The sequence below is a fragment of the Pleurodeles waltl genome, chromosome 11, assembly GCF_031143425.1.
Source record: "Pleurodeles waltl isolate 20211129_DDA chromosome 11, aPleWal1.hap1.20221129, whole genome shotgun sequence".
NCBI lineage: Eukaryota > Metazoa > Chordata > Amphibia > Caudata > Salamandridae > Pleurodeles > Pleurodeles waltl.
In genome coordinates this window covers 800,778,579-800,850,667 of record NC_090450.1, presented here as the reverse complement: position 1 = coordinate 800,850,667, position 72,089 = coordinate 800,778,579, and positions in this window count along the sequence as shown.

Sequence of the window (72,089 nt, the reverse complement as noted above, 5' to 3'; positions counted from 1 at the left end):
CGGGGACCTCTGGACAGTCGGTTCCCCTCACACAGGCACAGGCCACTACAGACCCTAACCCCTCTGGGAACACCAGCACAGCTCCCACCCAGCGGGCCCATGCCTCTGTCTCCAGGGCGCGTCAATCTGCGGTGTGTCTACCACTACAGGGCACCCAGGATAACCCACCACCCCAACAACAACAGGGACCTGGGGGCAGTGGTAGTGGGCACACCGGCCAGGGGGCAGAGGCCCAGGGAAACAGGGCAACTCGGCGGGCAGCTGTGCGACAGGGGGGGGAGGAGAGGCCCAGGGAACCCACTCTCCACGAGGTCCTCACCACCATCATGGGAGCATACAACCGCTCCCAGGAGACGATGGCGACGGTACTGGCCCGGTTCCAGGAGATCCAGGTGCTGCAGGAGGAACACTATCGGGGGTACAGGGAGGACATCAGAGCCATCAACACCACCCTGGTTACCATGGTAGGGCTGCTGCAGGACCTCGTAAACAGCAGGGTGGACACTGAACAACACCCAAGGGCCCCTGCCACTAGCCTGGACCAAGAACAGCCATCCACCTCCGCCGGCGCTAGTGGACAGGAGGCCCCCGCACAGCAGCAGCCCACCAGACCCCCACCTCCTGCAGGAGAAGAACTACCCCGCAAGAGGGCCCTGAGATCTCGCAAGAAGACAGAGTAGGATGTCAAGACCCCCGCCAGCAAAGGATACCACCTGATGTCATCCCACTGTCCCACATTGTCACCCTGTCCATCCTTGAACTGCCCATGCTCCATCTCTCCACAGGCCTCTGGACAATGCACCTGTGTGACTGTTACTCTGGACTCTGCCATGGACATTCCTTCACCATAGCCCCCACCCACTTGAAACCACCCATCCCATTTTGAGCACTTCAATAAACACCTATTTTGCACCAAAATATCAGGAGTCTGGCTGTGATTTCAATAGATTGTAATTGACATGACAGTGCAAATATGTCCTTGTACATGGTGAAGTCAACAAACAGCTGCCACAAAGCTGTAGTCCATGGGGAAACGAAGCACAGGACTCGTAGTGGGGACCCCAGATCTGAAATAGGGAGGGAAAAGCCAAAACTCAGTCATCATACACTGGGGCAAATAGACAGGCAGCAGAGATGCTGCAGAGTAGTTAACATTTACTAAATTATCTTTGAAATGTTACCTGTGTCCTATTGGAAGTACTGTTCAATGATTCTGTCCCTGTTGTCTGTTTCAGCCCCGTCGTCTTCCTCCTCGTCACTCTCCTCAGGTTCCACCGCTGCCACAACACCACCGTCTCGACCATCCTCCTGCAGGAAAGGCACCTGGCGGCGCAAAGCCAGGTTGTGAAGCATGCAGCAGGCCACGATGATGTGACACACCTTCTTAGGTGAGTACATTAGGGATCCACCGGTCATATGCAGGCACCTAAACCTGGCCTTTAGGAGGCCAAAGGTGCGTTCGATCACCCTCCTAGTACGCCCATGGGCCTCATTGTACCGTTCCTCTGCCCTGGTCCGGGGATTCCTTACTGGGGTCAGTAGCCACGACAGGTTGGGGTACCCAGAGTCCCCCACTAGCCATACACGGTGTCTCTGTAGCTGTTCCATCACGTAAGGGATGCTGCTATTCCTGAGGATGTAGGCGTCATGCACTGACCCTGGGAATTTGGCATTTACATGCGAGATGTACTGGTCAGCCAAACACACCACCTGGATGTTCATTGAATGGTAATTTTTTCTGTTCCTGTACACCTGCTCCCTGTCTCTTGGGGGAACCAAAGCCACATGGGTCCCATCAATGGCACCAATTACGTTGGGAATATGTCCAAGGGCGTAGAAATCACCCTTCACTGTAGCCAATTCGCCCACCTCAGGGAAAATGATGTAGTTCCTCACGGATTTCATCAGGGCAGACAACACTCTGGATAACACCTTCGAAAACATGGGCTGAGACATCCCGGAAGCAATTCCCACGGTTGTCTGAAATGACCCACTTGCCAAGAAATGTAGTACTGACATGACCTGCACCAGAGGGGGAATCCCTGTGGGTTGGCGGATGGGGGACATCAGGTCGGGCTCCAGCTGGGCACACAGTTCATGGATAGTGGCACGGTTAAGACGGTAGGTCAGGATAATGTGGCGTTCTTCCATTGTCGACAGGTCCACCAGCGGTCGGTACACGGGAGGATTCATCCGTCTCCTCGCCCAACCCAGCGGACGGTGCCTAGGAAGGACAACATGGAGCACACAGTCAGGCAACCCACAGGTACGTACTCACAGCTAGCACAGTATACGATTCTCTATGCAGTGAATGGCGTGTCTGAGTGGCTATGCAAGGCCTAGGCCTGTGTGACGCAGTTGAAATTGAGCCATGTGGGCCCTGGAAATGGCGGCTGCCTGACCTGTGAAGTGTGACAATGGGATGTGAGGTCAATGCGCTGGCGTGGCACACCGCGGCGGGCGGCGGGCGAAGACCGCGGCGCGAAGCCGCATTGGTTAACATTGAAGCCTATGGGTTTCAGGAGCCAATGGCGAAGGGCGCCGGCGGTGGCGGGACGCACCGCTGCGGTACGCACCGCCGCGGACGTGACCGCCATTTTCTATCTACTTATCCACTTGCGACTTGAACTTTCACAGGAGAGGACCTATACTGCAAGTGTTGCTGTGACCTCGGTCTGGAAGGGACAATGGCTGCTGCGACTGGGGAAAGGGCCCCTGCCTTCACTGGAGAGGAGTTGGAGAAACTTGTGGATGGGGTCCTCCCCCAGTATGCGCTACTCTACGGTCCTCCAGACCAACAAGTGAGTTTAATTCAATATGGATTTGGGGCCACTGGCTGGCTTGGGGGCCTGGCGGGGATGGGGGGCATGTTGGGGCTGGCGGGGGGCCTGGCGGGGGGCCTGGCGGGGATGGGGGGCATGTTGGGCATTGCGGGGGGCATGGCGGGGGGCCTGGCGGGGATGGGGGGCATGTTGGGCATGGCGGGGGGCATGGCGGGGATGGGGGGCATGTTGGGCATGGCGGGGGGCATGGCGGGGGGCCTGGCTGGGATGGGGGCATGTTGGGCATGGCGGGGGCCTGGCGGGGATGGGGGGCATGTTGGGCATGGCGGGGGCCTGGCGGGGATGGGGGGCATGTTGGGCATGGCGGGGGGCCTGGCGGGGATGGGGGGCATGTTGGGCATGGCGGGGGGCATGGCGGGGATGGGGGGCATGTTGGGCATGGCGGGGGGCCTGGCGGGGATGGGGGGCATGTTGGGCATGGCGGGGGGCCTGGCGGGGATGGGGGGCATGTTGGGCATGGCGGGGGGCCTGGCGGGGATGGGGGGCATGTTGGGCATGGCGGGGGGCCTGGCGGGGATGGGGGGCATGTTGGGCATGGCGGGGGGCATGGCGGGGATGGGGGGCGTTGGGCCACTGGAAAGGAAAATGCAGAGAAACTTGAACGTGGTATTTCTCCCTCCCTGTACGTGTCACATAGGTCCGCGCCCATGAGAAGATCGGGATTTGGCGTGCCATCGCCAAGGAAGTCCGGGCCCTGGGGGTCCACCATCGACAGGGCACCCACTGCCGCAAGAGGTGGGAGGACATCCGCCGCGGGACCAAGAAGACCGCCGAGTCTCTGCTGGGGATGGCCACCCAACGTAGGCGGGGTGCCTGCCGTCAACTGAGCCCCCTGATGTTCTGGATCCTGGCGGTGGCCTACCCTGAATTGGATGGGCGCGTGAGGGCAGCACAGCAGACACAAGGGGGTGAGTACAAGCATTATCTACTCTGTTGTCACGCAGTGGAGGTGTCTGGGTGGGGGAGGAGGGCTGGGGGTCCCCCTAGGCCAGGGCGATATCTGTAGGCTGGGCACCCCCGTAAGCCCCTGTGTCCCCAGCCACCACCCTCAGTAGTTTGTCAGTACAGCCATCCCTGGGCCGTGTCATCCATGGGTGCAGTTGTCAACTCTAGGCGTGTAGGCCATGTTCCACGGAATGCGTAGCGTACCCCAAGTGCGCAACTTAGTGCAGGGGGCATCTGTGTCTGTCATGTCCGCTAACTGTACCGGAGATCCATGTACTCAATATCCCTTTATTTCTCTCTCCCCCCCCCTTTTTGTTTGTCTTTCTGTGCTTGTGTGCATCAGCATCATCAGGCGGAGGAGAAGTGGCATCGGGGCAGGAGGGAGCTGCATCTCACATGGCCCAGGAGGGCCATGCCACAGAGTCAGACTGGACCAGTGAGACGGAGGGCGAGGGGAGCTCCACGACGGGGACGACTGGAGCCTGCAGCGACACGGACACGTCCTCGGAAGGGGGCTCCCTTGCGGGGGTGGCACCATGCGTGCCCCCCGCCATTACAGGTACAGCCGCCACCCAGCGCACCATCTCCGCCCTCCCAGCAGCCCCTCCGCGTTCGCCCCGTGCCCGCTCTGCCAGGAAGCCGGGCATCTCCTTCGCCCCAGGCACCTCAGGCCCTGCCCCTGTTACCCCTGCTGCCCTCAGTGAGGAGGTCATTGACCTCCTCCGAACGCTCATTGTTGGGCAGACTACCCTTTTGAATGCCATCCAGGGGGTGGAGAGGGAGGTTCATCGCAGCAATGCGTACCTGGAGGGCATTCATTCGGGTCAGGCTGCCCATCAGCGATCGTTCCAGGCTCTGGCCTCAGCACTGACGGCAGCCATTGTCCCTGTCTCCTGCCTGCCTCTACTAACTCCCTCCTCCCAGTCTCCTGTTCCTCTGCCTGTCCCACCCACACCATCAGACCAGCCTGCACACACCTCAACACCCAAGAGAAGCTCATCCAAACATAAGCACCACAGATCACGCAGACATTCACACACGCAACATTCCGATGCAGACATGCCAACAGTCACTACCACCTCTGTGACCCCCACCTCCTCGTCTCCCTCCTTCCTCCCTGTGACGTCTACACCTCCATTCACCTCACCATCAGCCAGTGTTTCCATCACCAGCACACCCTCCACTCCAGTCCGCACACGTGCAGTCACCACCCCCACTGCCATTTACACGTCCCCTGTGTCCTCTCCCACTGTGTCTGTCACCCCCTCTTCCACACCACACAAACGCAGCCACCCACCCACCCAACAGCCATCCACCTCACGACAGCCTATCCCTCCTGCACCTGCACCCAAAGACAGCAAACGTGACTCACCTACAACCACATCCTCTCCCTCCACTCCCATTCCCACTGTACCTACCACTCTCCATTGTCCCAAGAAGCTCTTCCTCGCCACTACTAACTTCTTTCCTGACCCTGAGCCCCCCCCTCCTTCTCGTCGTGGTAAGAAGAGCACCTCAGCCACCACCAGCCCTGCAGCCCCCTTGACAAGGGTGCAGGGGTATTGGAGCCCGCCAGCCCGCATGTCTGGATCTTCGCCCAGCAGCAAGGGGACAGCCAGCCCACCCCCTGGGAAGAGGAGCAGAAGGCGGAAGGGGCGCCGCAGGAGCCCGCCTTCTACATCCCCCCCGGACACCACCCAGAGACAGTCACCAGCCACAGCTCCAAAGGGAGGAAAGGGCCACAGGCCGACGACTAAGGAGGGCAAGGGCAGCAAGTTGGAGAGGTCAGGCAGCAGGCCTGCTGCCCAGGAGGAGCCCACAACCCCCATAGCTGCTGCCCCGGGAGGAACCGGCACAGCTGCCCCGGGAGAGCCCACCACCCCCATAGCCGCTGCCCAGGGAGGACCCAGCCCAGCTGGCCAGGAGGGCCCCACCACCCACAGCCCAGGTGGGCAGTGAAGGAGCACCATCCCCGCTGCCCAGGAGGGCACCACCAGGCAATTAGCAGTTGGCCATAGACCGTCCGCCGTCTCAAGAACCGCTGAACTGGGCCCTTCAAGGCAAGGACCGCTGAACTGGGCCCCGCCGTCTCAAGAACCGCTGAACTGGGCCCCGCCGTCTCAAGAACCGCTGAACTGGGCCCCGCCGTCTCAAGAACCGCTGAACTGGGCCCCGCCGTCTCAAGAACCGCTGAACTGGGCCCCGCCGTCTCAAGAACCGCTGAACTGGGCCCCGCCGTCTCAAGAACCGCTGAACTGGGCCCTTCAAGGCAAGAACCGCTGAACTGGGCCCCGCCGTCTCAAGAACCGCTGAACTGGGCCCTTCAAGGCAAGAAGCGCTGAACTGGGCCCCGCCGTCTCAAGAACCGCTGAACTGGGCCCCGCCGTCTCAAGAACCGCTGAACTGGGCCCCGCCGTCTCAAGAACCGCTGAACTGGGCCCCGCCGTCTCAAGAACCGCTGAACTAGGCCCCGCCGTCTCAAGAACCGCTGAACTGGGCCCCGCCGTCTCATGAACCGCTGAACTGGGCCCCGCCGTCTCAAGAACCGCTGAACTGGGCCCCGCCGTCTCAAGAACCGCTGAACTGGGCCCCGCCGTCTCAAGAACCGCTGAACTGGGCCCCGCCGTCTCAAGAACCGCTGAACTGGGCCCTTCAAGGCAAGAACCGCTGAACTGGGCCCCGCCGTCTCAAGAACCTCTGAACTGGGCCCCGCCGTCTCAAGAAACGCTGAACTGGGCCCCGCCGTCTCAAGAACCGCTGAACTGGGCCCTTCAGGGCAAGAACCGCTGGCCCTTTGGCAGACGTGGCAGGGCAGGATCTATCTCGGGCAGGGCTGCAGGATGTCCTCTGGCCAACTTGCCTCCTCCAGTGGCAGTGGGGTCTGTTATGGACTGTATGGACTGTGGCTTTGCTCTCCCCAGGATGGCCCAGTGGGCAGGCCACCCACTGTATGGACTGTATGGACTGTGGCTTTGCTCTCCCCAGGATGGCCCAGTGGGCAGGCCACCCACTGTATGGACTGTATGGACTGTGGCTTTGCTCTCCCCAGGATGGCCCAGTGGGCAGGCCACCCACTGTATGGACTGTATGGACTGTGGCTTTGCTCTCCCCAGGATGGCCCAGTGGGCAGGCAACCCACTGTATGGACTGTATGGACTGTGGCTTTGCTCTCCCCAGGATGGCCCAGTGGGCAGGCCACCCACTGTATGGACTGTATGGACTGTGGCTTTGCTCTCCCCAGGATGGCCCAGTGGGCAGGCCACCCACTGTATGGACTGTATGGACTGTGGCTTTGCTCTCCCCAGGATGGCCCAGTGGGCAGGCCACCCACTGTATGGACTGTATGGACTGTGGCTTTGCTCTCCCCAGGATGGCCCAGTGGGCAGGCCACCCACTGTATGGACTGTTTGGACTGTGGCTTTGCTCTCCCCAGGATGGCCCAGTGGGCAGGCCACCCACTGTATGGACTGTATGGACTGTGGCTTTGCTCTCCCCAGGATGGGCCAGTGGTCATGGAGTCCCCTCGTGGATCTGGCGTCGTGTACTCAAGTGGCTGAGGTGCCCCCCCTTCCCTTCCCCCTGAGGTGCCTGTCCTATTTTCTTTCTGATGCCCCTGCAGTGTTCTCTCCGTGGAGTTCTTGTCGTGGGACTGGGCCTTGCCCCTTTGCACAGGACACCTGTGATCCACGGACAGTGGTTGGACTACATTTAGTAGCTGTATATATTTTGTACATAGTTTATTTATTTATTGGGATTAATGGTGTACATATTTCAATATATCTGCCCGTTTGAGATCTCTTCTTTTGGTCTTTGCATTATTTCGGAGGGGGGTGGTTTGTGGGTTGTGACAGTGATCTGTGGGAATGCATTGATGTGTGTGTTGTAGTGGGTGTGGGTGGGTGGGTGTGTGCCGGTAATCTTTTCCCTCCCCTGTGTCGTAGGTGCCGGAGTAACTGGTTATAACAGCAGAATCCAGAACACAGAACCTGAGGGTGTATGTGCCTAAGTGTGTATTTTTGGCACGTTTGTGTCATTATGGAATAAAGCCAACCCTATGCAAGTCTTGACCACCCCCAAAATATACAGACCAGTCCCAGCTACTAGGCCTTACACTTTCTATGTAGAAATGCATGGTTTTCATCATTCAGAGGCTCAGGAAGTGACACCACTTGATTTCCATCTTTCATCTGCACCAGAAGTGACATCACTGGATTTCCCATCTTCCATCTGCACAGTAAGTGATCACAGGATTTCCCATCATCCAACTGCACAGGAACTGACAGCACTTCTCCCTCCTCCCAGGACCTACTTAATGGTGGCTGCAATGTGGATGCACCACTGGTATGCCAAAGGCAAGCCTGTTTGTGCCCGTCCATGCCTGGAACTGGCCCAGTGGCAGGAACCTCGGTCCTCCAGCCTTCTCCCACTACCCTGCTGTGGCCCTCTGTGCCCTCAACCCCTCCTGCAGTTCCACATGGTGGTGCCTCTCTGTATGACACAACATAGAGGAAGAATTCTCCTGTGCTTCCTGCAAGTTGTCATGCACTTACCCACACCCAACACTCCCTGCTCTCACACCAACAGCACCCAACACCCCAATCTCTCATGCTCACAGAGTCTTGCAACCACCAACACAACACTCCACACTTCCATGTATGCCCAACACTTTCTCACTCATCCAACTCAAAAGAGAGCTCTTTATCCTGCTGCACGACAATGCCCCAGACCTGCTGTTTCTCCGGGAATCCTGGCTGAACCCCACATTGGCACCTGACATTGCCACAGCCATTCCCCCTTGCTACAAGATCACCAGGAAAGACAGAATTCACAAGTTTGGGGAATCACCATCATCCACATGAAAATCATCAGCTGCACCTTCTCCACAGACACATCTTCCTACAACATACAACCCTACTCTGACACCTGACCTTCCACCTGGAAGACCATGACTACCCCAACTCAAAACCAGTCATCAAAGACCTTGGAAGTCTGGGCCTCACCCAACAAATAAAGGGGCCTGCCCATGTTGCCTGACTCATCTAGAGCCCTATTTTCACCACCTTTGACAACATCCAAGTTGACGATCCAACATTGGTCTTCTGGAAAGACCACAACCTTGTCAAGTTCAGCATCCCCATCCAGCGCACATTCGCCACAATCAGAACAGCCAGCTGAAACTGCAATAGCATCACTGACAAGGACTGGAAAACCACTCTTAACACTATCCAACCTGGACACAACAACAGCCTCTGTAAAGCCATCAATTATTTCAACAATTGGATCACCTCCTGCACCAATTCCCTGTCTACCCTCAAACACAGCAGTACAACAAGGTCTAACACCCACACCATTTGGTACAAGTAAGAACTCAGACTGATGAAACACCACTACAAACAATTAGAGCACAAATGGAGAATGAGCCAGGACAATGCAGACAGGAGCACATTCAAATATGCCCTGAGAGGCAACTGCCAAACGATCTGGACCACCAAACACCCTGCACTTGTGGACTGCATTAATTCCAGCATCAACAGAAGCAAAGGAATCTTCTCCATTGTGAAGGATTTCATCTTACCAGCAGCTGCCTCCAACTCAGTCACCCCCTTTCTGGACCTCTGCAATAATCTCTCTCAATTCTTCAGCAACAAAATCACTGCCATTTACAGCAACTTCAGCCTGCAACAGAACCCAACAGAGCTTGCCAATTGCCTCCTGATCTTATTAAAAGAACCAGTGCTAATCACATGGCCTGTCATCACCCAGAAGGAACTGCCATCATCATGAAGTTCATCCATTCAGGGCCCCATTGAACCCCTGCCCCCACCATGCATACCCCAGAGGACTGTGACACATCAGTGCCATTCTTACACCAAGTCTAAACATCTTCACTTCTTCTGTGACTTTCCCAGATGCTTCCCGTTACACAACTGCCATCCCATTGTGGATCAAACCCTCTGATGACCCTCCAACCATCGTCAGCTACAAATCGATCTCCCTTTTAACATTCTCAGCCAAGCTCTTAGAGAAAATCATTAAAAGATGCTTCACTGAATACCTCAATGACCACCACCTCCTCAAACCCACTCAGTCTAGTTTCTGACCCAACCACAGTATGGAAACTGCCTTCTTTGCTGCCATGAATGACATCCACATATCTCTGAATGAAAGAGATACAGCTGCCCTCATCCTCATGGACTTCTCCGTAGTGTTTGACATGGTCTCACACCCTATCCTCATTCAATACCCACACAACATCGAAATAAAAAGAAAATTCACTCTGATGGATCTGCTCCTTTTTGACTGGAAGGACTCAGTCAGCCTGCCACCTCTGACACCCTCAACCTTATCTGCAGAGTACCGCAAGGATCGTTTTTCAAACCAACCCTACTCAATGCATACATGATCCCGCTAACCAGCATCTTCCATTCTCAAAACATAAACATCCTCTCCTATGCTAGGGACCTGCAACTCCTTCTCTCCTTCTGGGGGCGGTACCCAGATCAGGTTTAGTGTCCACATGACTGAAATCAACTACTGGATGAAGACCAAGGGGGTCATAATGACTTTGATGGACGGAAAAGCCTGTCTGCCAAAGTCCCGACAGGTAGGTTACTACCAGTGCAGCCGCCTCCCGGCCGGCCCCATTTTGAGTTTCCCACTGGCCCACCAGGAAGCAGCCAACAGCATTGTTGCTGGTCTCGTAATAGAGCCGGCGGCAATGTTGTAGTGCGTAGAGTGCACCAGCAACCGTCGCAAAGTTCACTGTCTGCACACAAAACAGTGAACTATGCGACTGGACTGGGCTGGCCAGGGGCAGTGCAGGGGCCCCCCTGGAGCACCCTGCACCCCGTCTCCGCAAGCCTTTACATGGCAGGGGTACCGCCATGTAACCGCTGGCAGGGAGGGGGGTCATTATCCCCAGGGCTGCGCTGTTTGCAGTATTGCCCTGGCAGATTAGGACTGCCGACACCTCCAGACCCTCCTGTGGAGGAAAACTGGCAGTGCTGGCGGTCCGACCATAGTGCTATTGCTGAGGTTGTAATGTGGCAGTCAGGCTGTCACATTGGCGGCGGTCCGATAGCCACCGCGACCGTGGGGGTCAGTAGAACCTAAGGGTCATAAAGAGGGCCCAAGTGTCTGAAGGTGAACACCAACAAGACCAAAATGTTGATCTTCAGGGAGTGCACTTCAACGTGGGATTCCACCTGGTAGACAACAGAGCTGGGATGTAAACAAACCACCACTATCCACAAACACCCAGAAAAAAATGTCCTGCATGCCCTCCTTATAAGGAAATTGGACTACGAAAACATCCTCTATGTTAGGATCAACAAAAAACTCACCAGAAGGCTGCAGTACATTGAGAAATTAGCGACCGTAATCACTCTCAACCTCTGATTCCACACTCACATCACACCATACCTGAAGGAGCGCCACTGGCTCCCCAAACACTAAAAAACACAATCCAAACTCCACATCCACAATTACAAGGTGTTACATAACACTGGCTCAGCATACCTCAGCAATCGCATCTGCTTTCACAAATCTTTCAGACACCTCTGCTCATCCGGACTCCTACTTGCACATATTCCACTTCCGGTGGTCGAACCTTCTTCTGTATCATTCATAAAGTGGGGAACGACCTGCCAGTACTTCTCCTCACTCTTTGAATTCCTCCAGAAACTGAAGATCAGGCTTTTTGAGCAGCCCCACTAGGGACCAAGGTTTCGCTAGACTCATGGCAGGATACCCTCCTTGGTGATAGTGTGCTCTAGAAATCTGCAAAACAAACAAGTAACCCCAGAAGCATTTCTGTTAAATGTTGGGGCTCATTGGTTGGGTGGGTGCACCCTGACGGGCACAGAGGAAATCGAGCCATTATTTATTTGTTGTCTCAGTGCAGGTTGAAACTGTGGAATGAAGAGCAACCTGAGTGCAATGGACGGGGGCAGGGGTGGTTTGGATTAGGCAGGACCAGTGGTTAACAGTGCAGGACGAATCCATGGTTGTTAAAGTATTAACTGCACAGACATTAAAAAAAAGCTGTCTCTCTTTGGACCTGAGTATTTTATCTATGTGCGCGGGGTTTCTCGGAGCAGAGATGAGGTGCGGGCGGCAAATAACACAAACAGGAATGTTGGTGAAATATGCAGAGCGGAGATCGTGAGTGAATCATACGGCTGCTGTCCGCGGTGCTGACCTGTTTTCCGCAATCTTGGAAATGTGAGCTGCGACCGATATTGACTGCTTTACATATCCCACCCGCTTCTAAATTGCAACTAGATTTTTTTCTTTCTTTATGTGATTGTTATCCTCAACTGTTTTCTCATATTCATGCCTTTGTTTTATGCAACTTCTTTTCCTTTGTGCCCTTTCTCGCTCCCTGTCATCACCCTCTCTTTCATTACTTTTTAAGGTTAGGTAATACCTTCCATTTTCACGTCATCTCATCTTTACGCTCCCCATCCCTCACCTGTTACTCTATTACGTTTCTTCTTCACCATACCCTCTCTATCGTATGCTCTCTCTGTTTATATATTTTCTGTTTCATGCCAGTAGCCCTATTGTCCTTTCCCCACCCTGCCTTATTTCTGCCCTACTGCATACTCTCTCTTTCTTCACCATTTGTTACTTGTTGTTTCATCTCTTTATTCATGTATTGAGCTCTTTGCCGATACTGCCCCCAGTGTTTAATCTTCCCCTAGTCATTCTGTAGTTTATTTATACCCTCTTTCATCCCGCTTTTTTTAATTTATTTTTTTATATATATAGCGCAAACTCGACCCGAGGGTTTTGGCGCGCTTTACAAGATCACCAGTTAGTTGTATTACACAAAGGCACATTCAGGTTTGGTAGGTACGGAGAGATTAAGTGAATTGCTCAGAATCACAGGCTGTTGACCCGACACCAAGACTCGAAGCTGGTTCCCCACCTCCAAAGGCTGCATCCCTGGCTGTTGTGCCATGTCCTCCCCGCTCTTCGTTTCGCCTTTCCGTTTTCGGTGTGTGTTCTCGTCTGCCTTCCCTCACCCCTTCGTTATCTTATTACTTAAAAGACCCCTTAGACTTAATCTCGCATTTATTATAAAGCTGCGCGTGCCCCACCCCTCCTCTGATTTTTAATGATCTTGTCTTATTTTAACATACTACAGAACCCCCGTGTAGGTGGAACCGCGCCCCTTCCACCTCCCTGGGACGCTGTGCCTGTGAGAGTAGTTCTCGCAGCCAAGGCGCGAGGGTAGGCGGGACTTCCGGATCCCACCTCCTTGTCCTCCCCACGCGCACTTGATTTATTCACATACGGTAAAGCTCACTTAGCACGATGCTATTATCCCCAACAGTTCAACAGCAGTGGGAAAAACAAACAGCACCCCCCAAGCAATGTAAGGCAACGCGAACAGCACGATTTATCAACGTCTGCGGGAGGTTTGGCAGAGGACTTGCAGATGGAGGATGTGCCAAATGCTGTGCGATACTTGGCGACGACATGTGCTGGCTGAACTGTATGCCTGAACCAGAGTGACAAGTCGCAGCTGAACTGAACAAACTGTACGTTGGAACCCGTCGGACATACACCGGCTGAATTGTACAGCGGAACCAAGAGGCCACGTTCCATGTTGAAAGGCTGGAACAGTATGGCATGTGCATTCCCGGCTCGCGGTACTGTAAAGGGGCGGGGAGGCGCGTGGCAGGGGTGGGGAACAAAACAAAGGGAAAAATTAAATTAAAAAAAACAAAAAAAAAGTACTGAGTCCCCGCGGCTGCCTGGCTCTTCTGGTTTCACTTGTAGGCACAGGCTTCCAGCCTGCCCTGTGGCCAAAACGCTGCTGACATGCTGCTGGCAACATGAAAGCAGTGTTAGGATTGTGGAGCGCCCTGGCTTGTGCTCACAGGCAGACTAGGAGCCTGGGCCTGCTGCCTCCAACCCTGCAAAACAGTGCTGGGTTGGAGAGAGCTCAGTGCGCATGTGTGTTTGGCTGGCCTGAGACAGCTGCCCAAACACACATGCGCACTGAGGAGAGTGCCCTGCGCCCCCCCCCCCCCCCCCTTCCATCCCTGTCATCCCCCATGGCCCTGCCCATTTAAAAATAAAACAATAATAAACATTGTCCATTATCGTTTTATTTTTCAAGGTTTGCAGCTGCTGCTGATGGTGGTGGGGCGATGCTTCTCCACCATATCAGAGGAGCTGCTGATGGGCAGGTGGCATATAGTTAAACAACACAAACTCAACTCGGGTCAGATGAGTTGTAAAGATAAAACAGAGAAGAGAGGTGGGCTGAGAAAGGGAGGGTCCATGCTGTTATGTCCTGGGCCCCTGGGGTGGTGCTCAGGGCCCTGGTGCACTGCGCATGAACCGCACGTGGTACGGAATGAGACTCTGATGTGTTCTGACGCAGGACTGCCTGTGTGCAACCTCTCCCATTTATTCATGATCCCATTCAAGTGACCACGAGCAAGACTAACGGGTTGACTGAGGTCAGTCTGGGGTCAGAACAGTACCTCTCTGTCCGGCCTTCAACTTTACATTCCTCCTTTATTGTAACTAAACATAAGAAAAACCAGACTCTGGTGAAAACTGAAAGAATACACAATTAGCCAAAACAAAATGTGACAAATGTGACAAATATCCCTTCCCAGTCGAGTCTTGTATTACACACCCTCAAATGAAAACTGCGGATGACTTCTATTTTAGAAGGATGCAGGTAGTCTCTGGTTGTGAGCACAGTGGATTGCTGTTCAGACTCTTCTAGTCCATCACATAGTACTTGAACTGTTGAGAAGGTGTCGGGTTCCAGCAGAGGTTGCACCTCGGGAGTCCCCGGTTAGATCCAGGTTGCTGATTACATGGTTTTCCAGCGTCCTCCTCTCTCCTTGTGTCACATGATTCTGTACTTCTGCGCACTGTTTGGGAAAGCAGTGAAAGTGGCAGTTCTTCCTGGGGGACTGGTAGTGGACAAGTTGCCTCTTGGTCACCCAAAACCTCCAGTAGGTGTCCGTCTGTGACCTCCGAGGGGTCATCGAGAGTTCCTTTGAACAGCTTGCAATGGAATACGTTTCTTGTGATTGTCTTTCTGCCTCTTGTTGTAGTCACCATAGTTCAGCGGATTCCGATGACTTTCTATGGTCTTCTTTCAAAAGGAAGATGGAACTTGATTTCAGGGTGCCGGTCTTTCACCAGCACCCAGCCCCCTGTGGAAATCCGAGGGGCCTTGGCATGTCGACTTCGAGACGCTTGGCTGTTCTGTTCATCTCGCAAGCTTGATCCTGGCAAGGTGGTATGGGAGTTTGCTTCCATGAGGGATGATGTGGGATGACACCCACAACCTTGCGCTGAAAGCATAAGGAGGTAGGGCTACTCCTGTGATGGAAATGGAGTTAGTCAGTAGTCTTTTTTGGAAGGTGTAGATGTCTCTCTCCATGCAGTTTCGCTCTTCCTCTGCAATGCTAATAGTTTTTGTTATTGTTCTCATAAACGTTCAACCTTGCAGTTGGCTTCAGGCCGACTGGGGTAATCTGGCAATGTTTGTTTCCTCTTGATATCAGATAGTGCCAGTGCTTAATTTGAGCCAGTGGTTTCCTGTGTGGGCGGCAGCACTTATTTTTGAGGGCTGGCACTTAGTTTTCAGCATCAGCCATTTACTGTGACCAAAAGACACATGTGAGAAAGGTGGAGGAAGAGAAAAACAAGGAATTGTCACAAATGGGGGGAAAGCAGACAGCTGCTAGAGTGAGCTGAAGGGGCAGGGAGTAGCTGTAAATGGGTTAAAGAGATCTGAGATGGGTTTAGGATTACGCTGCCTCAGCTTTCAGTGCTTGCACATTTAAATGCACCAGCTGCATGTTTTAAGAGCTTTGGGCACCGGCAGGTTTTCATTTGCAAATTAAGCACTGGGTAGTGCTCTAGGTCTTCCCCATTGAAAGGTGGACTATTCTCTGTGCGTTGTTTCCAGTTGAGCCCATATGTTGCCATGACCTTTTCCAACTTGGGGATTTTGGGGGTGATTATGACCTTGGCGGACGGCGGAGGCCGTCCGCCAAGGTACCGCCACCAAATGACCGCACCGCGGTCAAAAGACCGCGGCGGCCATTCAGACATTTCCTCTGGGCCGGCGGGCGCTCTCCAAAAGAGCGCCCGCCGGCCCAGAGGAAATGCCCCTGCAACGAGGACGCCGGCTCAGAATTGAGCCGGCGTAGTTGCAGGGGTGCGACGGGTGCAGTTTGCACCCGTCGCGTATTTCAGTGTCTGCATTGCAGACACTGAAATACACAGTGGGGCCCTCTTACGGGGGCCCCTGCAGTGCCCATGCCATTGGCATGGGCACTGCAGGGGCCCCCAGGGGCCCCGCGGCACCCCCTACCGCCATCCTGTTCCTGGCTGGAGACCCGCCAGGAACAGGATGGCGGTAGGGGGTGTCAGAATCCTCATGGCGGCGGAGCGCGCTCCGCCGCCATGGAGGATTCCCCCGAGCAGCGGGAAGTCGGCGGGAGACCGCCGACTTTCCGCTTCTGACCGCGGCTGAACCGCCGCGGTCAGAATGCTCGTGGGAGCACCGCCAGCCTGTTGGCGGTGCTCCCGTGGTCGGTGGCCCTGGCGGTCAGAATGACCCCCTTTATCTTCTTCAGAGGTGGTTTTGACAATTTCGACCTCTTGGTATCTGGAATGGTTGTCTATCACTGGTAATAGGTGTCTGCTGTCCGGCAGGCTGCCAAAATCGGTACTAGGCCAGTGCTAGTGGGCATCAGGTGATTGTTCGGTGATGAATGAAGAAGGGAGCTCCCCTTGTCCAGTAGTCTGGTAGAGGCTTCATTGTTGGACTGTCCATTCACTTTCTTGTTGAGGTTGGGATACCACACTTTGCTTTTTAGCCTGTTTTTTGTGTTGATGACCCCTTGATGTGGCCCGTGAGCAAGGTCTACCCTTCACTGAGTCAGGCATGTGGCACCACAAGTTGAGGCTCTTTGAATAAACATCCATCCGCTGACAAGGTGAGTTCCTCTTTCACATAATGTAAAGACCTGAGCGTGCCCTGGGCTTTCGCCGTCTTTTGGGGTAGAATGGCCATGGTGGTTTCCCATCTTCCTGACCTGGTGTATATCTAAGCTTGCTGAAGGCAGTCATTAGCTTTGGTGGGATCGATTATGTCACTTAACGAGACGGAAGGGGGCATGACCCTTGTACAATGACCCTCACGTACTCTTTGGCCTTTTGCTCTTCTTGGGGTGTTGTGGGTCTGGTGTGCTGAGAGAGGTAATATACTGAGTTGTGGGTGCCAGGCCAGTATTCTACAGAGAATTGGTACTCCTGCAGCTGCAGAATCCACTTTTCTATTTGTGGTGGGGGTTCTGGTGCTGAGCCTTTAAATAGCAGTATCAGGGACTTGTGGTCGATGCTAACAGTGAATAGGTGTCCGTACAGGTAAATGTGAAAATGTTGGCACCCCAGTGTATTGCAATGGCTTCTTTCTGTATGTGAGTATTCCGTTGCTTGGTGGGGGTCAAAGCACGGCTGGTATAGGCGATGGGGACCAACTCTCCACAGAGTTGCTACTGAGGTGGGACAGCTCTTAGGTCAGAAGGGCTGATGTATTTTGAGAGCTCTGTGTTTTTGCTAGGTCAAAGTAGGCAAGTATAGTGCTGGCAGACAGGGCCTTTTTGGTGTCTTGAAAGGATGTCTCTGGTTTGGGACCCCACTGCCAGGGGTAGACGATGTCGTAAGCTCGCACAGTGGTCCCATTAGTTGAGTCAGGTTCTGTATGAAATGGCCACACATAGGTAACCATTCCCAAGAAGCTTATTGTACGAAGGGTACAACACTGATTCTTCTTTCAGCTTTATTCGTAGAATGCTGACACTTACATCAATGCGAGGAGCGGAGAAATAGCAACCGCCTTTGTTCCACTCCTCATATAGAATCCTCAAACAACAATGTCATATGGTGCCCTGCTTGGTACGAACTACTGGCATCAAAATGTATAAACACCACACATCCCCCCTCTTGTAACATGAATATAAAACTAATCAAATACATTAATACATTAATAAATCAATTAATAATTATATATTTTTCTTAATACCATTCCTGCAATAAATAGTACACTAACATACATTCAATATCTAATTGTATCTTCCTACATATCCTACAGTATGACAACACTACATGAGTCAAATGAATCTAAGCAATTCTATATGATAAGTATGCAAGAATATATCTTAATTATAGTTCTACTCACAGATATAGTCATTTAATTTAGAAGTTCTATGGAGTATTCCTCCAAACCTTCTTACTCTCCCTTCTACAGGAATACTCTGGGTCCCATCTGATCTACTAGGTGGATTCTGCAACACCCTGCTTTGGTCATCTCTGTTCTGGTCAACTCAACTTCCAGGTCAACTCCCATTTCCTCAGTAAGAAAATGTCCCATTTCCTCTGTAACTGGATGTAAACTCTCCAATATCCTCATCCATCATCCAGTTATAATTTCTACACTTTAGTAGAGATTCATTCAAAGGCTTTATAGATTCTCCTTTATTACCACTGGTAAATTTGTCCACAGACCCAAAATGTCTAATTTTCCTCTTGCTTAACAAAGCAGAATACCAAAATATTTCATCTACTCTGAGTGGATTTGAAAATCTGCGAGCCCTCGTCCTAAAACTCCAGACAATTTTACTTTCACAATGTCACCACCCACTTTAAAATCAACACTTTTAAACCATGTTTTTTGTCATGATACTCTTTATATACATTCTGGGCTTTGGTAATTCTAGTTCACTTCTTGGGGTACACTTAGAACAAAATGGTGGTCTGAGGATCACCTGTGTCTTGTCCGACTTTTCACACACATTACATAGTCCCTGATAATTTTTTCAATAGCAGCATCTATTCTCAGCGTCCAATTTTGTTCCTTCATTCTACGTTTGGTCTTACAGGTTCCCAAGTGTCCTTCATGGCACAATTCTATCATTTTAACTCTTAAATCTTCTGGTGGAATTATTCTCCCACTCCTCCAAATCATCCCCCCTCCACTGATAACTCATCCCTTAACTCCCAAAATATTTTCATTTTATAGTTCAATACCTTTTTCTCAGGCTAACCATTAGTTATTTTGCTGCCGCAATCCATTAAAACTTGGTCCCTTATTATAAGCTTCAATCCACTCCTTCCAAATGCTTTGACTACAATTATTAAAGTTCCCTACACACAAATTTTCAATATCCTCTTCTGTTACCTTGTCAAATGGTAGTGGTACATATTGCACCTCGTATTTATCATCTAAGAGCTTTATGAACATCCTTGCTAGGCATGATGAAGCATTATACAATTCTTTGGTGGTTAAAACCTTAGTTAGAGGTACGTGATCACTTTTTGATATTATAAATATTATATAAATTCCCCAAATGAACTCTCTGTAACGTTCTATTCCCCCATACACACCCTAAAGCCTAGTGTTCAATAACTGAATACTTCTCTTCTGTAATAGTTATACACTCCTCCCCGCTCTCATATCTTTGACTCAAAAACTGTACCTATGCCCTTCCCTCTAACATTCGTTGTGATGAAAGATTTTAAATTTGGATCAAATCCTTGCAATGGTAATACATAACAAATATCTCTTTTGATCCTTTCAAAATATGTTTGACATGTAGGGGACCACTCAAACATATTCTTATTTTTCAAAAGTTGCCTAATGTTGTAGATTTTGCTTGAAAAGTTTTCCACAAACTTGAAATAAAGCTCTACTGGACCTAAAAAGGCCCTCTTTGTTAGTTGAACTTGGGGAATTCTTAATGGCCTCTATTTGCTCTTTTTTAGGTTTAATCCTCTCTACAGACGCCTCATGTCCTAGATAAGTTACACTTTGTTGACAAATTTATGTTTTGTGAAATCAGCGGTCAGCCCACTCCTTTTCAAAATCCTCATTACCTTCTCAGCTTTGTGGTCATGTACCTTCCTTGATTTTCCATAATAAGGATGTCATCCTGAAAAAACTTCATATTCTTTAAACCCAATTCGAATATTAGCCTTTGAAACACAGCTGCCACAGAGGCTAGGCCAAAGGATACTCTAATAAACTGGAAGCATCCAAAAAGAGTTATGAAGGTGGTCAAACTCAGACTCTCTGGGTGTAGAGGGACTTGGTGGTATGGTGCTGTAAGATCTATTGTGGTGAACCATTCAGCTCTCTTATTTGCAGACAACATTTCATTTATTTTTGGCAAGAGAAATTGATCTACCACAATATTCCTATTAAGGTCCCTTAAATCCATGTATATTCTAAGTTTACCATTAGCTTTTTTTTGCATTCATCATTGGTGACACCCACTCTCACAACTCCACATGCTCTATGATTCCTGCTGTACATAACTTCTCTAATTAACTGGTCATTTGTTCTCCCAGGGTTAAAGGTATAGTTCTTGCTTTGTATAAATAAGGTTCTGCACCAAACTTTAAACAATTTTGTGCTGGAAACCTTTAATTCATCCTGTGGTTCCTGAAAATACTTCCCGGTAGGATTTTAAAATACGATGTTCATATTCATCACTTGGTTGCAAGGATAGCACATGCTCAGGACTGGTAGGGTCTAGGGTAATCCCTAAATCTCTTTGGTCATGCAACTCTAAAACCCGAGTGTCCCATGAGTGAGACATACAATTTGCACCTTGCTTCCCCATTAAACTTAAAAAGCAGCCTCCTTACACACACCATATCAATGCTTTCACCTGTAAATGTTTTAGGCTTAATGTCAGCAGAATCTAGTACATCACCAATAATAGGTGCACATTTTTCTTTCATATGGCAACTGTGCAAGCTGACCCTAAGTCTGCTGTGATGGAAATGTTCAAACTCCAATTGATATTTGACAAACAGGTTTTTTCTGTTGATTCCCAATGTTTAGTACCTCCTTGATCTGAACCATCTTCATGTTTCCCCACAATTGTCTGAGGTTCTTTTTAACAGCTATCTTTATGGTTATTAGGCAATAATTTGCTTGTATGAACTTTGGCAACATGTCCATTATGTCTGACTTTGTTTTCCTCTACTTTATCTTTGTCTTCTTCTTTTATGACGTTAGCACACTGTCCAGTCAGCTCTGCCCTTTTTACAAAATCAACTATGTCTAGCAGTGTGACTTCTATTTTTGCTGATAAATTCTCCTGAATGTTTAGATTAGGAAGGTGCATGCATCACTACTTGGTCCCAAATTAACTAATCATGAAGATCTCCAAACCTACATGCTAAAGCTAAGTTTTTAAGTGATGCAACATAGTCTTCAATGTTTTTATCTCTTCCTTGTTTCCTATGGAAACATTTAAAACAATCTATTGCATGCATACTGTTGGGTTCTAATATGCAGCTAAGTATTCAAATGCATTAGTAAACACATCCCCTTGACCTAGAAGTTTTTGTTTTTTTTGTAAGCGGTTATATACCTTCATCCTCCCAGGACCCAAACAATTCAATAATTGTTTTTCTTTTTCTGTGCTGTAACATCCTCATCATCCTCATAGGTGAATATATTGTTTATATAGTACTCTTTCCATTCACTGCACTTCAATGATGGCTCGCCCATTGCTTGTAAAAATGCTTGGGGTGGAGTGAGATTCCATATGCTCCCTGTAGCCATGTTCAATTGTTTACTGTATTTCCAGCTGCCAATTAGTAATGTATCAAACTTGAAGAATCTCACCATAGCTGACTAATAGCTACAATCCCAGTCAGTAGATGTAAGCGTAAATTAATACAAACAAAATGACTGGTGCTCTCCACGTTTTACCTCAAAAGATGAATATTTGTGCTGTTTACGAATGTTTACAGTGCTCCTGCATGACGTAGACATGACACTGCAATGTACTACTACCATTGTCTCCAGTGTTTGCGGCGCTACTGCGCTATGGAGGATCCAGCTTCTGTATTCTCCAGTGTCTTCAGTATGGTGCATCTAATCAGGACACAGAACCACTTACATGCTTTATGACGTGTGCTCATCAATTGTTATCCAATCAGGTAGAACTCTCACTTTGACGTATGCTCACAAGCATAATAATGCGCATGAAGGTCACAAGGCAAGTAGAGCAGTGCACGCAGGGTTAACGGTCTCTTATACCTTTAAGTCAATTTTACCAATACTGTGCACAGATAATAGTGAATCTTCAATGTGGTTAGGAGGTATATCTGCCCAAACAAATGTATAATTTGCTCACAAGCACAAATCCAATTGAGACACCAACGGGAACATCTTAGCCAAGTATGCTGATCAGGTATGCTTTTTTTTAAATTCATCGCACAAACACGTGGATTCAAGTGCCAGGTCATCACCAAATTTGTAAGAAGGCTCCAACACTGTTTCTTCTTCCAACTATATTCATAGTATCCTGGCACTTAAATCAAAGTGAAGAGTAGAGAAGCAGCAACACGCCTTCATTCAGCTCCTTACGTGGACTCCTCACACAACATTATAAATTACCTAATACCGGAGGTCATATGGTACCTTGCTTGATACAAACTACTGCCATCAAAATGTATAAACACCACACTTCTCACTTTGGTGTTGGTGGAAGGTGCAGGTGAGGCTTGAATGTCATGGACCTTTGCAGGTTCACGGGTGATGCTTTTCTCAAAGAACGGGTATACACAAATAATACCCCATTTATGAGGAATTCGCATTTCTCCTTGTGTAAAGTTAGGCCACAGCTTTGGAGCCGGTGGAACACTGATCTCAGTCTTTGGAGATGTTCTTCCAAGGTAGGGGCATGGATGTGTAACATGCCTGTGAGGCCTGCCAGCACTCCTCTTATGATGCCTTGAAATACTTCACAGGCACTAGAGATGCTAAAGATAAGGCGTTTGTATCATCTTAGACCCAGGTGTGTGGAGAACATGGTCACATGCCGGGATTTCGGCTGTAAGAGGATCTGGTAGCCAGACAGCAGGTCCACCTTAGAGAACCACCTGCCACTCTTTCAATGATGTCAGCTGCTTCCTACCTCAACAGTTCTGCCTCTACTTTGGGCCGTAGGACGAAGGCCACTTGGTGGTGCCTTGGTGCGACTGGTTGTACCGACTGGTCAATGTGGAGGTGAACTACCCAGTCTTTGAGACATCCAATGCCATGGAAGATTGATCAAATTCCTCCAGGAGGGTGTCAAGGGCACTGACAGGGGCTCCGAATGCAACCTAGACCAGCTGGAGCCATTCTACAGTGTGGCTGCTGAGTAGCATGTCAGTTCCTCCTTCGGTGACATATATCTTAATTCTGGTGGCTTGCCCTTGGTGACTGATGTTGGTGGTGAAAACACCTGCCAGCGGAAGGCATGTGGAGGTGCCATGGGTGAACACTGTGGTGCTAGTGGGACATAGTGCTGGTCGGAATGGCATCTCTCTGTGCAGGGACAAAGGCAGAATGTTATGGAGGCCTCTGAGTCAATAAGGGCCACTATTGGTTGTCCGACTACATTGACTTGGCATCGGGTCGAATGGCGGATGCAACACTTGGGCATGGCTCCACAATGTGTATTGCATGAACTTTGCCCTTGGGCTCATCATCATCCATGTTGACGCCTGTTAGTACGGATTCAGTGTCCACCCAGTTGGTCACATTTTTCTTGGGCCCTTTTGCCAGGGGCATCGAGTGACAGACTTTGCCATAGTGATGCATCTTGCTGCAGGCTCAGCAATTTTTACTTTTGCAGGGCAGTCGCCCACGTGGTGGCTGGGTCTGCACCATCTTCACAGTTTGGCAGCTTATGGCATGTTCTAGCGGTCTTTCTTGTGGGTGGGCGAGGAGGTGGTGCTCACTTGGTTGACTGGTTCAGCATTGATGGCTAACTGTAGCACAGCTTCCATGTGGGTGGCTCACAATTTTGATAGTTCTTTTGACCTGCACATGGTGAGGATGTCTGCCATCGATATTTGGGGTGCTTGCAGAATGTGTTTGCAGAATTTTGCTGATGCACAGCCCCAGATGAATTGAGTGCAGATTTCATCTTGTATGTCCGGGATAGTGCAGGTACTCACCAGCTCAAAGAGCTGAGTCGAAACCGATTTAGTCGGGATTCGCCAGGGGTGCGAAGTGAGAAATTAAGGCTGTGTTGAGTCTGGCATAGATATGGAGGGGGCCGGCTTTGCCTATTGTCTTGAATAGCTTGTGAATGCCTGTCTGACTCCAGTCCAATGGCTGCAAATTATATTTCCGGCTGGTCTATCCATGTTGCCCATTTGGTGCCTTGAGAGGATGGTGTGCCAGAAACAGTGAAGGGTTGGATGGTGGGTATTTGCGCCATGCGCACAGTTGTCTGGTGCTGGAGCTGGAAATTGGGGTAGAGTGTTTTATTTTTAGCTGCCTTATGCAGGGCAAGAGGTGAATGTAATGTTATTGTTACTCCCTCCTAGGAATGATGTGGGCTGTGTGCGGAGGGACCTGATAAAGTGTAGGCTGGGATGCCTCGGCTTGCTGGCCCAGTGGTTCTGAGGGCACTGGTGTGACCTTATTGAGCCCTTTTTTCACAGGGCCTGGTGCAATGTAGGCTGAGAAGTGGTGACTTGCAGGCACACTGGTGCTGAGGATGCTGGCAAGGCCTTGATGAACCCTTTTTTCTTCCCCTCTGCAGGCAGTCAAATTTGCCAAGTTCACTATGTCCCTTTTTTTATTTGTGTTTGATGCCATGGGTGCAGGGTGACACTGGGCCACACCCAGGCCTTGATGTTTCCAAAAATTGTTCTCACAAGAACGTGGTGTGACGAATGTGTCGAGTGCAGCATGGGTGGGGGTCATGGAGAGTGGGCCACCATCAGCATGACTTACTGGTTTGCTCATGGCTGGAGGGTGGAGTTGCATTGGTGCGGTGTGACATTGCCGGTCGCATCTGGTGCTGCCAGCAAGCGCTGCAGGTCAAGGTGGGCTAAGCGTTGCAGTGAGGGTGATGTGGTGCCATCCTCATTGCCATTTGTTATGTCCTGGGCCCCTGGTGTGCTGCACATGGGCCACACGTGGTGCAGAATGAGACTCAGGACACGTCTGACCTGTTCTGGTGAGGAACTGCCTGTACAAAGCCTCGCCTGTTTGTTTATGCTCACAATCACGTGACTGCTGGTGAGACCAGCAAGTTAACTGAGGCCGAGGTGGGGTCAGACCAGCACCCTTCTAGCCGCCCTGAAAAATTACACATGCCAGTAAAACTGTTGTGTTCTTTGTGGGAAAAGCACAGAATACCAAAGTGATGTGCATTACTGATTCTCCTGCTCCTTTTGTCTACAGTGCCAGTTTACGATAAAGGGTTGTGGGTTAAGCTGTACAAATGACCAAGTGGGATTGGTACCACCTTAACTGTACTGCTGTAACTGTGGAACAAGTGTCACTGAAAAGGGCTGTAGTGTTGCCTGTAAGGAAAGTGTTGCATTTTACTTTGATCATTAACTGCACTTCAGCGCTGAAAGGAGTAAGGAAGAGTGAGAAGTAGTTGATCAAGTAATCGTGGCAACCATCCTTATGAGGCAGACTTGGATGTACGTCCTGGGTACGGTTCTTAGCCGTTTAGGATGAACACTATCATTGTATTGGAAACAAGTCTGCCTCTTCATTGGTGTCATACTGTAATGGCGCCGAAGAAAGAATGCAACAGAGGTGGCCACTGGACTATTAAGCTGACTATTTGGCAACTTGACACCACATTTGGGCCAGGAAGTACACAGAGTAAGGATAAAAAGTGGTGGGCTCAGGGGACAAACAGAGGAGGTTCAAGGGGAGCTTTGTCTCGGGGGCATGGATGTATAATATGGACCTCCTGCTTACGACTAAGTAGAAGATGCCAATCTGCTGTTTGTCGTGCTAGCCTTCCATGACTCCACTTGTGAACACACCAGAATGTCAACAGTAGCTTCTGATTTTCATATTTGTGGTCTTTGATGTTTCTTGCTTGCTACGGCTCGTTCTCTAGCTAACACTACTTAGTATGCAGGCAGTTTCAACTTTATTCTTCTAATAGGATGAATGAAACTACATGCAGGGGCGGCTCCTCTATTAGGGTGGAGGAGCGTCGCTCCCCACCAGAAGCAACTGCTGCAAATCCTTTCACAAGGAAGGGATAATGAACTGTGAAAGGGGTGGGGCATTGGGGGTGATGTACAGAGGGAAGTGCACTGCGCACTCCCTTGAAAGCGCATGTGTGTTTGTCCGGCTGTCTCGGGCCAGGCAAACACACATGCGCACAGGGATCTCTCAAGCCCAACAACTGTGTTGCTGGGCTGGAGAGAGCCTGCACAGGCTCCCAGTGTGCCTGGGAGCACCCTGGCTGGGGGGGCTCCCAGCCAATCCTGATGCTGCTTTGAGCATCGTCAGGATTGGCTGCAGTGCAGGCTGGGAGCCTGTGCCAACAGCTGCAGCGACGAGGAGCAGCAGCTACGGAGAAGGTACGTTTTTTCTTTATTTTTTTTAATGAAATGACCCCGCGTGCCACACCCGCACCGCCCCTTTAAATAGCAGCAAGCCATGACTGACTACAAGTGCAGAATACAAAGGGATGTGATCTAAAAGCCAAGCTATTTTAAAAGTTATCACATGAGCATGGTTTTATGCAGACATTGAGTGATCTATTACATTTTAGTTGCAGTCCTTGTGTTCAATTGCCTGCCTTCGTAATGTGAAGCAGTAGTTTTTAAAGCATTTTTGAATGAGACATAAGACATCTTTGTTCCGGTATGTGCCCTTCTGTTTTATGTTTTTTATTTGAATACTTTATTGCATTTCTTCACATCAAGCACAACTGTCGACTATCCACATTGAAAGTGTGTTTGAATAGTTAATCCTCTATTTTAAAGAATTGGACCCCAAATTAGGGTGTGGTGGGTGGCGACACTGCAGTGGCCATCGCTTCCTAGCTCATGAGTCACATGTGTGTACACCTATGCAGGTAGCTCTATGTTCCACCTTTAAACTGTCTTATATTAATGTACTTCCAACCTGTGATAAAGACTCATGCTTAACACCCTAAAGGGTGAAGTATTTGTCTGCTAAGATTTCCATGTAAGCAACATTTAAAGAACGAAATACATGAAAAATTGGACTGCAAACTGTAAGGAAAGAAGTTGACAATAAAAAACAAAAATCATACGTGCCCAGTGGCTTGAGCTTTTCAGATATGTATTCATCAGCAGTAAGAACTTTGAACACATCTGTTTGAGAACATATAAATATATGTATGCAGATGCACAAAAACAGAGCTGAGATGGTGTACTATTAAGCTCTGTTGGACGACTACATAAATGTTCCATATAATATATTCTGGCCACCCTGGTACCGAATTTCAGTTTCTAATAAGTATTAAAAGGTATGTAAAGAAGGGCAACCCCAGTAGGGATACCTTTAATACATTTTACTAGGACATTATTGAGATATTATCCACACACGTAAGCCCTCAACGTATATAACAAGCATTTTCAATGCAACTTGTGTGAGTTAGAGCTATTGGCATTGTAAGTGACTATGGCCCTCATTATGATGGCGATAAATCCCACTTACTGCCGCGGTGACGGCCACCAACATACCTTAGTGGAGGCGAACATCCGTCTGCCATATTATGACACACACACACCAAACAGACAGACAACTGCCACAAACACAAATTCGCCACACCAAAGGTAAGTGCTAAACTGTTGGTATGAACACCCATACTGTTATGCCAACACAACAACGCCCTCCACATTTGGACCCATGAATCACTACATCGGATATTCAACAGAGGTAAACCATTGGCGGTGCACACCACCTTGGCGGAAAGCGCCACACAAATACAAAACAGCACACCATTGGCCAATACAAAAAACACACACCTGACACTAATACACACACCACACACACCCACCAAAAGCACCATAAAACACACACCCACATTACCCACAATCCTTTGCTAACACGAAAAGACTGCACTAGCTAGCCACACAAATCACAGAGACAACTACACACACACACCACAACCATCCATTCATCCGTCATGCACCCCAAACCCCACTACATTAATTAACACCGACTGCACAACACACCACACAACACCCATGTCCCCACAAAGGCACCCCTGTTTCACTGATGAGGAGTTGCGTGTCATGGTGGAGGAAATACTCAGGGTAGAGCCACAGCTGGTTAGAGCACAGGTACAGCAGATCTCCATTGCCAGGAAGATGGAGCTATGGCAGAGAATTGTGGACTGGGTGAACGCGGTGGGACAGCATTCACAAACAAGGGACGACATCAGGAAGAGGTGGAATGACCTATGGGGGAAGGTATGTTCCATAGCAGCAAAGCACCAGCTTACTATCCAGAGGACTTGGTGTGGACCTCCACCCCTCCCCACAGCTGACAGCATGGGAGGAGTAAGTCTTGGCAATCCTGCATCCTGAGGGACTCACTGGAGTTGCCGGAGGAATGGACACTAGTGAGTAAATATTTACTACCTATCCCCACCCCATACCTGCATGCCACAACCACCCCTCTCCCTGACACCCATCACTCCACTCCATCCCACACAGTGCACCACCACAATTCACTAACCTAAATGCCAAGCCATGCAAGCCATACCCACTGCATGCACATCTCTCCCAGACCAGCATGTGCACCCACCACTAATGCATGCACAGCATGGCGAACTAACAATCCCACAATACATCACCATATACAAAGAAAGGTGACAGGCAACAGCAAAAATATAGGGGAAGCTAAGGATTCAGAATATGTCACAGACATGTGGCATAATATGCCACTTCCATCCCCACAGGTGCCCCAGCTAATTTCAGCGTTGAGGAAGTGCCACACCTACCCAGTCCCCCACTAGAAGATGCCCCCAGTGATGACAGCAACTCTGGACCTCTGGATCTGGATGAACTCCCTAACCCATCAGGGACCACTGGTCAGTCGGCTACCCCAGCCCACATCCAGTCCACCACAGAGCCTCCCCCCTCAGTATCCAACACCACAGCAGCCACCCAACATCCCCAGACCTCTGTCCCCAGGACACGTCAATCAGCAGTGTGCCCACCTGTACAGGAACACCAGTCCACACTTCACAGACAAGACAATGAGCGTCCAAGGGTTAGTGGCTGTGGGCACACTGTTCAGGGGACACAGGCACAGGGGGCCAGGGACACTCAGAGGACAGCTGTGTGCCAGGGGGAGTACAGGCCCAGGGGACCGACTGTCCAAGAGGCACTTACTAATGTCCTGGGGGATTACCAACTATCCCAGGACAAAATGGGTCAGGTGATAGACATCATGCAGGAGAACCAGCGGCTGCAGGTGGAACACCACCAAGAGATCAAGAAAGAATTGCAGGACCTGAACACCACCATGGTCTCCATAGCAGGGATGCTGGGTGATATGGCCAACATCATGAGGGAGCACACATCACAGCTGAGGGCCCCTTCCACTAGCCAGTCAACTCACCAGCTCTCCACATCTGCTGCAGCTAGTGGACAGGAGGCCCGGTGACAGGAATAGGAACAGACCACCAGCACCCCTCCCCCGCAGAAGGTGAACCACTCCGCAAACCTTCCCTGCGACCCAGACAAACACCAGAGACACTTGCCAAGACCAAGACCATCATCAGGAACTGAGCCCCTCCTGAATGTCCCCCTTGTGTTCCATATTGTCACCTTGTCCACTTTGAACTGCCATTGCTCCCCTCCCTACGACCCCTTGGACACTGGACCTGTGCTACAAACAGACTGGACCACTACTCTGGACTTTCCTCTACCATCACCCCATTCCATTGCACTATTCCTTCATACCTTTTACTTCAATAAACACCGTTGAACACAACTGGAGTAATAATGCTATCTGATGGAAATGTGCAATGTATTGAACTGTATCAGCCTGTGCAATTGTCCTGAACTTTGTGATTTCATCCAACAAATGGCCTATAGCAGTTTATAGTCATCACATCAGTACATAGTTGTAACCACACCAACAACTTCAAAATGGGAAGGCATAGGTAACAGTCAGTTGGGATGCTAAGGAAGTGACTCCCATCATGCTACAGCCACACAAAAGAGGAATGGTCAGTTCTAATGTCTTACCTGTGTGTCATTGGAAGTACTGGCGTATAACTGATGTCCTGTTGTTCACATCCTCATCATCATCCTCCTCCTCCTCATCCTCCTCCTCATTGTCCCCAGGGTACACTTCTGCCACAGGAGCATTTTCACCCTCTTCCTCCTGCAAATAGGGTGCATGTCATTTGATGGCCAGGTTGTGCAACGTGCAGCATACAACAACTATTTGGCAGACCTTCTCAGAGGAGTAGCAGAGGGATCCACCTGCCAGATGGAGGCACCTGAACCTGGTCTTCAGGAGACCGAAGATCCTTTCAATAATCCTCCTGGTACGCCCATGAGCATCATTGTACCTATTTTCAGCCTCTGTCCTCGGATTCCTTACAGGGGTCAAGAGCCAGAATAGGTTTGGGTAGCCAGAGTCACCTGCAAGAAGTGAGGGACAAACATCAGCCTTGCACAATGGCATGAGGGATGACTCCTGAAGGCATACACTGACATACATTGGGTGGGGACTCAGGCTCACCTATATGCCACACTCTGTGCCTCTGTAGTTGTGCCATAAGTTGTGGGATGCTGCTATTCCTCAGGATGAAGGTGTCATGCATTGACCCAGGATATCTGGCAGTGACGTGGGAGATGTACTAGTCAGCAAGGCACACCATCTGGACATGGAGTGAGTGGAAACTCTTCCTCTTCCTGAACACCTATTCATTGGCCCGGTGGGGGGGACAAATCCTATATGTGTTCCGTCAATGGGCCCAATAACATTAGGAATATGTCCCATTGCATAGAATCCAGCTTTCACAGTGGCCAATCTTCTACTTGGGGGAAAGCGATGAAGCTGCACATGTGTTTGTGCAAGCAGCCAAAACCCTTGCCAGCACAATTGAGAACATTGGCTGTGACAGTCTTGCAGCCAAGCCCACTGTCACTTGGAAAGAGCCTGTTGCCAGGAAATGGAGCACCGATAGGACCTGCACAAGAGGTGGGATCCCAGTGGCATGATGGATAGGAGATTTCAGATCATGCTCCAGTTGAACACACAGCTCTATGATTGTGGCCCTGTCCAGTGTATAGGTGAGTATTATGTGCCTGCCCTCCAGTGTAGCCAAGTCCTCAAGGGCTCTGTACACGGGGGCTTGTCTCTTCTTCCTCCTATTCCTCTGCAATGGTAGGTATCTAAGGGACAGAAGAGTGAGAAGAGAGTGAGAAGAAGGAAAATTGATCCACCACTCCAGTGTACATAGAGCATGTATGTAACTGGACACTGTAAATGGCTATTTATGTGCAATCGACACCAATGACACAGTATTAATTCTAAAATTGTGTACCAGCACCATAACATGGCAACCACCTGTCCTGTATGCAGGGACAGGTGGAAGTGATCTCACTCCACCAGAGTTGGGCGTCATGGCGGAAGGCGGTCTGCACCGTTGTGCAATTCTTCATTGGCTAACATGGGGCGGAAGGCGGTCTGCACTGTTGTGCAATTCTTCATTGGCTAACATGGGGCTCCATGGAGTACAGTATCCAATGAGGATCACTGCCGGCAGTGATGTTGTACACCGCCTCAGACGTGATCGCCGTTTTCTGACTATAACATCACTTGATTTCTGACATTCCAACAGGATAACACGTGCACTGCGTGTGCTGTTGTGACCTGTGTCTGGAACCTACCATGGCACGTGCGACAGGCAAAAGGGCCCCTGATGTCACTTAGGAGGAATTAGAGCACCTGGTGGATGGGCTCCTACACCTGGATGGACAGCTGTATGGGCCTCCAGACTAACAGGTGAGTACACCATGGGGACGTTGCATGCAAGGCTGCATGGAAATTTGTGTGTGTGCTGGCAGTGTGTCATTTGAGTAGAGGATATGGCTGGTGCTAGTGTACATGCAGGGCTTTGGGTGATTTGTGTGCCATTTGAGGGGCAAATGATGTCTGAATGCCACATGTGTGACAGGCTGGATATTCGGATTCGTGGTGCCCCTCTGTTTGTGTTTTCCCTGCAGGTCAGCACCCATCAGAAGAAGGGCTTGTGGCATGCCATCGCCAAGGAGGTGTTGACCCTGGGGGGTATAAATCTGGCAGAGCATCCACTGCAGGAAACGGTGTGAGAACCTGAGGCGCTGGGCCCAGAAAACTGCGGAAGCCCAGCTGGGGACTGCCTCCCAACGAGGAAGCAGTGCCTGTCTGAACCTGACCGCCCTGATGGCCCGCATACTGGCGGTGGCCTATCCAGAGCTAGATGGGCACTTGAGGGCATCACAGCAACCACAAGGGGGTAAGTCTAGTGTGTGTGACAACCATCTTTATTGCCTGGCATGGAATTCTGGTGGTGTTTTTTAATCAGTGGATGCCCCTTTATGTCAGCTCACGCATTGCTTCCTGGTCCAGCTCTGGGTTATTGCGTGAATAACAAAATCTGGATAGCTAGCTAAGTGGCTTTCCAGGTCAGACAGGGATTTATAGGTCCCAGGAGGGGTGCAGATGGCAGTGTTTTGCTCTTACCTGCTGTGGTACCTAGCCAATGGTATGCCAGTGCAGTGCATACTGCTCAATCTTGGTCCCTGTGTGTGATGGTGATGTGTATGCCATCTGTGGTGTTGGTGCTGTAATTGATCTTGTGCTCCCTTTCTTTCTCTCCCCCTATTTTCTTCTGTCATCCTGTCCATGTGTGCACTAGCATCATCTGGCGAAGGAGCAGGGGAACCGGCGAGTGAGGGAGATGCAGCCTCCCAACGAGGAAGCAGTGCCTGTCAGAACCTGACCGCCCTGATGGCCCGCATACTGGCGGTGGCCTATCCAGAGCTAGATGGGCACTTGAGGGCATTACAGCAACCACAAGGAGGTAAGTCTAGTGTGTGTGACAACCATCTTTATTGCCTGGCATGGAATTCTGGTGGTGTCTTTTAGTCAGCGGATGCCCCTCTATGCCAGCTCGTGCATTGCTTCCTGGTCCAGCTCTGGGTTATTGCATGAATAGCAAAATCTGGATACCTAGCTAGGTGGCTTTCCAGGTCAGACAGGGCTTAATAGGTCCCAGGACGGGTGCAGATGGCAGTGTTTTGCTCTTACCTGCTGTGGTACCTAGCCAATAGTATGCCAGTGCAATGCACACTGCTCAATCTTGGTCCCTGTGTGTGATGGTGATGTGTATGCCATCTGTGGTGTTGGTGCTGTAATTGATCTTGTGCTTCCTGTCTCCCCCCCCTATTTTCTTCTGTCATCCTGTCCATGTGTGCATTAGCATCATCTGGCGAAGGAGCAGGGGAACCGGCTAGTGAGGGAGCTGCAGCCCACGGGACCCAGGAGGCAGAGTCCACCGATGCCGAGGGGACCAGTGGGACGGAGAGCGAAGGAAGCACAATGGCAGGGACAGTAGGTGACAACACTGACTCTGAAACCTCCTCCGATGGGAGCTCCCTGGTGGTGGCGGAAACCTCTGGAACCAACCCAGCTACAGGTACAGCCATCACCCCGTACCAGCACCGCCCTCCCAGTAGCCCTGCACCGAGTTGCCCGTCCCCGCTCACCCAGGAGGGTGGGCATCTCCTTCGCCACAGGCACCTCAGGCCTTGCCCCATTGAGCCCTGCTGCCCTCAGTGAGGAGGCTATTGACCTCCTGAGATCCATCTCTGAAGGGCAGTCAACCATAATGAATGCCATCCAGGGGCTGACATCCCAGATGCAGCAATGCAATGCCTTCCAACTACAACTTCCCAGTCCCAGTCTCCTCAACCCTAACCCATCCTCTGCACACCTACAGACAAGAATGCACACAAAACATCACACAAGAGTGGCACAGACAAACACAGCACCACACTACAAGCCACAGGCACTCATACAAACAACAGACAGATGCACACACAACAACATCCACTGCCTCCGCTGTCTCCCCCTACTCCTGCTCCTCCCTCACAGTCACAACCGCACTCACACCTGCATGCACTGCATCAACAGTCCCAGACCCTGCCACCTGTACACCCTAGCCCAGAGACACCACAAGAGCAGACCTGCAGACATGCACCCCACACACCACATGCACAGTCACCACCACCACCATCACCACCTCATGCAGCACACCCACCTCACTTGCAGTCACCACTACAACATCCATCCACACGTCCTGTTTGTCCTCTCCCACCCTGTCTGCACCCCTCCAAAGAAACACAAATGCTCGCACTCAGAACCCCAACAGTCATCCACCTCACACACTGTCCATGCACCTGCACCCAAGCCCAGCACATACTCCTCCTACTACCACTACCTCTACCTCCACTCCCATCCCTCCTCCCACATCCCACCCCAATGTCTCTAAGAATGTTTCCCTCCCATCTTGACCTCTTTCCTCCCCCTCCCCCCGTCCTGCCTGTAAGTGCAAAGTCTCAACCACCCAGCCCAGCACCTCAGTTAACTAGTCTGCCACTGCTCCCACCTAAAAATCTGCTGCTGTCACTAAGAGGCCCCTGAGTGGGATGGCAGCCCCTCCCAGCAAGGACACACTCTGCCTCATAAATGGAGGTCTAAGGTGGCAGAACCTTAGAGCCAGAGGATGGGGTCAGTGGAGGCACCTCCTAAACCTGGAGGCAAGGACACAAGTCACATGACAAAGGCCAAGGGGGCCCCTCACAGGAATGGACCCATGGATCGCCATCCACCACCTGAGGGCAAAGATCCCCCTCCACCACCTGAGGGCATGTATCCCCCCCCCTCCAAAGACTGTGGCCTTAGACTCCCCTCCAGAACCAGTGGGCAAGGCCGACCCTCCAGGAACAGTGGGCAAGGAGACCCCTCCAGAAGCAGTGGGCAAGGAGCCTCCTCCAGGGACAGTGGGCAAGGAGCCAGAACCAGTGGGCAAGGAGCCCCCCTCCAGGGACAGTGGGCAGGGAGCCCCCTCCAGGGACAATGGGAAAGGAGACCCCTCCAGAACCATTGGGCAAGGAGCCCCCTCCAGAGACTGTGGCCTAAGACTCCCCTCCAAGGACAGTGGGCAAGGAGCCCCCTCCAGAATCAGTGGGTAAGGCACCCCCTACAGGCACAGGGGGCAAGGAGCCCCCTCTAGAACCAGTGGGCTTGATACCGACTCCAGCTGAGGGGCCTCCCCCACCCACCCTCCCACCTGAGGTGCCTGCCCATTTCCAACATGATGCCCCTGAACAGTGGAGTCCGGATGACGTCAGGAGTCAAGTTGGGGCTTGGACGATGCCCTGTGGTCATGTGGCCCTTTTGTACTTTGGACTGGCCTTTGGCTCAATATGTACATTGAGGTGTATATAGTTATTTATTTATTCATTATGGTGGCTTTTGGTGGAAATTTACAGAGGTTATACTACAGGTATGTATCCTTGCATTCTTGGGTCCTGTAACTGTCGATGTACTGTGCAGCTGGTTGTGTGTGTGTATGGTGTGTGTTGTGCTTGTGTGTGTCACTCTCCTTTTCCTCCCTCCCTCCCTTGTCTGCTAGGCGGCTGTACTCACCATCATCTTGTTCGTCGGCATTGGTGCTCCAGGACGGCTATGGCGTGGTAGAGCATCGAGAAGACTTGGAGTTCTGGTTCCATGGTGGCCGCGGAGTCCTCTGTGTCCCTGAAGATTAGTTTTTCCTTTTCTGTAATGTGTTTCCGCCAGGCTTTTGATGGCGTTGCTAATGCCCAAGAAATTCTATGCTATGTCATAATATGGTGTGTGGTACCTTGACTTCCGCCTGGCTGTAGGTGGCTACCGCTGTGGTCAGTGGTGTTAACTCACTGGCGATTGGTGTGGTACATTGGCTGTCTATGGGAGGTATCACCACCATTGTCATGATTTGGTGGTAATTACCGCCAGCCTGTTGACGGTATTACCGCCACTTAGTGGCGGTCAGTACACGGCCAAGGTCATAATGAGGGCCTATGTCTTTTACCTATGTGTGTTTGGTTTGGAGTGTAGTGAATGTATGCCAGGTGCACAGAAACCCTCCCAAGCCTGTTGCTGCAGGAGAGAGGACACAACAAGGCTGCAGTAGTGGGAGTGTTTTTACCCCATTCTTACAAACCGGATCAGATACCCTAGAGATGCAACCCTTTCTAGTGTGTTTACCTAAACTTTTATATGACCAAACAAGCCACAAAGAGGCACCTTCGTGGCATTTATCCGTGGAATGAGGGGGCCAAAAGAGTTAGCAGCAAAGAAAAGAGGGCAGCCATATATTTCTCTGTGTTAAACTTTTAAAAGAATTATTATTATTTTAAAAGAATTATTTCTCTACATTGGCAAAAATAGTGTAACTTTTAAAAACATTGACTGTATACAAAGAGAATAAACCCTTCGCTGCCAGGCCTTTTCCCCCCTCCTGTGCCAAGCCTTTTTTTGGCTATTTGGGGCAGTTCGCGCTTAGGCCCTCATAACTTTTTGTTCACATAAGCTACCATGCCAAATTTGCGTCCTTTTTTTCCAACATCCTAGGGATTCTAGAGGTACCCAGACTTTGTGGGTTCACCAGAAGGAGGCCAAGAAATTAGCCAAAATACAGTGAAAAAATCGATTTTTAAAAAAAAATGGGAAAAAGGGGCTGCCAAGAAGACTGGTGGTTTTTTCCCTGAAAATGGCATCAACAAAGGGTTTGCGGTGCTAAAATCACCAGCTTCCCAGCTTTCAGGAACAGGCAGACTTGAATCAGAAAACCCAATTTTTCAACACAATTGTGGCATTTTACTGGGACATACCCCATTTTTACGATTTTTTGTGCTTTCAGCCTCCTTCCAGTGAGTGACAGAAATGGGCATGAAACCAATACTGGATCCCAGACACCAAAACATTTCTGAAAAGTAGACAAAATTCTGAATTCAGCAAGGGGTAATTTGTGTAGATCCTACAAGGGTTTCCTACAGAAAATATAAGCTGAAAAAAAACAAAATTGAAATTGAGGTGAAAAAAACTGCAATTTCTCTCTACATTGTCCTCTGTAACTTTTTCCTGCAATGTCAGATTTTTTAAAGCAATATACCGTTATGTCTGCTGGACTCTTCTGGTTGCGGGGATATATAGGGCTTGTAGGTTCATCAATAACTATAGGTACCCAGAGCCAATAAATGAGCTGCACCTTGCAGTGGGTTTTCATTCTATACCGGGTGTACAGCAATTCATTTGCTGAAATATAAAGAGCAAAAAATAGCTATCAAGAAAACCTTTGTATTTCCAAAATGGGTACAAGATAAGGTGTTGAGGAGCAGTGGTTATTTGCACATCTCTGAATTCCGGGGTGCCCATACTAGCATGTGAATTACAGGGCATTTCTCAAATAGATGTCTTTTTTACACACTCTCTTATATTTGGAAGGACAAAATGTAGAGAAAGACAAGGGGCAATAACACTTGTTTTGCTATTATATGTTCTCCCGAGTATCCCGATAAAAATGGTACCTCACTTGTGTGGGAAGGCCTAGCGCCCACGAAAGGAAATGGCCCAAAACACAACGTGGAAACATATCATTTTTTCACAGAAAACAGTGCCTACCTGTGGATTTTGGCCTCTAGCTCAGCCAGCACCTGGGTAAACCTAGCAAACCAGCACATTTTTGAAAACTAGACACCTAGGGGAATCCAAGATGGGGTGACTTGTGGGGCTCTGACCAGGTTCTGTTACCCAGAATCCTTTGCAAACCTCTAAATTTGGCCCCAAAAAAACACTTTTTCCTCACATTTCAGTGACAGAAAGTTCTGGAATATGAGAGGAGCCACAAATGTCCTTCTACCCAGCGTTCCCCCAAGTGTCCCGATAAAAATGGTACCTCACTTGTGTGGGTAGGCCTAGCGCCCACGAAAGGAAATGACCCAAAACACAACGTGGACACATCACATTTTTTCACAGAAAACAGAGGTGTTTTTTGCAAAGTGCCTACCTGTGGATTTTGGCCTCTAGCTCAGCAGGCCCCTGGGGGGGGCAGAAATGGCCTAAAATAAATTTGCACCCCCAACCCCCCTGGGGAGCGACCCTTGCCTAATGGGTCGCTCCCCAGCTCTAAAAAAACAAACAAACAAACAAAAAAAAAACACAATTTTTTTTTTGCCCTGGCGCCTAGAGGTTTCTGTCCCCCCTGGGGGCTGATCGGCCTAATAACAATAGGCCAATCTGCCCCCGGGGGGCAGAAATGGCCTAAAATAAATTTGCACCCCAACCCTCCCCAGGGAGCGACCCTTGCCTACGGGGTCGCTCCCCTTGCGTGACATTGGCGCAAAAAACAAATCCCTGGTGCCTAGTTGTTTCTGCCCCCCCTTGGGGGCAGATTGACCTAAAATCGGCCAATCTGCCCCCAAAGCGGGCAGAAATGGCCTAAATACAATTTGCCCCTCCAGGGGAGCGACCCTTGCCTAAGGGGTCGCTCCCCTTACGTGAAATTCACAAAACAAAAAAAAACTCCCTGGTGTCTAGTGGTTTCTGTCCCCCTTGGGGGCAGATTGGCCTAATTAAAATAGGCTGATCTGCCCCCCAACGGGGCAGAAATGGTCTAAAATAAATTTGCCCCCCCAGGGGAATGACCCTTGCCTAAGGGGTCGCTCCCCTTACGTGAAATTCACGAAACAAAAAAAAACTCCCTGGTGTCTAGTGGTTTCTGTCCCCCTTGGGGGCAGATTGGCCTCATAAAAATAGGCCAATCTGCCCCCAAGGGGGGCAGAAATGGCCTAAATATAATTTGCCCCCTATGGGAGTGACCCTTGCCTAAGGGGTTCCTCCCCACCTCTAAAATAAAAAACAAAACAAAAACAAAACAAACAAAAAAAATATATCCCTGGTGCCTAGAGGTTTCTGCCCCCCACCGGGGGCAGATCGGCCTAATAGTAGGCCAAAAGGCCTTAAAAAAAATGCCTCACCGTGAGCGACCCTTGCCCAAGGGGTCGCTCCCTCATGCCAGTTTCATTTTTAAAAATAAATCCCTGGTGTCTAGTGGGCGTTTCAATCCGGCTTTTGAAACACTCAGAGAGACTTCAAAGGGAAGGAAATTCCTTTCCTTCCCTTTGAAGCCTCTCTGGGCCTCCCCCACGTGATCGGAAGAGAAATGCTTTGCATTTCTCTTCCGAGCTTCCAGCGCGATGGGAGGAGGCCCTGTGACAATCAGCGTGCGATTGTGCGCTGACGTCACAGGGGGGGTGAGGGGGTCGGGGGTGGAAGGGGAAAGGCTTCCCCTTCCATCCCTGCCTTGGGGGGGTGGGGGGAACCCCACAGAGGGAGCCCTAGCACTCCCTCTCTGTGCCCAGGACAGGAGCACTGTGCCTCAGGACGTAACCATTACGTCCTGGGCACAGAAGGGGATAACGGAAGAGGCAGCTTAACTGCAAATGAATTATAGCGATTTTGTTACTTTGCAGCACTATGAAATGGCGGAACCTGTATTACCAAGCGCTATATTAAACTACAATATTACTGCCCCAATACACACCAGACAAAGAACCCTAGGGAAGAGTATGTGGCATAAGGGCCAGAGCTGCCAACTTTGGAGCTGGGAAACACAGTTGGAAATCGTTGCCTGGCTCAACATCCTGTGATTCTATACAAATCACTTAATCTCCCCTTGCTACCAAAAATTCATGTTTTATTGTGTAATGTAACTGGTGCTCATCTAAAGTGCTGTAATACCTTAGTATTGAGTTCCTGCTAACTGAACTCTATTTGAAGAGGCCCAATTTACATCCAAAGGCTAGATGTTTTTTACTTTCAAGTTTGAGGCCGTGAAGTGCTTGGGTCTGGAGTCACAACTCCTTTTTCATCATTTTGGAGACAACAACTTTTGCCATCTTCTTGCCTAGAATTAACCTATGTGCTTGGTTGGTGACTGTCCGGAGGTTATCAAGAGTACATGCTATAACCTAGTGTTAAGCACTACTCAAGTCATTTGGTTAATGCACCCAGTGCAGAGGTCTTGACAGAACGAGAATGTCACAGATTACAATCCTGACATAGCTTTTTCACCTCTTCATCTCTGCAAGGTCGCTGCAAATGAATTATAGCGATTTTGTTAAGAATGACATGCTTTGCAGCGCTATGAAATGGCAGAACCTGTATTACCAAGAGCTTATAAAAAAGAGTTCTTCCCAGACTGCCCCAACATGCACCAGACAAAGAATGCTAGGAGAGAGGATGTGGCGTAAGGGCCAGAGCTGACGACTTTGGGGTTGGGGAATGCGGTTCAGGTCTCGGCACAGGTTCATCATCCTGTGATTCTTAGCAAATCACTTAATCTCCCCTTGCTACCAAAAATGTATCTGTTCTTGTCTAAAGTGACTGGTGCTCATGTAAAGCTCTGTAATACCTTTGTATTGAGTTTGTGTTATATAAAACTACAAAATAAATAAAGCACTCCAATGCCTTGGTGCTGAGTTCGTGCTACATAAATCTCCAAAAAATATAAATAATAATCCTGACATAGCTTTTTCATCTCTGCAAGGTCAATGCAAATGAATTATAGAGATATTGTTGAGAATGCCACCTGCTTTTCAGTGCTATGAAATAGCAGAACCTGCATTAGCAAGCGCTATACAAAAAACGAACTATTCCCTGACTGTCCTAATACACACCAGACAAAGAATCCTGGGGAGAGGATGTGGTGTAAGTGCCAGCGCTGCCAACTTTGGAGTTGGGGAACACTGTTTGAGCCTCAGTGCAAGCTCAGTTTCCTGTGATTCTGGGCAAATCACTTACTGTCCCCTTGCTTCCAAAAAATAAATGTGTTCTTATGTAATGTAACTGGTGCTCATGTAAAGCGCTGTTCTACCTTTGTATCGAGTTTGCTCTATATAAAACTGCAAAAGAAAAAGATAAAGTGCTTCAATACCTTTGTGTTGAGTTAACGCTACATAAATCTAGAAAAACAAAATGAATAAAAATGACCCCACAGACATCACAAAGAAACAGCAAAATGCCTGAAACCAAGGAAGATGAAGAAACAACTCACCCCCATGACTGAAGCAGCAAGGCAAAAGAAAAAACAGTGCACTTACGCAAAGCTATCTGACCGATCGTGCAATTATCCATGTAAGAGGGTCAGTGTCCAAGGCGGTAACAAAACAGCTTTAAGGTGGGACAAATATAAAGTATTTACCAACAACATCAAAGGATTTTTGAAAGACAGTCCCAGGAACAAATGAAAATGATGGGCTTGAGGTGATCGTTATTAAAGCCCACAGAACAGATTACGACAGGTCGAAAAGCAGCACTTGTGCCATGCTATGCTAAACCTAAAAATGTATATTTTCATGTTTTCATTATGCTTCACTGTGGTTTGCAGCTGTTCTTGGTACCACAACCTGGCTGCCGCAGGATTTTTATCAATTCCGTATTACCAAATAGGCAAAGTAGGCACGGTCCATGTGACAAGGGATCAGAATAATATTGAATTAATCTTGAAAAAAAATTACAATCATGCTTTCTTAAATTGTTTCCAAAAATAGAAAAAAATTAATCAACTCAAAGAAATAAAAACTTTACATTCAAGACTCTATAAAGAAAATACTCTATTAATGTAATGTACCCATTAACAATTTAAAGTACATAAACCATAGACATCAGATTCACATAAAAGCTTATCTATTAAAAGCTCATCAGTTGTCAGTGTGTAAAACAATTCAGTGCAAACTACGTATGTATAATGTACAGTAGTGATGGTGAGACATCTCTGGAATTCCCATCCCTTGGAGCTCTGCCAGGATAGTCAAGAAATTTCCTTTCATAAGAATTTGAGGACCCTTCTGTTCACAGCATAAGTTGCCTCCTTGTGGTTCTGCTTCTGCTCTAGCGCTGGGAATCCTTTGGGTAGCCATGCGCTTTACAAACTCCTACACTAAACTAAACATCCCAATCTAGTGGCTGACATGCTCACTACTTAGTTCAGTGTTGTTATCCCACTAGAAGGCACGCACGAGAAACCTGCTGTAGAGTCAATACATTTTACAGAGTACGGCAAAGGACTGCTATTTTGGGTCTGTTTTAAGTGGTAAATTTGTGTAGGTTGTAATGCAATCACTGTTGATTTTTTACATATTGAATAGTAGCACCTCTAGTGTTAAAGTAAATTATTAACAAGTGTCAAAATAGTGAAAATAACCTAATAATATTAATAATAAAGAATGTATAAATAAATAATGTATTTTATCATTTCATATGAATTTATTTACAAAAATGAGTACACCTGAATTAAAATGTATTGTTAAACATTTAGATTTTTAATTGGTATCACAATTAGATATTTTCAAAACTGCCATTTTGGGTCGGAATTCATTTCCCCTCTGTCTTACACATTAGGAAATTGTTTGTGGTACTCTGTAAAATTTAGTGACTCTAATCCCCAGAAACAAAGCTTTCTATGAGATAGTGTGTCGCAAGTTCCACCCAATTGTTGGTTGGTAAAATTAAAAATGTATTAGGAGATAATTTGTGAGGGAGGCCCAGAAATTTCCATTGCCTATAGGCCTCCACAGGGTTTAATCCGGCACTGGTTTTATGTGCGCTTTGCACAGGATGGGATTTCACTTTTAGCCAAATGTTCTGTCTTCTGGAATCATTTTGAACTTAATAGTTGTTCGTTCCTTGGCTTATATCTGGTAACCTTTCTCTGGTTTAAGTTAATCCTCAGGTACAATAGCAGCCACGCTGCGTGGGTCCTTTTTTTGTGCAGGTTTAAAGGCTGATTTATTAGTTTTCCTTGTACCACTATGGGTCACAAACAGATTAGAAAAAATCAGCCGAGGTTGGGTGAAACTCTGATATACTCAAGTAATGACTAGTTTGGATTTCATGCAGGAGCTACTTGAATTGTTTTGTCCCCCTCAGAACACTACTACTACTCCTAGTGCCTCGTTCCTAGGTAGCATTATCGAGGTGGCTGCTGAGGGTGAGCATCCTAGAAGTCATGTGTCCCCTCGAAGATGGCTTTTTCACTTATACCCAGGAAGCTCTCTGCTGCAAAGGCCAACCTGGTGGAGCCCTCTGCCTGCTGTTGGTCAGGTACCCAGCACCGTAGAGCCTGCTTCTCTATTGCTCTTTCCTTCTGCCTCCACTTCAGTTGGGTCATTGTATATGCCTGCTTCACCAAGTAAGCTTGCAAGTCATCAATTGAACCTAGTCATCAACCTGAACTTGGTCCCTCCTTGATTATGTAGGTTAGGGGGGGAGGTTTTGCAGATGCTGCTGATGTGGGTGATTCAACCACAATGTTGGGGTGCAGAATCTTGTCACAACTGGGTAGTTGGTAGTAACACTGGCAGGAAATTAAAAAAAAAAAGCTTGATTGGTCTGCCTCTCAGGAAGAGAATCCAGGGTTGAGTGGGGTAAGGTCATGGGTTTATCGTCAGTCACAAAAGGTAAGGGGGTCAGGAACAGGGATTGTTGGACAGCCACAGTCCCAGTGGCCTCACCCTCAGATCAGGGTAGCAGGGAGGTAAGGACACAGGACAGAAAGGCGAGGAAAAAACATAATATTTGCTGGCATTTGATTCAGTTCTCCGCCCACAGATTAACTGGGTCTTCATCTGTCTAAGGAAATAAGGATATAAGGGGAAATATTCCTTTGCTGCGATATTTGAATAGGTTTCTGAGAAGTCAGGTTTGACTATTTATGAGTCAATTGTACTTAAAAACTGGCAATTGCTGGGTCTTCAGATGTCTTATTATGAAAGTAAGATTTTTAGTGCTGAAGAAGAATTTGGTGGGAATTATAGTCCTTTTGGATTTTCAATCAGCATGGGAAAGAAAGGGGCTTGATGGGCATACAGTGAAAAAGCCTGCAACCCCCAGACCTTCAGGAGGTACTGGCAAATAGCTACATAGTTGTTCCTTCTGTGGACTTCCTTCCCATTCTGAGTTCAAAAGCTTTGAGAAGTCAAACGGCAAAGGGGGACAGAATTGATGTTCTGGTGCATTTTGGTTACTAAGGCAAGCAATGATCCATTGGCTAAACTCTTATCCAAACTGCCAATGACCCTAGCAACTATACTTAGCTTTCATCACAGATTCAGAAGTCCGGTCCAAGGCATCAAGGAGGGAGGTAACCACAACAATTTGCAGTTTTAAATGGTGAAAAGGGTGCATCAAGAAGTAAAATTGAGAAGGAGATGCTGGTGGGTTGGGTTCCTGGTCCTTTTGATGCTGAAACTTTGGAGGTTTTTGTGTGCTTCCTGCTCGACATTTTTCCTATGAAGGAGCTGAGTTACTTTAGATTGATATACAACTTGTTGGCTCCCCGGGGGAGGAAGGGCTTCAGTTAATGATGCTAGAAACCCAGCCCTCTGCTCTAACAGATATTTATTCTTAGATCAGGTGGTAGTCATACTTTGGTCACTAAGCGCTGGGTCGTGTTAGTGAAGGTTGATTTTTAGTCAGCATTTAGGATGTTACAGATGACTTGGAGGATTTTTGCTATTTTAGCTTTCTGATTTAAGGGCTCCTTTTTCTTTGGCAAATAAATGCCTGTGTGTTTTCCTCTGCCTACGTACAGATGTTTAATACTTTCTTAACATTGGTTTTCATGAAAGAGGTCAAGACAGGCCTGGTGATAACTTATGCGTATGGTTTCATATTTCTTGGTCCAAAAGGCGCTGAATATGCCTTCACTGACAATTTTCACCTGCATCGTGGGAAAGTTGAGTGTCCCATTAAGGATAGACTAGGCCACTGGCCTGTCAACACTCTTGATGTTTTTGAGTATGAAAACTGACACTGTCGAAGCGATCTGCTGCTTACCACATGAAAAATGCTTAGCATTCAAAGCATCAGTCAAATGTTGCTTTTGGGCATGCAAGTTGACCTTGCACCAACTTCAGGTGTTAGTGGATCAACACATTTTGATCTTCGTACCAATGATTTATATAAAACACCAGCCATCACAGAACCAGAATTTCTGCAGGGTTGAGACACAAGCTACCTATTTGGTAATTTTTCCTGGAAAGCTTTAATGGAAGCATGGTATGGCCAGCACCGAAAATATCAAGGCAAAACATGGGCATTTCACTGATGTGGCCCTCTGAGTGGTGTATGTCTGAGTTAGCAAGAAACTTCGACTTTTTGGAATTGTTTCTGATGCTTTTTGTCTCTCCATATCTGAACTGATTGCTTTTACAACTGGTCTGTGACATTTTGATCTAACAGTATGTCTGTCGTAGAATAAGTTTACTTGCAGTATGCTAAATGTAAGATTGTGGTAAGGTTTTTGAAAGAGATTATGTTTATGTGTCTGAACCTCAACATCATATTTAGGGCAAATTATGAGCCTTGTGTAATGAATAATTCTGCAGATGCAGTTTCTTGTTTGAAGATGCAGCGGTTCAAGAATTTGTAGCCAAGTGGAGCCAAAGTAGCCACACCATTCCCCACCGGTCTCTGGAGGCATAGTGCACTGATGTGCCAGAACTAGTCTCAGCCAGTTAAGCCCCAAAGACCAGGAGAGCTTATAAAGAGGTACTTGAGTGCTACTTCCATTTCTTGGGGGATCTGGGAGTGAGGGATTATTCACTCCGGGGATATGGGTTATCTTCCTGATGCATCTTTCGAGTGAGCAGGGATAGGCTATGTACACAAGGAGGTACATTAGGGCCCTTGCTTTCTTTTCCAGGATGGCTGGGTTCATATGAAATCAGGAACAATTTAGAAGATGGGAAGATACTTGAGGGCATGTAGGTGGGCCTGGATAAATTATTTTTGTTTATAAATTGCACCCCAAATGTCTGCACCTCTCTTAATGAGGGTGTGCTCTGTAAGGCAGCCTTCTGCCTGGCATTTTATGGAGCTTTCAGGGTGAGATAATTGGTGGCCAGTTCCAAATCAGACTTATCTGGGGGTGGAGGGTACAGTTTACCAGTGTTTGGGTTTGGTTGGATGGTGGGTTCTGTGCCTATTACCCTGCCATTTTCATAGACTGGTTAGTTTGGAAGGGTAGAGAACACAGTGCTGGGTAGAGCAATAGGTCACTCGTTCTGCCCTGTTTAGGGTTCATCTAGGTGCTTTCTTATTCAATCCCACTGCTTTGTTTGCCCACTGTGAGTTTTTTTTTTACCCAGTTCAAGTGTGGCAAGATACTTTCAGTGGCCTGGCGAGCTGAAGCAATATATGTCGCTAATTTTAATTCACACTCATTTGGAATAGGTACAGCCACGACAGCTGCTGGATCAAGACTGGAACCCAGGTAGGTTGAGAAAATTGAGAGATGGAAGTATGACTGCTTCAAGCCTCATGTGCGCAAGAACTTATTTTATGCAGAGATCTGTTTTTTTTTTCTAAGATTGGATGTTTCTTCATATGTTACACAGTTATTTTTCTTTTCTGTGTGCATTAGGTCGAATGGCCCCGGTCACTGTTTAGGTGTTTAGCCATTCGTTATTGGTGAGCATCACCTTCAAATGACGCATGTTGTGGGAAGGACTCCGGACAAAAGCTTTTGCTGCATGAATTAATCATCTTGCATGTTGGTGAGAATGACTTGGCTCAGCATAGCAGGATGGACCTCATTGAACTCTAGATGGACATTGCATGATAAGGTACAAAGCGCCTCAGAGCAGTGATTGATTGCTTCCAAATTATTCCCAGAAGAACCTAGAAGAATGGGTCTTCTTTGAAAGGCCTTAGCAATGTTGCTGTTAAAACAGTGCTATGGCCACACAACGCAATACCCAATATGCCAAGGTATGTGGTGTGCGGATAATCAATTGGGAGGCCAATTATGAGTCTACTAAAAAACTGCTTGCTTAACAAGTCACGATTGCTAATCTAAAACTGTTGCACTGTATAAAATTCTAGCACATGGCGTGGAAATCTTTGTAACTAATAACTGTGAAATGTAATCTTATTGTGCAAAACAAATATAAACTAAGATGTTTTTCTCGTTCCACTAACTTATGATCTTTGCTAAACTTCATGTTCGACTCTTACTCTGAAATATCTTCCGCTTGTTGGATCCCCCTTCTATTAATTTGACAGACTCATAGCTTTTAGAGTCTCTATTCAAATAAACTTTACCTCTTATGCAACATGCATAAGCAAACTAGAAGTTTAGATTTATTATTGTTTCGTGTAGTGATAGATAATTCTGTTTTTCTCAGTCCATCTTACCTTTATTGAACTTATGTGCTGTGGGTTTCCTTTACACATTAAAAAAAATATTTCTGACTGGCAGTCAATGATTTTACTTTCTAAAGATAATGTTCTGTTACATGTCGGTGGCAGTTACTTAAAAAAGGTGAATGGAGGCCTGATTTTCTTCTACGCATACCATCTAAAATGTACCTCAGTTTCGTAGTGAATTAAAAAGATATATCATTTCCAAAGTAAGTAACTTTGACCAATCCGAGACTCTTTGCATTGTAAAGAAAACATATATTTAACCTAGAGCAGGACTAATGTACAAAGGCAGACAAGAAACCAAAAATCTTACACTATGATATGCTCTGAGGCGTAACACCTAACAAGCACATCCAAAGTTTCACACTTTACTCCGTTTGTTTGAGCTCATAACTTCAAAACTGTTAAAAGAAGAGACTTCTGGTTTTCTGGTGTGCCGAATTTTCATTTTAGGTTATTTGTTCTGTAGGTTAAATACCTTATATCTGGCTTTCCTCTATTTGTGCACTTCAGAACTTGAAAACGGTTCTTAGCAGAAATGTCTGTTGGCCTGATTTGCCTTATTTGTGCAGCGAGAGAACAAAGATAGTTCTTTTACCAGGAAAAAAAAACCTCTTAGTTGAAAAGACTTAGGGGGTCATTCTGACCTCGGCAGTAAAAGGCGCTTACCGCCGGCCAAAAGACCGCCATAACACCGCCGCGGCCGCGGTAAACCGCCACGGTCATTCTGACCCGCAACTGGCAAACCGCCAAAAACCCGACATCCACAAAAGTCCGCCACACCAAAGGTCAGCGAAAAAATGTCGATGACCAAACCTCCACCGTCACGCCAACAGAAATACGCCCATACCATTCCGACCCACAAATCCACGCGGCGGTCTTTCAAATGCGGTATTCCATTGGCGGTACACACCGCCGCGGTCAAAATACACACACACATAGAAAACTCAGCCACATTGGTCAGTTTTAAATACACACACCTGATACACATACTAACACCACTCCCACACACCCAACACAATATAAAACACACACCCACATCACCCACAAGCCCCTACGACCCGAAATCATTAACGAAGGCTAGAGAGAGAGCACAGATTAGACAATCCCACAACACAGAGGCACACAACACCATCACCCACACAGAATCCACGCACCAAACACCACACACCACCACACGCACCACACTCATCACCACAAACGCCACCCCACACCTCAACCACACCACCCCATGGCACCCCAAAGACACCCCAGGTTCAGTGACGCCGAACTCAGGGTCATGGTGGAGGAAATAGTCCGTGTAGAGCCCCAGCTCTTCGGGGCACAGATGCAGCACACCACAATTGCCAGGAAGATGGAGCTATGGCAAAGGATAGTGGACAGGGTTAACGCGGTGGGACAGCATCCACGCAATCGGGAGGACATCAGGAAGAGATGGAACGACCTACGGGGGAAGGTGCGTTCCATGGTATCAAGGCACAACATTGCGGTGCAGAAGACTGGCGGCGGACCCCCACCTACCTCCCCCGAATTTACCGCATGGGAGGAGGAAGTCTTGCACATCCTGCATCCTGAGGGCCTCGCAGGAGTAGGCGGAGGAATGGACTCTGGTAAGTCAAATCTTCACTACTGCTTCCCACCCCCACCCCACCTGCATGCCAAATCATACCCCCACCCTCACCCCCACCCCCATCACACCAACTCCTTGCAAATGCCTCACCATCACAACCCACCCATCCCAACACCAAGCCCTGCATGCGACCACAAAGCATGGACACCAATCACCAAAGCATGCCCACTGCACACACACATCACCCCCACAAGCCACCCTCACAAAAGCCCCCACAAGGAAATGCCTGCACTTGGGTACACGGACACCCACCCATCACACGAAATGCCACACACAGAAGCAATAACCATACCTTTATACCCCTGCAGGACCCGAACGCCACCACACCGCCACGGAGGGTCCAGAGATGTCCATCCCACCCCCAGAAGAGGCCCCCAGCGATGACAGCAGCTCTGTCTCCCTGGAGCCAGATGACCAGCCCGGCCCATCGGGGACCTCTGGACAGTCGGTTCCCCACAGACAGCCACAGGCTACACCAGACCCAACCCCCTCTGGGAACACCAGCACAGCTCCCACCCAGCGGGCCCATGCCTCTGTCTCCAGGACACGTAAATCAGCGGTGTGTCCACCACTACAGGGCACCCAGGTTGACCCACCACCCCAACAACAACAGGGACCTGGGGGCAGTGGTAGTGGACACACCGTCCAGGGGACAGAGGCCCAGGAACACAGGGGAACTGGGAGGGCTGCTGTGCGACAGGGGGGGGACAGGCCCGGGGAACCGACTCTCCAAGAGGCCCTCTCCTCCATCATGGGAGCATACCACCGCTCCCAGGAGACGATGGCGACGGTACTGGCCCGGTTCCAGGAGATCTAGGAACTGCAGGAGGAACGGTACATGGGGTTCAGGGAGGAACTGAGGAACATCGGTTCCGCAATGGGGACCATAGTCGTGGCCCTTACCCAGATCGTCACCACATTGCGGGACCATGTGGCACCCCAAAGGGCCCCTGTCACTAGCCCAGGCCAGGAACAGCCTACCACCTCCGCCGGCGCTAGTGGACAGGAGGCCCCCACACAACGACAGGCCACCAGAACCCCACCTCCTGCAGAAGAAGAACCACCCCGCAAGCGGAACCTGAGATCTCACAAGAAGACAGAGTAGGATTGCAAGACCCCCGCCAGCCAAAGATACCCCCTGATGTCATCCCACTGTCCCACATTGTCACCCTGTCCAACCTTGAACTGCCCCTGCTCCATCCTTCCCCAGGCATATGGACAATGCACCTGTGCGACTGAGAACTGGACTCTGCCATGGACATTACTCCACCCCCACCCATCACCGTTTCACAATCATGAACCTATATGTAGCACTTAAAATAAATTACTTATTGCACTTAAAATAACAGGAGTCTGCTTGTATTCTTAACAAATGTATTACACATAACGGTGCAATAATGTCCAGTTACTTTGTGATGACAACATACCAATTTCAATAAGCTTTAGTCCATGGGCAAACAAAGCTGAAGTCAGGCAGTGGGTCATACAGCTCTGAAAAGGGAAGGGAAAGTCACAAATCAGTTAACAGGAACTGGGGGGAAACACAGACAGTGGAGACCCATGAGGCCTTAAGTAAATGTAAAATGGCGTGGCTGATTCTTACCTGTGTGCTACTGAAAATATTGTTGTATGACTGTATCCCTGTTGTCCGTGTCGTCCCCGTCGTCTTCCTCCTCTTCACTCTCCACAGGCTCCACAGCTGCTACAACACCACCATCTGGACCATCCTCCTGCAGAAAAGGCACCTGGCGTCGCAAAGCAAGATTGTGAAGCATACAGCAGGCCACAATGATCTGGCACACCTTCTTTGGTGAGTACATTAGGGATCCCCCTGTCATATGCAGGCACCTAAACCTGGCCTTCAGGACCCCGAAGGTCCTTTCTATGATCCTCCTAGTGCGCCCATGGGCCTCATTGTACCGTTCCTCTGCCCTGGTCCGGGGATTCCTCACTGGGGTCAGTAGCCACGACAGGTTGGGGTAACCAGAGTCACCAATTAGCCACACACGGTGTCTCTGTAGCTGTTCCATCACATAAGGGATGCTGCTATTTTGCATGACATACGCGTCATGCACTGACCCAGGGAACTTGGCATTTACATGGGAGATGTACTGGTCTGCCAAACAGACCACCTGGACATTCATCGAATGATAACTTTTTCTGTTTCTGTACACCTGCTCACTTTCTTTGGGGGGAACCAAAGCCACATGGGTCCCATCAATGGCACCAATGATGTTGGGGATGTGTCCAAGGGCATAGAAATCACCCTTCACTGTAGCCAATTCGCCCACCTCAGGGAAAATAATGTAGCTCCGCATGTATTTCATCAGGGCAGACAACACTCTGGACAAAACCTTAGAAAACATAGGCTGAGACATCCCAGATGATATGGCCACTGTTGTCTGAAAAGACCCACTTGCCAAAAAATGGAGTACTGACAGAACCTGCACCGAAGGGGGAATCCCTGTGGGTTGGCAGATGGGGGACATCAGGTCTGGCTCCAGCTGGGCACATAGTTCATGTATAATTGCTCTGTCAAGCCTGTATGTAAGTATGATATGTCGTTCTTCCATTGTCGACAGGTCCACCAGCGGTCGGTACACGGGAGGATTCATCCTTCTCCTCGCAAGTCCCAGCGGACGGTGCCTAGGAAGGACAACATGGAGCACAGAGTCAAGCAACCCACAGGTTCGTTCACACAGCTTGCACAGTACACGAATCGCTAAGCATTGAAAGGCTTGTATGAGTGGCAATGCAAGGCCTAGGCCTGTGTGACGCAGTAGAAATCATGCCATGTGGGCCCTTGAAATGGCGGCTGCCTGACCTGTGAAGTGTGACAGTGGGATGTGAGGTCACTGCGCTGGCGTGGCACACCGTGGCTGTAGGCGGTCGAAGACCGCGGCGCAAAGCAGCATTGGTTAACATTGAACCCTATGGGTCTCAGGAGCCAATGACGATGTACGCCGGCGGTCGCGGCACGCCCCGCCGCGATACGCACCGCCTCGGGCGTGACCGCCATTTTCTATCTGATTAATCACTCGAGACCTGATCATCCACAGGAGAGGACCTATACTGCAAGTGCTGCTGTGACCTCGGTCTGGGAGATACAATGGCTGCTGCGACTGGGGAAAGGGCCCCTACCTTCACTTCTGAAGAATTGGAGAAACTTGTTGATGGGGTCCTCCCCCAGTATGCGCTACTCTACGGTCCTCCAGACCAACAGGTTAGTACACAGGGTGCACGTTGAATGGGCTATGCCTGTGTTGAGTGGGGTGTATGTAAGATGGTGGGGAGGGGAGCGAATGAGGAGTGCAACGCACGAAAGATGAGAGCATGTGCCACATGGCAAGGTTGGGGAGGGGGGGGCCACTCACATTGACCAGGCAGAAAACTGATGCGATTTCCTTTACCACCCTGTACATGTCACATAGGTCAGCGCTCATCAGAAGATCAACATTTGGCGTGCCATCGCCAAGGACGTGCGGGCCCTGGGGGTCCACAACAGACGGGGCACCCACTGCCGAAAGAGGTGGGAGGACATCCGCCGCGGGACCAGAAAGACCGCCGAATCTCTGCTGGGGATGGCCTCCCAACGTAGGAGGGGTGCCAGCCGCCAATTGACCCCCCTGATGTCCCGGATCCTGGCGGTGGCCTACCCCGATTTGGATGGGCGCGTGAGGACATCACAGCAGACACAAGGGGGTGAGTATCAGCACATTCTGCTATCTTTGCGCGCAGTGAAGGTGTCTGGGTGGGGGAGGAGGGCTGTGGCTATCTCCAGGCCAGGGCGCATTCTGTAGGCTAGGCCCCTCCGTTAGACACGGCCCTGTGCCCCCGCCCCCCACCTCTGTAGGGTGCCAAGTACAGCTATCCATGGTCCGGCCTCACCCATGTGTGCATTTGTCGCCCATAGACCTGTAGGCCTAGTCACAATAACTAAGTAGTGTACCCCGATTGCGTGGCCTAGTTCAGGGGGCTTCTGTGTCTGTCCTCTCCGACAACGGTGTTGCCAATGCATGCACTCAACCTGTCTTCATTTCTCCCCCCCCCATTTTCTTTGTCTTCCTGTTCATGTGTGCATTAGCATCATCAGGTGGAGGAGAAGTGGCATCGGCGCACGAGGGAGCTGCATCTCACATGGCCCCGGAGGGCCATACAACAGACTCCGAGTACACCAGTGAGACGGAGGGCGAGTGGAGCTCCACAACGGGGACCCGTGGAGACGTCAGCGACACCGACACGTCCTCGGAAGGGAGCTCCCTAGCGGTGGCGGCAACATCCGTGCCCACCGCCACAACAGGTACAGCTGCCACCCAGCGCACCAGCCCCGCCCTCCCAGCAGCCCCTCAGCCTTTGCTCCGTGCCCGCTCGCCCAGGAAGGCGGGCATCTCCTTCGCCCCAGGCACCTCAGGCCCTGCCCCAGTTACCCCTGCTGCCCTCAGTGAGGAGGTCATTGACCTCCTCAGGACACTCATTGTTGGGCAGTCTACCCTTTTGAATGCCATCCAGGGTGTAGAAAGGGAGGTGCATCGGAGCAATGCATACCTGGAGGGCATTCATTCGGGTCAGGCTGCCCATCAGCGATCGTTCAACGCTCTGGCCTCAGCACTGACGGCAGCCATTGTCCCTGTCTCCAGCCTCCCTCTTCTGACTCCCTCCACCCAGTCCCAGTCTCCTGTTCCTCTGCCTATCCCATCCACACCATCAGACCAGCCTGCACACAACTCTACACCCAAGGGCAGCTCATCCAGACATAAGCACCACAGATCCCACAAGCATTCACCCAAGCAACATCCAGATGCAGACATGCCAACAGTCACTACCACCTCTTTGTCCCCCACCTCCTCATCTCCCTCCTCCCTCCCTGTGACGTCTCCACTCACACCTGCATGCACACCACCATCAGCCAGTACTTCCATCACCCGCACACCCTCCATTACAGTCCGCACACGTGCAGTCACCACCCCCACTGCCATTTACACGTCCCCTGTGTCCTCTCCCAGTGTGTCTGTCACCCCCTCTTCCAAAGCACACAAACGCAGGCAGCCACCCACCCAACAGCCATCCACCTCACGACAGCCTCCGTCACAAGCACCTGCACCCAAAGACAGCACACTTGACTCTCCTACAACCACATCCTCTTCCTCCACTCCCATACCCACTACACCTACCCGTCCCTGTCCTTCCCAAGTCGTTTTCCTTTCCAACCTTGAGCTCGTTCCAATCACTGACCAACCCCCTCCATCTGGTAAGAGTAAAAAAAGCACCTCAGCCACCACCAGCCCTGCATCTACTGTGACCATAGTGCAGGGCTATTGGAGTCCACCAGCTCCTAGGGCAGGAACATCGGCCAGCAGCAAGGGGTCAGCCAGCCCACCCCCTGGGAAGAGGACCAAAAAAAAAAAGGCCCGGCACGACAAGCCTGAGACGGCTGCCACCAAGGACAGTAGCCTTGCCCCGTCACCTGCCACATCATCCAAGGGAGGCAAGGGCCACAGAGCTTCACCGAAGGAGGGCAAGGGCAGCAGGGCGGAGAAGTCAGGCAGCAGGCGAGCTGCCCAGGAGGGCCCCACCAGCCCCATTCCAGTTGTGACGGACGGCACCCACGGGCCCAGGACTCCATCACAGGAGGGCCCCGCGACCGCAAGGTCGGATGGCGAATGAGCGGGAAGTCTTGCCCAGGTCTGGCTCCCTACACACACAGGACAAGCACCGCCGAACAGGGCCCCGCCGGGAGGAGCACCGCTGAACAGGGGCCTGCCGGGACAAGAACCGCTGAACAGGGGCCCGCCGGGACAAGAACCGCTGAACAGGGGCCCGCCGGGAGGAGCACCGCTGAACAGGGCCCCGCCGGGAGGAGCACCGCTGAACAGGGGCCCGCTGGGACAAGAACCACTGAACCGGGGCCCGCTGGGACAAGAACCGCTGAACAGGGGCCTTCCGGGAGGAGCACAGCTGAACAGGGCCCCGCCGGGAGGAGCACCGCTGAACAGGGGCCCGCTGGGACAAGAACCGCTGAACAGGGTCCCGCCGGGACAACATCCGCTGAACAGGGGCCCGCCGGGACAACATCCGCTGAACAGGGGCCCGCCGGGACAAGAACCGCTGAACAGGGGCCCACCGGGAGGAGCACCGCTGAACAGGGCCCCGCTGGGAGGAGCACCGCTGAACAGGGGCCCGCCGGGACAACATCCGCTGAACAGGGGCCCGCCGGGACAAGAACCGCTGAACAGGGGCCCGCCGGGAGGAGCACCGCTGAACAGGGCCCCGCCGGGAGGAGCACCGCTGAACAGGGGCCCGCCGGGACAACATCCGCTGAACAGGGGCCCGCCGGGACAAGAACCGCTGAACAGGGGCCCGCCGGGAGGAGCACCGCTGAACAGGGCCCCGCCGAGAGGAGCACCGCTGAACAGGGGCCCGCCGGGACAAGAACCGCTGAACAGGGCCCCGCCGGGAGGAGCACCGCTGAACAGGTCCCCGCCGGGAGGAGCACCGATGAACAGGGGCCCGCCGGGACAAGAACCGCTGAACTGGGGCCCGCCGGGACAACATCCGCTGAAGAGGGGCCCGCCGGGACAAGAACCGCTGAACAGGGGCCCGCCGGGACAACATCCGCTGAACAGGGGCCCGCCGGGACAACATCCGCTGAACAGGGGCCCGCCGGGACAAGAACCGCTGAACAGGGGCCCGCCGGGACAAGAACTGCTTAACAGGGGCCCGCCGGGACAAGAACCGCTCCGCTGGGGCCTTCATTTCAAGCCCCGCTCCGCTGGGGCCTTCATCTCAAGCACCGCTCCGCTGGGTCCCGCCGTCTCTGCACCGCTCCGCTGGGCCCTTCATCTCAAGCACCGCTACGCTGGGGCCTTCATCTCAAGCACCGCTCCACTGGGCCCTTCATCTCAAGCACCGCTCCGCTGGGCCCTTCATCTCAAGCACCGCTCCGCTGGGGCCTTCATCTCAAGCCCCGCTCCGCTGGGGCCTTCATCTCAAGCACCGCTCCGCTGGGGCCTTCATCTCAAGCCCCGCTCCGCTGGGCCCTTCATCTCAAGCACCGCTCCGCTGGGGCCTTCATCTCAAGACCCGCTCCGCTGGGCCCTTCATCTCAAGCACCGCTCCGCTGGGGCTTTCATCTCAAGCACCGCTCCGCTGGGGCCTTCATCTCAAGCACCGCTCCGCTGGGGCCTTCATCTCAAGCACTGCTCCGCTGGGTCCCGCCGTCTCTGCACCGCTCCGCTGGGTCCCTTCATCTCAAGCCCTGCTCCGCTGGGTCCCGCCGTCTCTGCACCGCTCCGCTGGGCCATTCATCTCAAGCACCGCTCCGCTGGGGCCTTCATCTCAAGCACCGCTCCGCTGGGGCCTTCATCTCAAGCCCCGCTCCGCTGGGGCCTTCATCTCAAGCACCGCTCCGCTGGGTCCCGCCGTCTCTGCACCGCTCTGCTGGGTCCCTTCATCTCAAGCCCCGCTCCGCTGGGCCCTTCATCTCAAGCCCCGCTCCGCTGGGTCCCGCCGTCTCTGCACTGCTCCGCTGGGCCCTTCATCTCAAGCACCGCTCCGCTGGGGCCTTCATCTCAAGCACCGCTCCACTGGGTCCCGCCGTCTTTGCACCGCTCCGCTGGGCCCTTCATCTCAAGCACCGCTCCGCTGGGGCCTTCATCTCAAGCACCGCTCCGCTGGGGCCTTCATCTCAAGCCCCGCTCCACTGGGGCCTTCATCTCAAGCCCCGCTCCGCTGGGTCCCGCCGTCTCTGCACCGCTCCGCTGGGCCCTTCATCTCAAGCCCCGCTCCGCTGGGCCCTTCATCTCAAGCACCGCTCCGCTGGGCCCTTCATCTCAAGCACCGCTCCGCTGGGGCCTTCATCTCAAGCACCGCTCCGCTGGGGCCTTCATCTCAAGCCCCACTCCGCTGGGTCCCGCCGTCTCTGCACCGCTCCGCTGTGTCCCTTCATCTCAAGCCCCGCTCCGCTGGGCCCTTCATCTCAAGCCCCGCTCCACTGGGTCCCGCCGTCTCTGCACTGCTCCGCTGGGCCCTTCATCTCAAGCACCGCTCCGCTGGGGCCTTCATCTCAAGCACTGCTCCACTGGGTCCCGCCGTCTCTGCACCGCTCCGCTGGGCCCTTCATCTCAAGCACCGCTCCGCTGGGGCCTTCATCTCAAGCACCGCTCCGCTGGGGCCTTCATCTCAAGCACCGCTCCGCTGGGGCCTTCATCTCAAGCACCGCTCCGCTGGGCCCTTCATCTCAAGCACCGCTCCGCTGGGGCCTTCATCTCAAGCCCCGCTCCGCTGGGCCCTTCATCTCAAGCACCGCTCCGCTGGGGCCTTCATCTCAAGCCCCGCTCCGCTGGGCCCTTCATCTCAAGCACCGCTCCGCTGGGGCCTTCATCTCAAGCACCGCTCCGCTGGGGCCTTCATCTCAAGCACCGCTCCGCTGGGGCCTTCATCTCAAGCACCGCTCCGCTGGGTCCCGCCGTCTCTGCACCGCTCCGCTGGGTCCCTTCATCTCAAGCCCCGCTCCGCTGGCCCCTTCATCTCAAGCCCCGCTCCGCTGGGTCCCGCCGTCTCTGCACCGCTCCGCTGGGTCCCTTCATCTCAAGCCCCGCTCCGCTGGGCCCTTCATCTCAAGCACCGCTCCGCTGGGGCCTTCATCTCAAGCACCGCTCCGCTGGGCCCTTCATCTCAAGCACCGCTCCGCTGGGGCCTTCATCTCAAGCCCCGCTCCGCTGGGCCCTTCATCTCAAGCACCGCTCCGCTGGGGCCTTCATCTCAAGCCCAGCTCCGCCGGGCCCTTCATCTCATGCACCGCTCCGCTGGGGCCTTCATCTCAAGCACCGCTCCGCTGGGGCCTTCATCTCAAGCACCGCTCCGCTGGGGCCTTCATCTCAAGCACCGCTCCGCTGGGTCCCGCCGTCTCTGCACCGCTCCGCTTGGTCCCTTCATCTCAAGCCCCGCTCCGCTGGCCCCTTCATCTCAAGCCCCGCTCCGCTGGTCCAGCAGTCTCTGCACCGCTCCGCTGGGCCCTTCATCTCAAGCACCGCTCCTTTGGGGCCTTCATCTCAAGCACCGCTCCGCTGGGGCCTTCATCTCAAGCCCTGCTCCGCTGGGGCCTTCATCTCAAGCACTGCTCCGCTGGGTCCCGCCATCTCTGCACCGCTCCGCTGGGGCCTTCATCTCAAGCCCAGCTCCGCCGGGCCCTTCATCTCATGCACCGCTCCGCTGGGGCCTTCATCTCAAGCACCGCTCCGCTGGGGCCTTCATCTCAAGCACCGCTCCGCTGGGGCCTTCATCTCAAGCACCGCTCCGCTGGGTCCCGCCGTCTCTGCACCGCTCCGCTTCGTCCCTTCATCTCAAGCCCCGCTCCGCTGGCCCCTTCATCTCAAGCCCCGCTCCGCTGGTCCAGCAGTCTCTGCACCGCTCCGCTGGGCCCTTCATCTCAAGCACCGCTCCTCTGGGGCCTTCATCTCAAGCACCGCTCCGCTGGGGCCTTCATCTCAAGCCCCGCTCCGCTGGGGCCTTCATCTCAAGCACCGCTCCGCTGGGTCCCGCCATCTCTGCACCGCTCCGCTGGGTCCCTTCATCTCAAGCCCCGCTCCGCTGGGTCCCGCCGTCTCTGCACCGCTCCGCTGGGCCCTTCATCTCAAGCACCGCTCCGCTGGGGCCTTCATCTCAAGCACCGCTCCGCTGGGGCCTTCATCTCAAGCCCCGCTCCGCTGGGGCCTTCATCTCAAGCCCCGCTCCACTGGGGCCTTCATCTCAAGCCCCGCTCCGCTGGGTCCCGCCGTCTCTGCACCGCTCCGCTGGGCCCTTCATCCCAAGCACCGCTCCGCTGGGCCCTTCATCTCAAGCACCGCTCCGCTGGGGCCTTCATCTCAAGCCCCGCTCCGCTGGGGCCTTCATCTCAAGCACCGCTCCGCTGGGGCCTTCATCTCAAGCACCGCTCCGCTGGGTCCCGCCGTCTCTGCACCGGTCCGCTGGGTCCCTTCATCTCAAGCCCCGCTCCGCTGGGCCCTTCATCTCAAGCACCGCTCCGCTGGGGCCTTCATCTCAAGCACCGCTCCGCTGGGCCCTTCATCTCAAGCACCGCTCCGCTGGGGCCTTCATCTCAAGCCCCGCTCCGCTGGGGCCTTCATCTCAAGCCCCGCTCCGCTGGGTCCCATCGTCTCTGCACCGCTCCGCTGGGCCCTTCATCTCAAGCACCGCTCCGCTGGGGCCTTCATCTCAAGCACCGCTCTGCTGGGGCCTTCATCTCAAGCACCGCTCCGCTGGGTCCCGCCATCTCTGCACCGCTTCGCTGGGGCCTTCATCTCAAGCACCGCTGGCCCATTGACAGTGCCGGTTCTGAGTCGACCAGGGCTTCAGGAAGCACTCTGGGCACCATGCCTCCTCCATTAAAAGTGGAGTCGGTAATCCATCTGATGGACTGTGGCTTGGCACTTCCCAGGATGGAACAGTGGGCAAGCCACCCACTGTAGAGACTTGAGAGACTGTGGCTTTGCACTCCCCAGGATGGGACAGTGGGCAAGCCACCCACTGTAGAGACTTGTGAGACTCTGGCTTTGCACTCCCCAGGATGGGACAGTGGGCAAGCCACCCACTGTAGAGACTTGTGAGACTGTGGCTTTGCACTCCCCAGGATGGGACAGTGGGCAAGCCACCCACTGTAGAGACTTGTGAGACTGTGGCTTTGCACTCCCCAGGATGGGACAGTGGGCATGGAGGCCCCTCGTGAATCTGGCGTCGTGGACTCATGTGGCTGAGGTGCCCCCCCTTCCCTTCCCCCTGAGGTGCCTGTAGTTTTATCATCTGATGCCCCAGCAGTGTTCTCTCCAATGGTATCTGGTCTCCTGTGTGGGCTTTGCCCATGTGTTTGTGCACATTGGCCCACGGACTATGGAACTTTGAGGGAATGTGCAGGACTTATTGCCTATGTATATATTGTTGACTATGTTCATTCCTTATTTTTGTATCTTTTATATGGCATATTTCCCATATCTTTAATGGAGCTATTTCTACATATATTTTATAGATCATTTTAATTGTGTCTTTGCATTATTCCGGTGGGTTTGGGGGGTGTCACTCTGACTAGTTGCTCGGCATTGGGGTGTAGGTTTTTGTGGTGGGGGGGTGGGTGTATGGCACATATGTGTGCGCGTAAGCTTTCCTCCTCCCCCCTCCCCTGTGTCGTAGGTGCAGTACTCACCGTTGTCGTCTGCGCCGGCGTTCGTACTCCTGGTAGATGAGCAGGTAGACAATAGCTGGTAGGATGTTTAATTCAGGTTCCATGCTGTCCTCCTTCCTCGTGGAGTGTGTATAGGTGAGCGTTTTCCCGTTCGTAGTCTGTTTCCGCCGTGTTTTTATCGGCGGGGCTCCCGCCCCGGAAAAGGTGGCGGATTGGTGAGTTGTGATAGGGTGGGCAGTACATTGTCTGCCGCCTGCCTGTTGGCGGTGACCGCCGCGCTGTTTGTCTGTCCCGCCGTGGCGGTCGGAGTGTTAAAGTAGCGGGCTGTGTTGGCGGTTCCCGCCAGGGTCAGAATTCCTTTTTTTGGACCGCCTGCCTGTTGGCGGGTTGGCCGCCGCTTTATCACCGCCCGCCAGGGTCAGAATGACCCCCTTACTCTTTCCCACTTGTGCTGCACTTACACTAATGAGCAGCGTTGGGAAAATATAAATATTTTAAATATCTTGATTGAAAACACTTACCCTTCCCTACAAGGATTCAGTTGACCTTTCGAATTGCTCACATATCACCGAGCTATCCAAAGGGTCCCTCAAATCCTAAACAATGAAACGTAGACCTAGTTCTGCACAACTGTATTTTGTTTTACTATATCTGAAATTGTAGCTGATATTTGGAGGTTACCTCAATGGCCACACAGGCGTAGCTAGTCACCCATAGAGTATAGTGGTGGGGTGCCTAGTGGGAAACAATGCAGATGACATGTTTTATTGATTGTAGTGTTTCCAATTTTAGGGCCTGATTTGAATAAAGTGGTGCTACATTACAAGTTGCGCTACTTTTCTTGCGGCCCCTGGTGCCCCCCCTGCCGCCACCATGTGTGCGCCATATTTAATGCACGGTGCACCATGGCGCAAGGGAGGGACTATAGCGTCAAAACTTTTGACACTATTGTTGTACTTTTCAGGATTAGCACCAAAAATGCTGGTACTATTCCTGAAAGGTACATAGAGGCCCATTAAATGGTGTTCCTCCTTTTAACGCCTGCTCTGTGCAGGTGTTAAAAATGCTGCTACAAATGATGCAGTGTAATCTAATAGATTTCACTGCGCCGTTTTTGCTGGTCCCCTATTGGGGGAACACCCCCTGTGCATACATTATGCCTGGCGCAGGCATAATGTGGCGCAAGGGGTTACAAAGTGGCGCTATGCAAGCATTGCACATCTTTGTAAATATGGTGCGGCAAATTTGGCCTCTTTGAGCCACATTGTCGTAAAAACAATGATGCTAGTGTGGCGCAAAGAAGCACTAGGCCCTCTTAAATCTGGGCCTTAATTTCTTATTACCTTCCTGGCATGGAGGGTGAGAACCTTGAAGCTGAGACCAGAGCCTGTTTTCATGGCCCTGGTGTTACTCACTGCTGCAAGATCAAGAAGGACCTGGGCTTCCGGCTCGCCTCCTTGGTTCTACCGAACATCAGATAGAGTGTACTCAACGCTCCACTGGTGATCATGTTCTGTGATATGCCAATAATGTAGACATGCAGAAAGATGATTATATTTGCTGTGTGCCTGATAGATAGATATATATATACACTCAGAATATGTCAGTGTGAAGCTTCCAATAGCCATAGACAGCTGGTAACCCTGTGTCTCTGCTCATAAAGATCTCTACTATAGTAACTGCTAACTGGAATGAGTTGGACAGTTTCATATAAAGTGGGACAAATCTTCAGGTAGTGGTATGTGGGCTGTAGCCATCCTAACAAGATGTGCATATGTGAATATTCTGTTGGGACCGAGGATTCTAGGCTGGTCATTACGAGTTGCACAGTACATAAGGCATGATAAAATCACATATGATTTTGTGATTACTGTGTGGTAAATCCACCACAGTACCGGCTAATTATGTGTTAAACCCTATAAAATTGGCATTACTTTGTGGATCCGATTTTACCTGTCATTAAAAAAACACAGAATTCTCAATTCTTTGGGTTTTAACACATATATTTATACAAGGATGATCTTCCAAGGTAAGCTTATTTAAATTAAGCAGGACGACATACAGAAACAGCCTTCCCTCACCAGGCTTCTCCTTCAACTGCCAGCTCTCCCGTCACCCACATTCCATTCCCTTGACATTCTGTTAAGTCTTGTGCTCGTTCAAAAATCAACAAGCACGAGACCCAACAAGCACATAGACCCAAGACTCAAAAATTTACCTCCTGCTCTGAGCAGGGTAGGGCGGTAAAGGAGGAGGTCGGTAGAGTCATCTTTCCCCTTAACATAACAACAAATACAATGTGAAAATCATAAGAATACATCAAAATAGCAAAAGAACGATAAATGTATAATAAACCAAAGAATGTCTCCATAATAAAAAAAAAACATTAACAATAATAAACTAACTAAATATAAGTGGAAACACATTGGGGGTCATTATGACCCCAGCGGTCGGTTTTATACTGGCGGTATGGCGGTAGTACCGCCAACAGGCTGGCAGTACATACCGCCATATTATGACATTGGTGGTTTGGCAAAAGCCAAACCACCAATCTACCACACCGACCGCTAGAGCGATAATGACCGCTGGGCTGGAGACTACAGTCTCCAGCCCGGCGGCCGTCACTAGGCCGCCCAGGGGATTATGACCCCACCCACCATCATGGTTTCCGTGGCTTTTTTACCGCTGTGAAAACCATGGTGGTAGGCACTATCGGTGCCAGGGATAGGGGTCTCCTCCACCCTCTCCCTCCCCCTTCCGACCCCCAACATACACACACCTACATGCACAGACATACACACGCATATACACATGCATAACCACATTCACCCATGCAAACACACATCCACACACACAGACATACATACAAGCACACACACACTCACACATCACAACATACATGCACACTCACATCCATTCATGCACACATGCATTCCACATGCATCACACCAGCATGCACGCACACAGAAACATGCACTCCCCCCCCCACACACACACACACACACACAACACTCCCCACCCCCTCCCCTGTCGGAGCACCCAACTTACCTGCTTGCAGGGGGTCCTCCGGCAGGAGACGGGATGTGGCGCTTCTGCCAGCAGCAGCGTCCACCAGCAGAACACCACCAGGCCGTATCATGATACGGTCGGCGGCGGTCTAATGGTGTGGGGATGCTGCTGGCAGCAATGCCACCTTACTGCCATCCAATCCTTCTGGCGGTCATAATATGGCGGATGGTAGGTAGCCACGGCGACGGTCTTTTGGCGGCTGTCGCCGTGGTGGTAGGCAGCATTTGCCACCTATGTCATAATGAGGGCCATTATCTTGCATCAGAAACATTGAATAGGAACTCCAACACCAAGATATGAAATGAGTTAAGTAAATAACACATAATCTCAATTTTGTTTGGTAACTTCTTATCCCTTAAAGATGCCCTTGGTTTTAGTCCTTCCACCTTGTCGATTACATTCTTGTCATTGCTAGTACATATATTTTATTTTTATTCTTAAGTTCCACTTCATGAGCTAGTGACAATTTTTCCTTATTTCACCAATTTCCATCACTCAATTTAAGTGCATTTTTGCAAACTCTCTCAACTACTTTGGGTGAAGAAAATCTTGACTCTCTCTTCTGAATGATACGTGCACTTTTAACTTTTACACAATCTCCTACCTTCACACAAATCGTCTTTCTTGTTTCCTCTGTATACTTATTCTGAGCTTGCTCTCACCTTTCACTTACCCTCTCAATCATGCATTTGTCAATGGCGAACTCACCCATCCACTATATTGTCAATTTGGTTGCTGGAACCCTACCTCTCAATAACGTAAAAGGGATGCCCCTGTATCCGCGTTGGGAGTAGTTCGCACCGGCCATAACAATTTTTTAAGGTCCAATTTGCAATTTTAACCATTGGACTTAGCTGGTTGTGCATTCTCTTTAATGACCGTATTTAATCGATCCACTAGACCATTGCTTCTAGGATGATACAATGATGTTTTGCCATGCGTGATGCCCATGTGTACCAGAAAACTAGAAAATTGAGTTGAACTAAACTGACAGCCATTATCCATCAAAATTTCATCAGGGATTCCCTCCCTATGAAAAAGAGTTTTGAGGAATTTGACAATTTTTAAGAATTAGGCACTTTTACGAACTTGAGCTCTGGCCAACAACTGTAAAAATCAACTAATACCACACCATATTTAATTACACCACTTGATAGCACTAAAGGACCAATAATATCAATAGCAATTTTGCTCCAAGGTTTGTTTGGTGCTCTTATTGCCTCAACAGGACTAGGTAACGTGACTTGAGACTTATCACTTACTGAACACATTAAACAATCTCTCACAAATTGTTCTACACTGTCATCTAACCCTGGTCACCAAAAATTATTGAGAATTCTCCTTTTCATAGCCCGCATTCCTATAGGCCCTTCATGGGCAAGAGTTAGTACCTTGTTCCTTATGCTCTCCAGTACAACTAAAATGTTAGACCTCATTAGAATTTGATTGACCACTGATAACTCATCAAAAACTTGTTTGTAAGCCTTACTTAATTTTCCATTGGATTGCCACTCAGACCACCCTTGTGGAATACCCTGTGTTTAACTTCACTTATCTGTTCATCATTGTCACATGCTTCTTTCCACTCATCTTCAGTCACAGCACCTTCCAGGTGGCAAGCTATAGTACACAACAATTCATCATCGTCCTCAATCCCTTCTTCATCCTCCTTATCTATACACACACTAGGAAGACGAGAAAGACAATCTGCTAGTAACTTTCTAGCTCCTGGCACGTACTCAATATGATAATCATATGTTTGTAATCTGTACTGCCATTTTGCAATTCTGGGAGTAGCATGTTGAGCACCTCTAGTAGAGAACAACTGCACAAGGGGTTTATGATCCACCCTGACTGTAAAATGCACACCCCACAAATAAGCTTTAAAGTGCATAATCCCCCACCAACATGCATGAGCTTCTCTTTCTATGGTTGAATATGTAGATTCAGCACCCCTCAAACTACGTGAAGCAAAAGCAATCACCTCATCCTTACCAAGTTTACATTGCAATAAAACAGCACCTAAGCCTTTCTGGCTGGCATCAGTCATGGTCACTATTTAATCCTTAGTGTCAAATGGTTTTAACGGAATGGCAGGTGCTATTCCTTTTTTTATTTTCTGAAATTCTTGCTCACACTCAAATTTTACATTTTTCTTCAAAAGATTCCTTATGTTAAGAGTCTTTTCAGCACATTTAGGAACAGATCTGGCGTAGAATTCAATTAATACCATAAAAGACCTAACTTGATATTTATTACCAGGAGATTGAAAATCCTCAATTGCTTTAACTAAGCTTGATTTAGGTTCTACTCCTTGTTCAGATATTTTGAAACCTAAGTAGTCAATACATGTTGCATTAAATTTACATTTGTTTGCCATGAGAGTGACCCCTTTGTCTTTTAAGAATGACAAAGCTTTGTCTCAACCTCTCATCGTGTTGTCTTTGGTCCTTCCCAAAAATTAAGACATCATCCTGGAATGCAGTGATTCGATGAAACTCTTTAAACAAATTATCCATGACCCTCTGAAATACAGCAGAAGCCGAAACCTAACCAAATGGCATACTTTTAAATTTAAACAAACCTTCAGGTGTAATAAACACAGTTAAATGTCTTGATTGGATGGTTGGGGGGTTGGGGGTGTCAGGTGAGTGTTGGGGATGGGTGGGGCAGCCGCCTAACGGTGACAGGGAAGGAATTCCCTGTCACTGGTAGGGCCTACCACCATGGTTTTCGTGGCATTGCTAACACCATGGAAACCATGGCGATAGGCCGGCTCATAATGCTGCTGGTGGTAATCTGTAGGCCGCTGGGTCGGAGATTGACATCTCCTGCCTGGCGGCTCATACAGCCATGGCGGTATGAATGGCAAAGTGGTGGGTTGGCTGTAGCCAACCCCCCACACTCATAATGTGGCAGTATGTACCGATAGCCTTTTGGTGGTAATACCACCACATTAACCCTGGCGGTCAAAAGACTGCCAGGGTTACAATGAGGGCCTAAATCTACTGGCATTCTGAAGGGTGGACAACATCTCAGTGATGTAAGGTAAGGGATGAAGATCTATCCAAATTTGTGTCTATTAAGATCCCGCAAGTCCAGACACATACGCATAGACCCGTTGGCTTTGCGAGCAATTTCAATTGGAGCAGCCCAGTCAGAAGACTCTATTCTTTCAATAACATCCTGTTCACATAACTTGTCAAGCTCTTTCCTTAACTCCGCTCATAAAGCTAAAGGTACTCTCTTAACTTTATGTACCGTAGGAATAGCATTTTCTGCAATTTAATTTTGTGGGTAAAACCCTTGAACATTCCAAGTGTTTCCCAGAATACATCAGGAAAAATATCTTCCCATGTGTTACCCTTAACAGAAAGCACTTGCTTGTAATCCTTGCTGAAAGTTACTTGAGCAGAATTGTTTGGATCAAGTAAAATTCCCATTTTCTTTTGATCGTTCCATCCCCAACAAACATGTATCATCTTTTGCAACGTACACAGTTCCTTTTGCCACACTTCCTTGAAAATTGAATTCAGCTTCATATTCACCCAATACCTCTATAGGTTTCCCTCTATAACCCACAGGTTTTCTGCAAGAATCTTTAAGTTGAATGTGATCAAAACACTCTTTCCACTTTTTCTCACTCAAAAGAGTAAACAACGAACCTGAATCATCCATTACCCTTATCTCATTTACATTTATAAGTAAGTAACAAAAAGGTCTTCTAGCTCTATTAGGAGTTACACCACATATATTTTCCTCATATGACCCATATATGGTAGTAATAGCTAGAATTTAATCTTCCTCACTGATGGTTGATTTGTTACAATTAACATTATCATTAAGCACCCTGAGAATTTTTCTACCTTTGCTAGGTGCAGAATTACCTTTTGATTTACATACCCTAGCGAAATGCCCTTTTTGAAAGCAGTGGAACATTTTTTATCCAACACAGTCGCATTTCCTAAATGGAACATACTACCACACCTATAACACTCAGACTTTCTAAACATTTTCCTTTTTGCAAAATGTCTCAGGCTTATCTTTCATATGATTTTCCTCAGTTTTTCATTTAAACGAGGATGCACATTGTCGTTGCACATTTGCATCTGAAATGTTCATTTGTTCCAGATAACACATCATGTTTTCTGTCCTAGTAGCTATCTCAACTGCTTTTTCCAATGTTAAATACGGGGTTGATAAAAGAGTTTGTTGCACCTTCCTGTTGTTCATTTTTTCAACTGGTTAATCTTGTATCATTTCATCTTCACATGCTTTGTAATCACATGACACAGCTAAAATTCTCAAGGCACCCACAAAGCTTGCAACAGGTTCACCTGAAATTTGAGCTCTTTTATAAAACGTGTGTCTCTCCATAATGACATTCTTACAAGCCTTAAATCTTGAATCAAGAGACTTTATAGCTGAAGAGTATTTGTCAGTTCCTCCATCCCACTCTCCTTCTCCTAAAGGAACAACTTCTTGGGGAATGTGTTTCAAAATCTTCCGACTTCTGATCCTAAGCAATGTCGAAAAATGGCAAACTATTTTATGAGTAAAAGAATCATCCTCCAACGCATCAAGATAAGCTTCAAACCCCTCTTTCCACAACTCCCAGCCTGATTCAGAAGAAGCAGGGTCCTGTGTGAAAACTGGTGGTGGTATAATGGAGTGTTGCATAATGTAAAAATACCAAGATAATTTTGCATGAGGAACTATAGGTGTAACGACTGACTCTTACACCGTTTAGCAGATTTGATGACACAGAAAGTGTTCAGAAAGTATCAGCACTATTAGATGTGAGGCAAAATGTGACATGCTGAATTTATTAAAGTGTGCATGTTGTTGTATCTCAAGAAGAACAGAGACTGAACAGTTAAACTTGTATTTATTTTAAGTTGCAGTAAATACGCCAACACCGGTGTCTGCCGCCCTGTTCATCTCCAACTGTCCCTCTTCCACATTCCATCCCTTAGACATTCCTTCCCTACATTCTTTTACCTCATAACATTCCAATAGAACAAAACAAAACAACATACTTCATAACATAACACATCTTCCCCCTTACACAATACAATATAAATGAGAGAAGCCAAGGAAAAGGAAATAACTAATTTACAACATAATCTTTTAAATAAGCAGGTTTCTTAACAATTCTTCCCAGTTTACTTTCATAAGTTCCGTTCTTTCCAGATTGTGCTGAACTGTCATTGGTGACTCTAGCTTCTTGTGTTGAGCTATCATTGTTAACTCCAGCACCTTTATACGCCGAATACCCTTCTTCAGCTCCAATAAGATCTTCCATCCCGGTGGGAGTGTCATTATGCACAGTATCTATCCAAAAGTAATTCTTTGTAAATTCTGTAGATTCTGCAGAAGTATTTCCATCCACATCAGTAGAGTCTCCTCTAAACCTCGCAAAACGGCTCATATGCCATACTCGTCCATCACTCAATTTGGCCGAATTTTTGTATATCTCAAGAACTGTTTTAGGTTCAGAAAACTTGGTATCTCCTTTTTTAACCTTGCTTGGTAATTTGACACGAACTACATCACTTTTCTTAAGATTTATTTCTTTAGCACCACTCTTCAAATCAACAAAGTTTTTATAAAGACCTTGCGCTTTTTGAATATTTTTTTTAACCTCAGCAGGTGACCATTCTTTCATCCTAGATTTGTTTAACCAACCCTGATTATCTTTTGTGAATGGAATCCTTCCTCTCATGACAGTAAATGGAGTGTGCCCTGTAACAGTCGGGCTGGTTCTGTACATCCAAATCATTTTCTTAACACAGGTTTTCCAGTCAACATTTTTATATCTAGCTAATTGCAAAGAATCTTTAATTACTCGATTAAATCTCTCCACTTCACCATTCCCACTTGGATGGTAGACCGAAACAAACTTATGTTCTATTCCAGTCCTCTTAAAATATTCTTTAATCTCCTCACTTTTAAATTGAGCACCATTATCCATGATGATTTTCTTAGGTAAGCCTTCCCTCTGAAAAAGCTCATCCAAGAACATCAAAACATTCGCTGAATTAGCTTTGGTAACAATTTTAATCTCTGGCCACTTTGAGAAGTAATCAACCACCACTATAATATACCATTCCACATTCTCCTCAACGATTGGTCCCATTATATCGATACCAATAACTTCCCAAGCCATTTCAGGACAAGGCACAGGATATAAGGTTGGTTTTAAGGTCACCAGAGATTTATCAGCATTCATACATAAATCACAATTCCTAACCATTCTCTCAATATTAACATCCATACCAGGCCACCAATAATTTTCTTTAATTTTCAGTTTGGTTTTGACAATGCCCAAATGTCCTTCATGATTCATTTTGATGATAGAATCCTTCAATTTTTCAGGTGGAACCATTCTATCACCCCTCATAACCTTGTCATAGTCCACTGACAACTCATCACGTAACTCAAAAAAAACTTTGAGCTCAGCTGTAATTTCTTTTTTTTCTGGCCAACCACACTGAATGTACCTCTTTAACGTAGATAGAATAGGATCATATGAACTGGTTTCATCCCAGACTTCACAACTAATGGCATTCCATTCAGTATTCCCGGACCATGCAACAGTGATCCCTTCATCTTCATTCAAAGATTCTTGGAGGGGTAGGGGCAATCTACTCAAACAATCCACCACCTTATTCTTAACACCTGGGACATATACCAATTTATACTTGAAGTCCAACAATCTTATGGACATCCTAGCTATTCTTGCCGTGGCCTTAAGTAGTCCTTCAGTGGTCAATACTTTAATTAAGGGTTTATGATCACATCTAATTTCAATGTCAAAAATTTCTGAAGTGCTCTAAGGCCCAAACAACAGCAAGAGCCTCCCTCCCTATAACTGAGTACCTTTTCTCTGTGGGGGACAGTGCTCTAGAGGCAAATGCTATGGTCACTTCTTCACCATTGACCCCTTTCTGACTTAGAACTGCTCCAATACCCTTATTAGACGCATCCGTGGTGAGAATGGAAGCGAGTTTAGGATCAAAGCCTGCCAACGTTTTACCCAAACAAATCTCTTGTTTTACATAGTCAAAGTCTCCCTGTAATGCATCTGTCCAAACAAATTTACATTTTTCTTTAAACAATTGTCTTAAACTAAAGGTTTTTTCTGAGAAGTTCTTAACAAATCTTGCATAGAATTCCGCTAAGCCAAGGAATGATCTTAATTCGTCCTTGTTACTAGGTGCCGGAGCATCTTTAATAGCAGACAGCAATTCTTTTTTTGGTTTAATTCCGCCTGCAGTGATCTCATGCCCCAAATAGTTCAATTGTTGAACACCAAACTTACACTTAGAAAATTCAGCTGTTAAGCCTTTATCCCTCAGAATACCAAGTACTTTAACAACTCTAGCATCATGTTGCTTCCTATTCTCGCCCATAATTAAAATGTCGTCCTGAAAGAAGATTACACCTTCTACATCCTTGAAAAGTTTGTGCATTAGTTTCTGAAAAACTGCTGCAGCAGATGCTAATCCAAACGGCATTCGAACATATCGATAACAACCCTGAGGAGTCATGAAAGCAGTTAAACCTTTGCTATCCTCATGTAATCTGACTTGATGGTAGGCTGAAGACAAGTCAATGGAGGTGAACCATTTCATGTCTTTTGTCAAGGCAAGCATCTCGCCTATCTTTGGTAATGGGAATCTTTCCATCACTATGTTATTATTTAATTCCCTCAAGTCGATGCACAAACAAATCTTCCCATTGGCCTTACGTACTGCCACCAATGGGGAGATCCATTCGGAAGCATCAACTTCTTCAATTATACCTTTCCTTAATAGAGACTCCAAATCTTTATTAACCTCCTCTCTTAACACCCAAGGAATGTTACGAGATTTGTGAATTTTTGGTACAGCATTTTCCTTTAACAAAATTTTATGTGTAAAGTCCTTAAGTGCACCGATCCTATCAGAGAACAGCTCAGGAAAATTGTTCTTCAATGTGAGCCCATAATCTCTGATGAAACTCACCACCTTAACTTGTTCCGTACTATTTGGGTCCAACACAATGTTCAAAGCTCTTTCATCCAACCACCCCAAAACCGCTGGGCCCTCTTCAGCAACATATAATTTGCCCACAGTTTTCCTACCTTTAAACTCAAAGACTACTTCTCTAAACCCAATCATAGGAATAGATTCTCCTGTGAAACTCTCAGGAGAGACATCTGGAGGAATCAAGGTGGACCCAAGAACTCTTATGAATTTTTTCTCCCATAAATTCTTATTAATTATTGTGTAAGGAGAACCAGAGTCTGCTACAATCAGTACTTGCACACCTCCCAAGGGAATCTCCCACACAGGTTTATTCCTTGATTGTACATTCAAGAGTGATACATAAGGATTTTCCAAAAGATTCACTTCTTCACATTCTTCTAAAACTGAAAAATCACTAGCGTTGTTAATACCTAGAACACACTTATGTACTTTTGAGTCCAGGCTAGAATCAGAACTACATTCTGAATCTGATTTACTGACAATAGCTGCAACTTTTTTACCCCTTCTACATACTTTGGCAAAATGGCCCCTAATACCACACTTGGCACACTGTTGGTCACTTGCGGGGCATTTCCTGTAGAACGCTAAGTGCTCCTTACTCCCACAACAAAAGCACTTTTTATCATTATTCTTTGTTTCAGGTGGCTGCTTTCTTTGTGTCTCCTCCCTATATTTCTTGAATTTAACTTTACTGACAACTTCGTTTTGCGTTTCTTTTTTTTCAAGTGAAATAGCCTTAGCACATTTATTAGAAATTTCAGCTTTTTTAACAAGGGCTACAACTTCTTCCAATGGCGACTCACCCTGCACCCACAATCTCTCTTGAATATGGGAATTGTTCACATGCATAATAATCTGATCCCTGATCAGCTCATTATGTAGCACACCAAACCTACAAGTAAATGCTAGTTTTTTTAGTTCAGAGACATATTCCTCTATAGATTCCATTTTCCCTTGTTTCCTACTAAAGAAATGAAATCTATCAATAGCAATACACACAGAGGTCGAATAATATCTGTCTAGATCTTCCAGGGCATGTGCAAAAACATTAGAGTCACCATCCTGATGAACTTTTTTTTCCAAAGAGTTATACACTTTAAGACCTATAGGTCCCAAACAATGCAACAAGATCTTCTTCTTCTTAGCCGGGGTTAAATCTTCCTCATCAATTGTGTCTAAGTAATTCAAGAAATATTCCTTCCACTCCAGCCATTTCACTTGTTGATCACCTGTAGAGCTTAGAAAGGGTTGTGGAGGAGTGAGGGTAAAT